Below are 55,874 nucleotides of genomic sequence, written 5' to 3'. Positions count from 1 at the left end.
CTGCTGAAGGTACGGGGGTTTTTATTCATTTCTTCCTCTGTCTATGAAGAGGGGAATGCAAGAACACCATGGAACCAATTCCACTTGAGCGATAACTGATGGAATGCCAAGACAACGTAAGCAGGAATCAAATTTTGCAATACCAGCATATAGTAAGGTTGAATGTCTCTTACTTTCCCCAGAGAAGTTATTGAGAAGAGCTGGGAAAAGGCTGCTACACAAGCAAGAGCTTTCAAGAAGGAGGTGAATTTGTCAAAACTCAGTTATGTTAATTATGCACTGATTTATAACGCAAGGAGGTTGACTGGCATTGAGTAACTTCAAGGAGGAGTTTAAGATCTCAGAGAAAAGATCACAATTCTGAGAGGTACTGAGAAACACCCCAAAGGCTTCACTGCTCACATCACTCCATCTCCAAAAATACAACAGTACTGTAAGCCTCATCAAAATCCTTCAGGTGTAATCTGCTCTAATTCCCTTCTCATTTCAATAGAGCAAATCCTATGGAGCAGCAGAGATACCTGAAAAAAAGTCTATCGTTTTAACTTCTTAAAAACAAAGCCCTTAAAATGGGACCATGACTGCAGTGACTACACTGTTACCTATGACACAAGAGTAATACCATGAGATACTGTTAAACTCTAACTTCAGCATTTGGCTGTTGATACAAATAACTAAATTAAACACAACCAGCAGGGAGAGGGGAGCCCTGTCTGTGTCATGGGAAGAACTGCACGAATGAATTAGCATTCCAGTTACAAGCATGAAAAGGCTGTGCCTAAAAACCTGACTTTATTATCAATGCACCACAACAGCAAAGCTCAGAGGGACAATCTCCACATAGCCCCAGTCCCCTGGAAACACTTGGTAAGAGGAAAGGGCTTGTGATAGAAGGCTTTGTGTGAAAGAACCTCCAAAACCACACGAAATTTGCACAGGAGTGACCTCAATATCATTTGATGAACAACAAGATCCTGGGTGTTCGTATGAAAACACTCCTGCTGTTTGCTAAGATTAGAGACCGACCTCTCGAGCTCAGAACTAAACCGAACCAAAACATCATGTAATGCACCACGGCTATTTTGTTATGTTATTGTCAGAGTGCAACTGCCCACGTCAAATCAAGTACATGTGCACTGATAACGAGAAATGTAAGAGAAAACAGAGCAATGCTGAATTAGATGGTAAGTAAGCTCACCGGGAAAATACAGCTCTTTGCTGGACCACAGAAATGAGTTGCAAAAGAAACTCAGAATATGCAGTTTCAAGGTCACAAGTTTTCTGTTTTGTGACTAGACCTATCACAGAGGAAATAAAAATCAGCATTCAGCTTTGCTTTGCTTTTTTTTGGACTAAGTTTTGCTTTCTTTCTAGCCTTTCCCTCTCCCCCCTGAAATCATCCCATCACCTGCCAACATGCGATATCTCAATCTCCTTTGGTGTTAGTTATTCTGTGAAAGCAGCCAGGCAAATAAATGATTAAACTATCTTTATCCTCCAGCTATCATAATTGAAAGAAAAGGAAGAGTTGATTTAAGCTTTGGAACAGCGTAGTGGTATCCTGGGAAACTCCAGCAGAGAATCAAGGAACAAACACTCAGGTGAACAAGGGGCAAACAGGCTGCAGAGGTACGAGCTGTGGTTTACAGCTTCACTTCAAAAGGCCCTTCAATTCTGCCATAACGCATCCGTAGCTCACTAAGAACAGAGTTTTGGTACACCCTAGGTTCCAGTCACTTGGCACATGCTCCGTGAAAATTACCGGTGACACAAAACGCCACCCACAGACACAGCACCCAGAACATTGCAGTGGCCTTAACGCAACGAGCACAGGAGAGCAAAGCAGCTGCGGTCCGACCAGTGGCAAGCGTCACGTTGGTGGTCACAGTACCTCACGGCCAGAACAACTGTAACATGTACCGCCTGGGAATGGCTTGGGGTGTCAGTCAGTCACTCTGGGGACACCTAAGGTTTGAGTCAGTTTATATTTGGTATCACAGGAAAAGCATAATGGGTTTTTGGATGTGGGGTCAAAGGATAAAATCTCAGCAGCCCCATGAAGTTTACACGTCTGCTCATCAATCCTGCTGGTTAGCTCGGTGAGACAAGGAGACCACGGGATTTTTCACATCGTAATCTACTGAGAAGCTGAGAAGAATGAAAAGACAGAAGAGGAGAGTTTGACTAACATTCCGGGAACACTGCAGACCAGCTGGAATAGACACGTATCAATGGCGTGAATCCATACACACCCAGAGCACACCATCCCACCAGCAAGAGAAATGCTAATGATGAAATGAACCACCTGGTAGAAAACATTCTTCAAGGAAAAGTAAAGGCCCTGGTTTAAACCCTTCCTTTTATGTTTGCTTTATTGCTGATGAAGTAGTTCCTATGTAATAATTTGTACATGCAGAAAATAAGAAAAAATTAATATGAGCTACATTTAATTTTGTGTACGATCCACAATAATTCTATAAACTAATAATGATAGAAAATACATGTTAAAATTATTAAATGTAACTGGTTAAACAAAGATATATTAAGATAAGATATATTAAGATATATTAAGATATATTAAGATAAGATATATTAAGATGTGTGTGTCAGCTTCAGTGACTTTATATTTATGAATGCCATTCAGTTGTCTCTCTTGAGCTCTTAATAAAGGTCAGAGATCCATATACCTCTTAATAACAGCAGATGTTTGGAGATAAGCCAGAGTCAGTTAAAGTCCCGCTTGCTCAGTGGGGTACAAGAACTTCCACTAGCACAACAGACTGGCTGGCTGGCTTGGGGAAGCACCAATACAGCTTCACAGGAAAAAGATTTTGTTTCATTTCCTTTACTGCTTTGGCGTGACCTTGTCCTTTCAGCAGCCAGGAGGGATTCCCCCTCCCCAGGTCTGTGGTCTTGGTACCAGATGGGAAGCTTGGGGGTTTTGTGCGCAGCCCTCAAGACACCCAGCTTTGTCACCTCCCTGTGAGGGGGAAGGGATTATGTACGAGTGGAATATTGGGAAAAATTCAGCATAACCCAGTGAGGTTAAACAAAATTACCCTCCCTGTGCTGAGGCCATCTGTCACTCCAATTTCATCAATACCCACCTGCCTTCAATGGTGTGTGCTTGAAACACACACCCTCATCGAGGACACTCCTCCCAACGTGAGCTCAAGAGCAGCCATGTTTCACACAGAAGTTCTCAGACCTGAGCTAGCTGAGGGGCAGGTTGGAACCTGGTTTCCTTCCCCAACAACAACCTTTTCAACACGTGTCTAGCAAGAGACTTCCCTGTCATTCTCAGAGATCTTTCTCCTCTTTGAGGGTTTAATCTTCCCTTCCTTAGGGAATGTGTATTGAGAAGAGTTTAGGGGGTTTTGTTTTTCATCACTTCGGCTGCATCCCAAGTCTGGTTTCGAAAAGTCTAGAACTCCCCTCTGCCTCATACAGAACAGCGATGAACTGAAACATCTGCTCCAAAGAACTTCACTCTGAGACAGTGACAAAAACTAGGGAGACATGACAAATAGCGGTAATTTGCCCAGCGTGCACAAATTCTCAGTAAAGAGGAGTTAAAGCAGCTTTGTGTGGGCCAGAGTGAACCAAAGCCATGCCAAATACCTACTGCAACAGCAACACCTCTAGCTAGGTTTCCTCACCATCTCAACAGGCAGTACTCTGCTTATTGACTATGTAGCCAGCTCAGCAATTTTCTTCCATCAAAAGTAAATCCCTCATGGGTCATACACGAGTGCTCGGTCGCTCTGCGTGAAAGCCTCCTGTGAAGTTACGCTGGAGTTCCAGCTGACAAACTTTCAATAAGAACCTTTCTTCTCTCTTCCATACGAGGGAACTGATAAACATCTGGTCCTTGGAAATTACTTTGTGATGTTTGGATTTTGTACCAGCAAACTACTCTCACACACTGTGGTATACCATCACATGACACTGTGCTTTTCCAAGAAAAACCTAGTAAAACAAAACTACTTTATTACCACAATTTCTTGTTGCTTAGAAGTTACATAATTGCTGTGCAATCTCTTATAGGATCTTATTTATTTCAGCTTTAATTATTCACTTCAATGAAAGGATTCTTTCATAAAATGAATCTTTTCACTTTAAAAAAAAATAAGTCTTCTTTTCTTCACTGTATGTATTTTGTTTACCACTTGCCAAACTGTTATTTCACATATGTGAAAAGAAAACTGGACGGAACACACATGAAATAAACCATTGGCAAAGGGAGCATGAGGGCTTGCCACTGGGAAGGTTAGCTTCACAAGAAACGCCTTCTACTACTTCCAAAATCAACAAACCTATTAAAACCCACCCCCCAAACCTCATAAAAAGGAAAAGTAAAGATTTGTGTGAGACGAGAAGGAATTTTTCAGGTAACTCTGCATTTCCAAGTTATTTAAATCATCCTCAAAAGACTTGCCTGGTTCAGCCGTACGTTCGTTGGAACACGAGGGTTCACCACCCCGAGGAAGGACAGAAGATGATGCAGCACCAACTTTATTGAAGTCCATATTCCCTGCTTGTTTAGCGAGACTGAAAACTCCCGACGACATCAGCAACAATTCTGATGAGATTTTGAGGAAAGAGCACTTGAGTGCTGCTGCTTTCATTTATTTTTATTCCATCTTGCTCAGTCCATAGCCTACAGAGAATCTGTTTCAGGCCATAAGGCACATTGCATTTCCTTCATTTGAGAGATGAGGAGGAAGAATATATTAAAAAGCAGTGTTCTGACACCCTGTGGGTGCGATTCTCTGCAGAGTAACAGTTGATTTCAAGACAGGAATTTGTTGCGCACACAGTTTTTGCACCTCTCTAGTTCTCAGCTGTAGTAGAAAATTGTTTTCAGCCAAAAACAGGCTTGTAAAATTATTTCATTAAGCAGCTGCATCCCACCAATATTGCACAGATTTTGTTGCCAGGAAAGTTTTCTAGGTGCAGATTTTCTAAAAGGAATCTCAAAGATGGAGCGTTAGGGCAGACACAAGTAAAGCAAAAGTAGTACTGCAGAGCTGCCACGTCACTTCACTGTGCTACAGAAACACTGTGTGAAGAATACACATAACTGTAAGGAACTTTAGATTACCAAAGATGTACTAAGAATCAGATTAAATTATACCATCAGCTATTTCCTTGGGCAGAACAGGTCAACTCTGCAGCTAGGACAAGGTTAGATGCCTTTCAACCCTGCCACAGCCAAAACACAAGTCAAAGACAGCCCCCAGCCCCCCATGAAATACTAACTTTTAGAATAATTTTAAAGTAAGTAATTTTCTGACAATTTTTCAGAACTTTACAGGTGGGAAACAATGAAAGTGAGGTTGAACTTCTGGACAAAAAACCAGTCAAGAGCTAAAACAAAACCTGGACAGGATTTAAGGAGCCCCGATTGCTCCTTTTCTGCTAGAAATGCACATTCCTTTGCAGACCCAAAACGAAATCAAAGATTTATGACAAATTAAGCTGTCCTTTCATCTCCAGCACAACCCCAAATTTTGGTTCAAATGTAGTTATTAAGCAGAAAGTCACACGTCTACAGCACTGCGCAAAATACCGGCAGATCAGAATGCTTAAAGGTCTCATTAGCAGAGATTGTTGCCTTTCAACTCTGCTCTTCCCTCGCCCTTAGTAGCTCTCAGAAGATCCTAGCAGGTATAAACACGCTCTCTTTTAATTACAGAACCGGATTACTGCTGTAACTGATTCCCAGTTTCAGCAAATTATAATCAAGTCCCCATTGTGCATAACAATCAGGTAATGGCCAAAGAAGCCATAACAAAAGAAAGCTTTAATGAAGAAAGCTGGAGACGTGCCAGGGTTTCATGGCAGCGCCCTCAAAAAGAAAGCGAAGTTACAATCTGTATTGAAGATGAAGAGAACCTTTTAATCCAGATGGCCAGAACTAAACGAGGCAGCACAGGGAAATTTTGATCAAAAGCTTGTTCAACATGAAAGTACCAAAATTCCCCCAGCAAACTGCTGCTAATTATTTCAAAGAGGTTGCACGTTCATTTCGCATTGTGAGGAGCTTTGGGGGAAAATGCAGGATGAAGGTGTTGCTCTCCCTGTGATAATTCACTTCACCAACTTTTTTTGACAAGAGTGGAGCGGTTTGGCCGCGAGAAATTCGTTTTGCTGCCATTTATTTGGGGAAATTTTTGGACAGTTACATCATAAAATTTTAAAGGAGTTTGCAAACTTAATTTGAAATTATTTCTGATGAGTATACTCTTAGTTTTAAGATACAGCTGAGTAAACTGCAGCTACTGCAACAGAAACTTGACAAGGTCCTTAGTTTCGGCATTGTGTTATTAATACAGAGGGGATCCAGATTTCAGTTTGCTTTGCTTTGACACCCTCAGACGTGCTGATGCGCTTCTTGGTAATATTGGCTGTCCTCGCCTCGCCTCACCTCCTGGCTAGCAGAAAGGACGGGAGATTTCCCATTTTGCCCCACTACAAAGAGACCGTCATCGTCATAGACTCGTCCTTGGATGTGTGCGAACAGGTCACTTGCTGAACGGCTCCCAACAGCGCTGCCTCCAATGAGTCGGCACAAGATCATCTGCTATCAAGCAGTAATTTACAGCCAGTAAACCGTTGAGTATTTCCAAACCCCTCATACCATTCTTTAGCAATTAAATGTAAACATGCCATTTTTGATGGAGCAATGTAGCAGGAAGAGGTGTTGGGGTTTCTAACTCTCTGCTTCTGGGAGTTTTACACAAACAGCAGAGTGGAGAAGTACACGTCGGTGATTCCTCAGCTGCTCTGTAACAGGATTCTGACCTTTTGCAAAGGTTTGTGTTGATGAAATAAAACCACCATAAAATCATAAATGATTTAGAAATCATAGAGACCAGTCAAGCCTGAACCAGAATATTTTACTCTCCCAAACCCACCTAGAACCCGTTTTTTTAACTGCTTACTCGGATTCTGATGCTTACACCCATATCTTTGGCCTTTTTGCTGAGGCCAAGCTGGTGCTGGACCACGGGATAAATCACGGTGACGGTTACGAGTTAGCACTACCAACTCAGACACAAAAAGAAAGAATACTTGTGAGTGTCCAGAGGGCTGTGTTGCTTCACAGCCTCTGCTCCTTTCCTTCGCCCCAGGAACATCAGAGCCCACCCTGTCATTTCTGCACCCTGATGCTACCCCTGTGCGGTTCTGGAACACCAGAAGTGATCTGGGTTTTGACAGAGTGACTTTTGGCTCTTGCTTAAGATAGTTTTGGTTGAAAGAAGATCATTGACTCTTTGGTTTGTATTTTTCCATGTATAATTTTCTGACAGCAGTAACCTTTGAAAGTCTGCCAGGCTCCCTTAAATGAGAGGGAACCTGCCAAATCTGATCAGTCTGGCTCAGTGCTGATGTCCCTAGTTATGCTTTATACTTCAGTTATTTGTGTGCAGATACAGAAGGCGGCTTTTTATCTCTGTTAACCCCTCTCCTGCTCCCAGCCACAGAACAGCTTCTACCTGCGTGCCCAGAAGTACAAGATTCTGCCCTTCTCAGTTCTACCCAGCAGATGAAAGGAGCCAAGGAAATCTCGCTGAGAGCAGACATGGTACACACAGGTTTAACAGAAGAGTGGAAACTAAGGCTGAAACATCTGTCTGGAACCCCAGGCAACAGGTCCATACTGGCTGCCTCCCATTTTTCCATTTCTAAGTGTTATCAATTGCCCTATGAGCTCACTCAGCATTAACAAACTATTATTGACATGAATCAAAACCAGAAAATATATTGCAGCAGCTGATCTTGCTCTGAATTCAAAGTTGTACTGTGGTGATAACAGCATCTCCTGGAGTACTTGCAGATTGAGCAGTAGAAAGTGGATCTTGTCCAACAGCCACAACAAGAGCTTTTATGGGCATGCAAGGCGTCATGCCCCTTCGGCAACGAGCAACCCAGTGCTGTTGACTCCCCTGTGCCCCCCTTTTTTCAAACAAAGCTCTGCTGCAATATTGCCAACAGAAGGGTTTCTGCTGCACCGAGAGCTGCTGCTGCCACATTAATGGTGCAGTGGTTCGTTGTGCCAGTAAAATATGAACTGCCACTTGCAAGAGTTTAGGCACAGGGCAGGAAAAGCTGGTACCTATGTAACTACTGCTGTGGTCGACTGTTCATCAAAAACAGCCTTGAAAGAAGCAAGAAAGACAAAACAGAACAAAACCACATGTGACATCTATTAATGACAAATACAGAAGGAAAAAACTAGTTGAGGAGAAAAGACCAAAATTGCCAAAATAATTGCAAAATGCAAAAAGAAGAAGAAAGGCAGCAGCTGGCCTATGGAACTGAATTTTTCCGGCTTATCTCCAGAGCCCACGGAAAGCCATGACATAGGACCAGACCTGCTCCTCTACCTGTACTTGCTAATTGGAACAGCAGTGGCTCCTGCTCCAAAGCTCTACTCCCTCCGCTGCTGCTACAAGAGAATTCTTAGTATAATTAAGTTAAAAATTCCAAAATACCAAACCGAAATAAACACTGGAGAACAAATTATTATAAAACGCTCATTAAAATGTCCCCCCAAATCGAGGTGGTGTTTATTTCTGGAATGCTCGCAATTGTTTTTTAAGGGAGTCATAAAAATTCCTCACTCACCAGGAGCACATTCATGAGAGCAATGAATTGCCAGAGAAATTTCAAGAGAAATATCTTTTGATACAAGTTTTTTTTTAAAAAAAGTTTTTAAACTAATAGTTTTATTCCTTAAAATGAGCAAAGATTTGCTTACCATGTAAACAATGAACATTAAGGGGAAAAAAAAAATAAGTCTTGTAACCTAAATACAATACCTATTGTCTGGACTTCCCCATTTCCATGAAGAACATCTGATTTTCATTTTGGATTGGAACGTTCTGCTCAAATTACTAGTATACTGGGATTTAATTTAATTTAATTGCAAAATTTCAAGATCAGCGACTTCAGCTCTGATCTGATCAGCATTCCATAACATTCTAACTCTGGGAACAAGCATTTAATGTTGAATCCTTGCTGAAATAAGTTGTGATGATCTCAGAGTGAACAGTAGTTCTCTTCAGAAAAAATATCACATAAAACTCAGCTCCTCTGGCAGCTTTCATCTCTGCTTGGCCAGGGAGAATCTGGCTAGTGACTGGGTATCTCTCCAATTCCAAGAACTTCCAGTATTTTTCTGTGAAGAGATACTCAGTTGCCAGAGATGATAAACTAGACTTAAAATGTGCTTAAGTCATTGGAGAGAACAATGAGGACCGAGTTCTCTCTGGTATTTCCTTCCCTTGGCTCTTCTGTGTGGTGCAGAAAGGTGTAGAGAGACCCGAGCTGAGGGGTCTCCATAAACTGTTGGTAACAGAGGGGCCTCCTGATGCTTTTCGTTTGTGTGTGAGGGTGACATCGTTAGTAATGTCAACACATTCCGGCTTGTCATGGAAGACCAAAACACGTGGCCTAAGAGGCCAACAGCAGTTTTCATACAAAAGACTCTGCAACTGCAATACGGCAGATTTAGTTCAGCTTTCCCCTCTTTTCATGGAATTCTGGTGAGATTACAGCATTATTTAGGAGACACACACACAATACGAAGTTAAAACAAGCTCCAGTAAAGAGTATAGACAGCCCTACTACAAACTCTTGATGGAGAATGCAAGGGCCAGAAGCAGATGGGCTGATGGCTGTCTGGACGCACCGCAAGTCACATCCCTTTAAATCACACCTGATACTCCACAGTCAAGAAAAACAGGCACTGACAATGCCTTATTGCTCACCGGGAACACAACTATTGGAAGGCACGTGTTTGCACCAGAAGAATGGGAACTCAACCACTACTAAACCAACTTTATAGGTAAAATGGATGAAGGCTGAGGCAGGGCAATTGTGCTGTGAGCCCAGAAACCAGCCTACGGGCCATCCTGTCCTCATATGAAGTGCCAGTCTCTGCAAAGAACAGCATTTAACTACGAACAGAAATACATTTAAATGTAAACCAGTTAAGAGCTTCACAGTCACTATCAATGTCATGTTACTTACTCTCACAGAATATTGTGAAAGAAAAAAGAGATGGAAGAAAATTTCCAAATTCTTTAACATTACAACCTGCTCAGGAGAAGTACAAGAACGAACCATTTATGAACAGTGTTTCCATATGGTGTTCTGATAGAAAACCAAGTCCACTACTGAAGAGAGGATGGGTTAGAAGCTTTCCTGTGCCCACTCACTGCTACTATTCTACGAAAATAACACAAATAAATATAACAGAACTGCCTGTGTGAAGAGTTTACCATTAAATAACATGAAGTTTGTCAATCTGGAGGTTGAAAAGATGAATGTTTTTATTACAAATTGTGCAGAAGCACATTCAAATTAAAACATGCAGATGACACAAAGTCACACAAAGAGGTAGGAATCAAATGGAGAAATTATGGGTGACATAACAGACATGAGAGAGTGATGTGCTACAGTGAAATGCCAAGTAAGCTACAGGTCAGACTGAAGTCAGAGAATGAGACAGTGGAATCTCATCGCTAAAATGACAGCGATGATCCATCTTGGAAAACTAAAGCAAGACTGAGAAAAATTTAAAAATAACAGGAGCGGAAGGTTTAAACAAAACTGTATTGGAACAGGACTGGAGCAGTTGATAGTGAACTGGAACAGCACAATAGAAGGACGAGACGTTTTGAATGCTTAAAAGAAAACATTTGTGGCCCATGAATGAAATAGTTCCATCTCTCAACAACAACAAAACAATCACAGCAAAAGGGAAACCACTAAAGTATTTAAGAGGAAAAAAAATAATAGCAGTTTGCATAATAACAATGGGTGTGACTCTGTCAATATAAGCAGAAGGGAGACAACAGGAACTGTTGAAAAATACCTTTGGGTGGGAAGCAGCAAGAAAAATGAGCTGAAAGCTCACAAGACAAGACAAATTCCAGCTGGGGTGTTCTGAGGACTAACAGACCGTTCCTAATTGCTGCTAACATGTAACAGTGGTAGGGGCTCTTTTCCGTTCTTCCCTGCCGTCCTCACCTCTACAGATACCCAGAGCAAAGGGACTGCCAGCTCTCCAAGATTTAGGTTCTGCGATGTCCCATACAGCCTGGCCCATGACATCAAACGTTCACACGTTCCCATGCCATTTGGAAGGTTTTGCGAGTGGCCCAGGAAACACCTTCCACCCGATCGGCTGGGCAGGCCCTCCTCTACCTCCCAAATGGGCAGCACATGTGTTTCCAACACAAGGTGTTCGGGCTAGCCCGGTGGGTTGGGTTGGTTTTCAAACAGTGGTTTGGTTTTGGTTTCCTACAGTTCTGAGCGACCAACCCTCCGCAGTGCTCCCCACCTGCTCACATTTAGAAATCCACACCGGTGTGTCCCCATCGTCCAACACCGCACAGTCTGCTGGACTGCTGAAAAACCCATTCGTGTGGACAGGCTGTGTCAGGAACCATCCTGACTGCTCTCTGCATCGAACAACAACTGGACAGCGCTCTGTTAACAGGAGAGAATCTATCATTTTCCCATTCTCTGGCCTGTGTTAAGCACATCCCCCTCAGAAACGACACACTATGGACTGGGATTCTCCTTCCCTCCCTCTCTTTGCGCTATCTACCCAGGGACTCACTCCTTGGCTGTAAGAGCCATACTTCAGAAGACAATGTATCTGAAAAATGACAGCTTTTATTCTGCAGGGGACCGATTTATTAATGCTGAGAGCTTAATTTAGTAACCAGACTCTATTTGAAGAGAAACCCCCCCACACCTGATCATGGAACAGTTGGATGAGGAACCCATTCCAGCTTTTGATGTCATTTTGTCCCAAATTCAAAGTTAACTTGAAGACTGGGAAAGCACTTTTCCAGTTCGCTGAAATCCAGTCTCACACTGGATTCCATCCAGGTCTATACCTCAAAGGCAAAAGGGACTTAGTCATAATTTTACATAACTAAATTCCTGAGTCACATTACAGAGGGAGAGTCAAATGAAACTCTGAAAACTCCATTGCGGATTTTCTTTTTATAGTATTGCCAGTAAGAAACAAATGTTGTAAGACTATTTCAAAACGTAAAGCCTTTCATCATTGATTATTGCTCATTTACCAGCGCTCACATTAATACACACAGTTCTGCAGCACGGTAACAAGAGCAAACAATGACTGCTCAGCTAATGACCCAATAAATAATTTGTAATTAACCAGCTGTTAATATAATAACCCTTTCAAAACATCTTTGCAGTATACAGACTTCATGGAATGGAATGCAGCTGCCTAGGGAACGTTACTGGCTGTCACACTAGTCTCTGCGCTGGGTTAATGAAGCAATGCGAAAACGCAGCCAGTTTTATGCAGCTGAGATTAATGGAATGATCAAATTGACGTAACAGGCATTCACCAAACTCTTAATTCCCAGAGAACAAGAGACCTTGCAGCAGCCCAGCACACCGCAGGGCTGTTACCAATTTATGTTTCATGGTTCCTTCTAATTACACTAACTTTGACTAAATTCTGGAGATGCTGCAAGAAAAAAAGCCAAATTTAAGTTCTTTGTTTCTAAAGCCACATTCTCCCACCTCCTCTTTGCCCGAAGCCTGCAATCTCTGTTCTTCTAAAGTCCTCTAGGCCCCTCTTGGCCTCTGAACATTTAAAACTCTCTTGGCCTCCCCAGCATTTCAACAGGCTGCAGAGCCCTTTCCAACTACAGCAGTGGTCACGCCCTTCGTGCCCAGCACAGCGCAGTTTTTAGGCTTCTGCTGGCACTCAACCTCCTCTCGCTCAGACACACACCACCAGCACATGGGCATCGCTGTCGCTCATCTTTGAGCTTCCTCCTGTTGGCTTCGCAGGTACTGGCTGCTCTCACCAGGTTTGGTCTCCAAGGTCCAGACACAGAGGACACTCCTCCACAAACCTGACAGACCGTTGCCTCTCTCACATGCACAGGAGCAGCAAGCCACTTAAGGAACATGCTTAAATTGATGTGTCGATCCTGTTCATTCTGATGCACGTCACTCCAGTTATAATAAATATTAGCTTCATTTTGCTGTGCAAATGCCCAGTTTCTCTCTTCCTGTAAATGATCTAGCAATTGGAGACTTAAAGAATACTACAATAAAATCCATCATTCGCTCAGCGCCAGTTAACAGCCGTCAAACCTGCTGATTCATTCCATCAGCATTTATCGTGCTTCATTTAGTCTAGATCTGAACGTTTTCAACAAAATAATGAAGTTATATATAACTCAAAGCGGCAGCACCCATAAATCCTTCAAGCCTTTGGCAACTTCTTTAATCGCAAGTAATCGTGTTTCCTTGTATAACAAGTCTTGTGATGTCTGTAATAGCATCTCACTATAGTAACAACAGTCTTAACGTTATAGCTCTCTGGCATGCCTGAAGTGTTAATCAGACCCCATATTTAAATTAGAAATTAGAGGACTCCTGATACTCTTCCTGAAACAGATACACCAATGAGAGCCTCCTAAAATTGCAAAAAAAAAGTATAATAAAGATTAAGAGTAAATAAATGTACAATAAAGATACCAGAGCCAAACACTGCAGCTTTACTACCTCGTCCCTTCACATTAAAACAATGTTTCTAAAGAGGCAGACTATTCAATACGCAATTTTCTCTGTCACAGGTTCTTTCCTTTCACTTTGGAACTGAGGAGAGCAAAGAAAAATCCCACTTTACAGCAGGTTTTATGCTAGAACTGGGAATATCATTCTCCTTTGAAAGCAAAAGGTTCAATGAGCATAAAATGCATTCTTTAATTAAGAAATTTCTGTAGGAAAGTAACATTTTTCTCTTATAAGCAAGCTTAAATGTGAGCAGTTTTCCAAATACACTGATCACTTGCTAGCATCGTCCAGAGAACTCATGTAGCACCCTCCACCAGCAATTATGTATGAGATAAGGATTTACTAATGCTTCTGTTTAAAAAGTGATTTTTAATGATGAACCTTGAGTGAGAGTTTAACCTCACTTAGCAAAAAATCATGATTGTGACCTTTACGCTTCAGTTTACCTAAAAATACATTTAACAGCAAGAACCTCCTTTCCCAAATCTCCCATAATGATCACCAATTTCCACTGCATAAAAACAAAATTCAGTTAGCTCCCTGAGCTTTACCAACAGCTTTCAGCCATAACCAAGATTTTACTTTGTTGAGTAATCCAAATAGAACCTGCAAGCATAAATCTACAGACTGAGTGCACGTGAAGCAGAATTAAATTCCGTATTAAATGATTTGATCTACATTAAACCCAGAAAACAGAAATATCCCAAGAGTAGCCCCAACACACACAACCTCTGTAATTCCAAGCAAGGCTGGTTTTAAAGCATTTCCTTACCCACCTAAAAGCCTGAGCTTGTGTTTTACAGCTTGGACTCAATGCAAAGGCTGTCCCCACTTGATCCAGGCCTCTCCTCACTGTGAAAGCAGCAAGAAATCTGACTGCCATGATGGCTGTAATAGTAAAGTCAAACTCTCACATGAGAGCTACAAAGATGCTCTTAAATTCTTTATCTAAATGAACCTTCACCATTCAGCTTCCACAGTTAGTATTTCCTACAGCGAGGAAACTCCTGCAAAGAGGATTCTGTTGGAGGCTGGAAATACCATTTTATTTCACATTGGTCCCCTCTTTGTCCATTATCTTTTTCAATTCTACTACAAATTAAAATCAAGCCTGAACGACCTGGCTGACTGCCCCTGAAAAGACGTGCGGGATATCAGAATTTATTCGATATAAGACTATTTCCTGTGGAGAAAGTAATTAAACCAGTTTCCGTGACTGATACACTTCCCCAGCCAACTCCAGCCTTTCAAACACGGCCGCACGGTGATGGCAGGAACAGCAGCGTTACCACTGTTGGGGTATGCGCTGTGGGTGGAGGGGCAGATCCAGAGAGTGGTCCGGCTACATCACTCACCCAGGAAGAAGAAAAGGCTTCGCAACTGCCAGCTAAGGCAACGAATATGAACTGCGTGTTTTCCCAAGGGCTGTCCAGAGAAATGGTGTTTGTGGGAAGAATGAGTCACAGGACAGCAAACTTCACATGCTGCAGTTACTCAGAGTGAGGAGACAAAGGGAATCGATGATTTTTTCTAAATAACCAAGAAACATTAGCAAAACCAGCTGTTGCACTGTGAGGATTTTAAATAGCTCTGCTCTGCCTTCACATTCTCTTCCAGTAGTAGTTTTGTCTTTGTCTTTTCAACTTGCCGTCGGGGTTTGCTGTTATTGGCACGCTGGCTCAGTAGACACAAGATAAATAAACTTTTCAACAACATAAACAGTTTTAGAACTGTATCTCTTAACCCTTGTCCCCTTGAGAGGTTGGAAAGCAATTACTTAATTCTTTACAGGTTTACTTGAGCATCCCTTCTCTCTTTCTGTGATCTGTCTCTCTGCTATAATTATAACAGAATAAATTAGCATCTTAGGAGTTACCTCCATCTAAACCGCAGTTTGTCTCTTTTCCTGAGCTATGTGCTGTTTGTATCTATTGATTAACCTCCAGAATTTCACGCTTAACTCACAGGGGATCAAATTCATTGCCAAATTAATAGGCTTGAGTCAGTACTTCAGAATTACATAAATTTATTTTGCGTATAAGTACTTAAACAGAAGCTATAGTTTAAGATAACAAAGTGCTGGCACATATAGACTAGTTCTCCAAAATTATTTCTATAATCTCGCTGCTTTACGGTCATTCCAAATAGACGAGTTTTATTATGTTTACTTTTGTGTTTTCACTGGAAGAAAGTCAATTCCCTTGTTATCTTAATTGGCTATGAAAGAGTCCTGTGTCATTAAAAAATCATTTTACAACAATTTACACTTCAATGCGACGCCAACCCCTGCATGTACGTCTTCACACACGGCGATTCCAGCACGCCTGCCATGTGCAGCCTGAGTCCCTGGAACTCACAGCAGGACTGAAACAGGCACTCGTTCATGGTGGTGCTTCAGCTGGGGGCAATGCTGACACGTGTATCTGAGATAATTCTCAAGAGGACTTCCACAGGTAACTTAAGGGTTAGTTTTAATCAATTTGTTTTAGGACATTTATCTGAGCCTGATTTATTTTTCTCTTCCCACTTTACACAATCGCAGTTTTATTTCTTGTACCTCACAAGAACCTCTCGGATCCCCCCACTGGCTCTCAAGCTTTCTTTAACTGGGCACAGAGACACATGCTGCTGAAACAGTCCTGTGTGCTCCCCTTCCTCTGTGACCTGAGAAGTGATTTCTCCAGGCCCATTTTTTAGAGTTAATAGTACTTGTTTCTTCCCAATCTCTTGCTTATCCTGCTGTATGTGGGTAAAGAGCAGACACTTGGCTGCATGAGACTGAAGACAGGAGACTCCCAGAATGACTGAGCTGGAAGGGACCTCTGGAAAGCACCTTGTCCCAACTGCCTGCTCGAGCAGGGTCCCCTAGAGCACAGTGGACTATGCCCAGACAGCTTTTGAGTATCTCTGAGGATGGAGAGTTCACAACCCCTCTGGGCAACCTGTCAATCTAACCTGAAGTCTCATAGCGGGAACCAGTTTCTACGGAAAACCAGTAACTACATGCAAAACTTGTTTTCCATTTTTCACATTCTCAAAGAGCGCCCGAATTACCAACAGGGCCCAAGGACTTGCACTTGGCTTTCCTGCCTTCAGTGATAAAGTGCTGATGAGTTGAGAAAGTTCAACACTAATAAGATTTGCTTCATACATTTTCTTACTCATGTTTTAGCCATGATTTTCACCTTGTACTAAGGCTTGCAGCTCAGCCCGACTTTTCTGAGAGCATGTTGTTAGATTTCAAGGTCTAGCATTTTCCCTTTATCAAAGCCATTCACATTTATCCAAACTGCACTACCGTAAGGTTGCTGTTTAACAATGAAATGACTTTAAAAATCACCATCACGCCCGCAGAATGACAGAAGTTTTCCTGAATACGAAAATAACACAACAAATCCAGCAACGCACAAGCTGCTCTTGCTTCATAAAATATTGCCTGTGAAGTGTAGCTCCAGTGTCCCAGACTCAATACCTAGAGAATGTAACAACTCATTGCTGATTTGAATTAAACTTTCATTTACAAGGAGATGACTTTCCACCAGTTTGCCCTTAAATCACCTAAGAGAAGTCACGGCTAAGGGAGAATTATCACTGAAGTGATAAGATAAGCCAGCCTTACCTTCTCAGGAACAAACAGGCTAATCTTGGAATTAAACCTAACAGTGGAGTTGGTCATTAATTTTTATCCCTTCAAAGCTATCAGGTGGTCTCTCCAGGCCTCCAGCCAGTTTCATAAAAACAAGTATGTTGCAGAGCAGATTTCAGCTAGAAGCCAAGTTATAATGTGCTCAAGAAAAAGATGTTGTAAAAAGGAAACTTCAGGAGAACCTGAATGAGAGCAAGGCAAAGGAAATACCAGCACTCTGCAAAGATGTTCATTAAAGTGTGAATACCAGGAAGACACTCAGGATTGAGCTGAAAGAACACTCAGCAAGAGTTCGGCTAGTATTAATTTTACAGCCTATTCAAATCTGCCTGTTCCATAAATCTCTGTGGAATTAGCGTCAGCTTTAGCCAACAATATTTGCATTAGAGTAGCAATATGGATGTAAATCTTTAAACAATCCTGCCGGCAAAATTATTCCATACCTCAAAGAAAGAAACTCAGGTCACTTTGAAAATTTAAGTAGTTTACAAAGGGGTTTCCAAAGGAGATTTCCACAGAGGAGCAGGCTTTAACAGTGATGCTTTGTTATTAGAATTTGAGATGCTTAATTTCCTCCGAGCATCACGTGAATGAGATTTAACAGTCACTGGCATTAGAGAGAAGTTGTGGAAAATCTGCATGATTTTTCAACACCTCTTCATGTGGCAGTCAACTTCATGCCTTACTAGTTCCACCTGTACGTACAGGAAAAAGAGTAGTTGATAAAGTTGGGAAAACAGTCACTACTCTTTGTGCAGGAAGGTCTTGTGGTCAAAATTACGCGTTGACCACAACAAAATACCAATGCACTCGGTACAGGCGGTAACCAACAGCACAGCTTCTCTTGCACAACTCCAACAAACACCCAAAGAGAATTTGGGAGACGCTTCCAGAGGAAACATTATCAGAACACCAGAAACATGGTTAACAATCAAATACTCTTGCGGACAACATTTAACCGTCTACAAGATGCACTAAGAACATTAAGAACGCGGGGGATGGAGCATATTCATACATAATACAGTAACTCAATTAACGCTCAAACATCCGCCAGTTCGGTGAATGCAGAGACTCGCCTCAAGAAATTCATAGCACCTTTGGGTAAAGCTGCAACAGTATGTGTTTATTGAAATCTGCATCTGGTAGTGATTTGTCCAGCAGTAAACTTTTTTCTTTTTTTCACTCGAACGATCTACAGGGGCCCATATACTCTGCAACTGTTCGCTTGCACTGAGATGCATTTTGTGTAATTTATGTTCTTAATTATAAAACAAAGTTTATCAGCATGTTTGCCTGTGTTGTATAATTTCTTATTCTTCACATGAGAATAATAGAATGCATCCTGAACAGTCTATTCATTCTTCACTGTTACAACAGAAACTGGAATGGAGGAGATTTAATCCCTAAATTATTTTACTTCTTCCTTTTTTACTGGAGATTTTTCCTTTAGAGAAAGAGGAAAACAGAGCTTGAACATCTTCCTAGAAGAGAATTGCTCCCCTTCCCCACCACACTTCTCTCCCCACAAAAAGAAAGAGAACACAGCTTATAACCCTAATCTGCACAATGTTGTTTTAGTAACAATGCGCCTCACTCAGCATGGTAGCCTAACCCAAAAGACAGCTCCCTTTTCCCAAAGCTCCTCTATAAAAATCAGTTAGGGATTTCAGAAAATGCACCTCTTCTCCCCACCCCATCTAACCCCAAACCACGCAGGAAGGAAAAGCAAAGGCGAAGCTGCCATCTTGGGAAGGGGAAGAATAGAGGATCAGGAGGACCACAGTTGAATCTCCAGAAACGCACTTGCTCCCTCTCAGTGTTTGAAGCATTAATTCAGAAACGTCAGTTTCCTCTCACTGTCTGTCCGGCCTTCGCAAGAATTCCAGTGGACAGAGCGCGTTCTGAAGACAGAAACAGTGTTCTGAGGTTACTTCAGGAATCAGGAACTATCATTTTCTTCTGGGCTTCTGTACACCAAGACATCAAGAGGTAGGTCAGCAGAAGAAGGGAGTTCCAACACACCATGATTTCTAAGAGCACTCAGTCATGGTGAGGTGCGAGGTGGCAATTTCACAATCTCTGTTCCCACCAAGGGGAAGTGCAAGAAGATTCAGAAGAACTGAATTTTGGGGGCGGAGAGGTTCATCATTAAGCTGCCTCAACATTCCCTGCCTTCCCCTTCACACAACTTGAATTTTTAGAAGCTTAATGTCTCTATTTATTTATTTATTTACGGGCATAAAAATGCCCTATTTCAGCAACTCTTGTAAGTGAAGCATCAGACAAAGAAACCAAGAGCAGAGGGACACTTTAAGACATCCTTTCTACAGGAATAAGATCAGAATCACTTGATAGTTCTCCTTTTGTTTATCACACACCAGTAGTTAGTGCTGCAGTTACAGAGAAAACCAGATCCCACAGTCAAACACAGTCAAACAATTGCTTTTTTGTGACAGAACCATGAAATGAACCTCTAATCAGTGCAGATTACCAAAACATTAGAAAGTTATTCCCCAGAAGTTTAATCCAGGGATTTTTGAAACGAATTACCATGAGACACAGAGTACTCTGACAAGGTTTGTATTTCTATTTATGTTATTGTTACTGTCTTTGCTAAAGAGGCGTTTAGTTTGGTTAAATCTTATCAGGCTTACAGGAATCAGGGGCTACCTCATTCTCGGCAAAGAGGTACAGTACATTTGGGCTGTTGCCTCAACCCTTGAAGCCATGGAAACACCAAATCCCTCAAAAATACCAAATATTATTACGATCCTCAAAAGAGACGTGCATGGTATAGAGCAGCAGAAGGATTCAGCACAAAGACCATTCCCGCCATCATTCAAAGGCTGATGTAACCACCACCTCTCCTGTGCGAAATTCTGACAGCAGAAGTATCACAGATTCGGCAGAACATTGTGTGAAGGACAGACTTGCTAAGCCTATTTTAGGCATGTAATAGCGATTCACATACAGTTTAAAAACTTGAGCAAGCAGGACTTGTTCCTCATTTGGACTGTGTTCAACAGGGGTTTTTTTTGCAGAAAAAAAATTACCGTTATTTGAAGATCTGGGAAATACTGCTTGAAAATGAAAGAAAAATGACAACACTAATTGACACCATGAGCAAACTCAAAAAGCAAAACACAGCCCACGTCCTGAAAGAAAACAGATTAATCTCCTAAACTCTTAAGAAAGAGATTCCAAGGGCAGGCCTGAATCTGTCAAAGTGAATTTCTCCTGAAACACACCAGAGGAAAAGCACGAAGGAAAACAAAAAAGCTCACAGACCTGAAAAGTCTCAAATATTCAGTCTGGTCTCCCCATCAGTAGTGTTTTCTGTAGGAAATTTTCATAACATCAAGTCAAATTCAGTTCTCGGTACTGCTTGGCCAACAGAAAAAAATTGTGAAGTTACAGAATTTACCGTTATAATATTGTTGAAGTGGGCTTTTTCTGCTTTGTTTGGGGTTTTCTTTGGCTATTCATATGGTATTGATTTGGTGCCAAATACATTACATAATATAATGCAGAATCAGAAACAAGCAGGATATTTTTAATAGCAAAGCACTCTGGGAACTCTGAATTTTCTTCCAAATGTGGGTAAGCACAAAGTTCGCTTTTAATTCAAGCTGCCAATGACACAACTCAGCCCCCTTCCCCAAGAAATGGCTCAAAAAAGGGGCAGGCACCAACTTCAAATAGGTGCAGAACCTGACAGGAAAAGGATTTTCTATATTTTCTCCTAATCAAAGAGCTCAAAGTACTTTACTGAAAGAAAATCACACAGACACCACGACCCACTGGCACCATTCTCTGACCTTGTCAATCACGGTCCAAAATATGAATGCTGGTTTGCATTTGAGTTTTTCCAAAATTCTTTATGATCCTCTTCGATTGTACGAATTCCACCTCTGCTGGTGGTTTGATCAGTCACAAAACAAAGTTAATTTTTTATTCCCTTTACATATTTTATGATTTTCTTTCATTCTGATTAGAGCAGAAAGTATACTGAAGCTTCCTAAAGCATCCAAGTAATTTAGGAATTGAAATCCAAAGTATAAAGTATATTTATACTTGGGCCTAAGTAAGAACAGAGAGAAATTAAGTTTCTGTAGCTTCTGAGAACGGATATTGCGGAAAACGTCTTGTATAGAAATTCAGCTATCAACAACTTTCAACAGAGTCTTCACTCCCAGTGATGTCAAGAGCACTTATATATGCTCAAGTAAGGACAAGCCTGGTTACTTTGCTTAACAGCCCTGAAGAAGAGCTGTTTCTGAAGAAAAAGAGCAACAATAAAATGAGCACCCTCAAAAAAGTAACTTTCTTTGAAAATTCTTACAAATGGGAATGGTTCTGCCACAGCTTTGTAATAATCTTGACAAGGGCTGTTATTACTGCGTCACTTTTTGCTGCCAGAAGCGTGCCACCACAGTAAAAACTCATCTTTAACCCAGAGCAGTCAAGCGCACATCAGGAGAGCCCTAACGTTAGACCAGATTCAATAGTAAGAGCTCTCCGCACCAGCAAAACCCAACGTGCTGTACAGGGTTAAGCCTGGTATATGTGCATGCAAACCAGCTGGTTTTGGAGAGGCACCGTGATACCCACCCAGCCCAAGGCAGCCCAGCCTGGTTCTGAACTGGAAGTCAGTCAGCTGGTTGTTGATGCGTCTCCAAATCAATGCCTCCAGTTTCCGACTAATAATGCAACAGACGCAGAGGCTTTCTCTGTTTCAAGCCCAGCTATTAAACTCGGCTACACCGACCAAGTGTCAAGTTAAAAAGTTGAAGTTAGGAGCAAGGAGGTGAAGAGATCTGGAAAACAGAAGTGCAATTTTTACATAAGCTTGGGCAGCTCCCAAAGCGAACTGTATCCCATGGAAACAAGGTCTAAGTGCTGATGTGGGAGTTTCCCACAGCTTCTATTGGCCTTCAAAGCCACACGTGTCATCAGAGGCTCTTGCTGAAGCTGCACATAAATATCTAACTGGTATTAAAAAAAACAAAACAAAACAATGTTCCACAGAACGTAAATTAAAGCCAGATGTGGAAAAAGCAGATGCCTGAAGTTTACTGTCACTTCAACACAGAATAGAAGCACTTGCTAATTTTATTATTCCCTGAGTACATTGTCATGCTAAGGAAGTCATGTAGGACATATATCATTTCCCGATTCATCTCACGTTAAAGAAATAGGTGCTCTGTTGATTCAAACCCCTGCACTTAGTATCAAATTTAACAAAGTAACTCTGTGCTATGATTCCTACTCCGGCTGCACACTGTATTATGATTATGTCCTTATCAGTGACTTTAAAAAGATAAAGTATGTCAAGATGGTAGAAATCTTGAACAGCACGACGCTGGAACTGAACACCGCAGGTTAAGAAGATACTTGGTCAGTGCAAAGCCTTCTCTATCGTACTGCAAATTGTCTGGCTTTAATCCGGGCAGTCGCGGTCCATACCAAGCGTACAGGGAGGTAAGGTTCTCATGGAAACCTCAGGCCATCCACAACCATCCTATTTAACGCCGCCAGCCGCTCCTACGGAACATGCATGGCTTGCCCAGAACCTTTTTTAACCCACTCAAAACTTGCTTCTAAGTGTTTAGAACTGGTTTAGTATTTAACTCATTAAAGCACTTGCATACGCGCATCATGACAGCAGATGAGTATTTGCTGGTGAACTAAAAAACAAGAAAAAGGTGAAGTTGTCATTTAACTTAAGATGCTGAAGTGTAAGACTAGCATGACAAAACCTCCAGTTCTTCCGACCACAACAAAACATCCTAGGCAAAATATTCACTTCAGCACTCTTAACGAATCAATGTTTTGAGAGTGATCCTGTTATAAAGAACAAGCTGGAGTAGCTTCCCTATCAGATACGAGTTTATTAGCCTAATAGCAGTGATTTTATGTATGGAATTACAACACTATGGTGTCACTGCAGCAGGTTTAAGGCTGGATGACGTGGAACTTTACAAGTCTTATTTTCTTTACAGTGGAGCAACGGCACCCATCAATTTTTACTAGATAGGAGGACAGGAAAGTCTTCACTTACTAGAAGCCATTTTTATGGCCTCCAAACCCAACAATTGGCTGATGTCTTCAAAGAGTTTGAGTGCAGCAGGGCAGGTAACTCCTCAACAGAACAATAAATCATTCTACCTGCCAAAGAGGCCACAGATGTCTTAGGAAACCTACAAAGGTAAGAAACTGCCCCAGATTACGTACTGAGGGAGTGGTGCAGGACAACAAACCCACCTCTTCATCTTTCAGAGGGAATAGTGGCAAAATGGAGCGAAAGAACCAGTCTTTTGATGCGACAAAAGCAAGCAGGCTCCAGATCCCGCAACCAGCCTGCCTGCTACACCATGCCATTCATAACCACCACCTTCATCAAGCCCAGTCAAACAGAGAAGTTTTACAGGTCTGATAAAACAGAGGGGTTTTTTTACAAGAACACACCAATGCCGCAGGGAAGGAATCGGGAAAAGTCGCTGGTTCCATGGTAGCTGGGCTAATTTGAACGCGTTAGCTTCGCAAATACGTTGTGTGTCAGTTTTTCCGCAGACGAGCCATGACTTCACTGCACAAACCTGCCCGTGGAACCCATGGATTTTGAAAGCATACTAATTCCATTTTTTATGTTTAACTTTGAACTTCACTAAGTTGCAATAAACTCACACCAGACTCTACGTTTTGCACAGAATATCTAAAACTATAAACGAACACCTGTACACAGTCTGAAGCTGCAAAAGAAATCAATTAATAACTGCAAACTAAGACATGACTAACTAGGGCAATTGTAATCGTTCTTCATGCTGCTGCCCATAGCCTAGACACTTCTTTGCAGCCTCAAAGTCAGGTATGGCAGGTGGAGCACTATCACTCTTCTTGAGCTTGACTAGCACCCTCTTCGAAGGGTATTTTTTCCTTTCCTTGGATCCCTTTCATATATATATTTAATTTTTTTTCTAGCTCTCACCAGCTGATTTAAGAATGCAGATATTTCATGCTTTAATGTCTCCAATTATTTTAAACAGGAAACAGAGAGCCAAGCCATCATTTTCCCCCCGACCCTTATTAACAACACTGCAGAGTTGTTTCCAGCTGAAAAAACAGCTATGCCATTCACACAGGTACAGTCACTGAGTAATCACTTCTCAAAGCCAGCTTGAGAAACATCCACATCATACCACTACACCAACATTCAATTAGAGCTGTGGAGCAGTGCAGACATCTGCAGGTGTCTACAAATCATTCCTGAAATACGGTATTACCACAGACACCCATTCCATTTTTTACTCAGTATCGTGACTCTTTAGACAGGGTTATCACTGTGAGAACAAAACAGCCCCCAGTTTCAGTCCTCAAGACACCCTTTGTCACTAGACCAATAGACAGCATTGTCTTCCTCGTATGATAATCCACCCAGCAGTGGGTGACGCAAACCTATAATTGATTTTCTTACATCACACACCACAAGTCACCTGTTTTCTTTACAAGCGATATTTGAAATGTGGGCTATAATAAGTCACAATGAACTGATGACAATGCCTAACCTGCCCAGGACCTTGCATCATACTGGGGCTCTGTGCTGTCACAGCTACCGACGACCAGTGCTTGTATACAGCACAGGTAACGCACAGGCTGCGGTTTGCACCGCCAGTGAAACGCACCCGAAAAGACAAGAGACAGGAACTTTCCCCGATATACATTCAGAACTGCCAAGCAACAACCGTTACCGAAAATATTTCTGTAATTTCACAAGCCGTGACAACAATAAAATGAACAATATTCACGGTTTAGCTGGCTGGCAACACACATCCCATCATCTGTTCTTAAAGAATGATCTCCCACATCCAACAGTATTTCTTAATCTATAGCATTCAGAGGAGACGTCTTACCTCACTGGGTGGAATATGCACGTGGCTGGGGTAAATCACCCCCTAAATCAAACACCACTGCTCGATCCTATCAGTGAGTTATTTAATCTCAGGTTTATACAGCTGAAGTTCAAACCTTTACTGGCACCTGCTTCTTCTTAACTCCATGTGGTGTTTTCTTACCTCAGCAGCCTGTGTCTCCTGGTGCAATAAAGTTAGACCCGTCAAGTCTTCTAAGAAGGAATGTGAGGAATTAAAAACTTTTGCTAGGAAATTAAACCCTTCTCGTTCATACTGGTCAAGGACCTGTCAAATAAACAAACAGAAAAGGGTTTCAATTCACATGCCCATAATATGATTCATCATCATATCTTGCTCACAAAATAAAAGTATGATCTTTCCGAACACTCAGAAAATGACTGTTAGGGTAAACAGGTAAAAGTTGCAGAGAAAGGAACAACCACTTCTCCCAACTCAGTTTCCAAAGCACAGAAAGGTGGAGGTAAGAGGGAAGAGAAGCGAGGTTTAAGATTTCCTGGTTTAAATGTATTTTTAAGCTTGTAACAAGACAGATGATACGGCAAGAGGAAACACCGAGTTGCAAAGTCATGAAGAGCAGCATTGGATTTACAGAGAACACAGTAAAAGCCTGTTCCAATGCATCAGTTAAGGGAACCACGCTGGGAATGACTGAAAAATTCCCTGAGTCGGTGTCCAAGTCCAACATCCCCTCAATCTCTGGAGATTCATGCTTCTGAGACTATTGTATCCTGAAGCGCTCTCTATTTTTCTATTCTAATTTCCCCAGTTTATCTTTTATTTTGAGAATCTTACAGACCTCTACAAGAATCGTGAGGAAGGTTTTAGCCAATACTTCTCAAACCCCAGACCACGAAGAATTTTATTTCATGCAGCTTTAGCTTAAGTAACTGCTTGGCAGGCTGATTTCAGTCCAGTATGATGGAGACTGAGGAAAAAAGATAAATGTCAAAGACCAACATGATTCTACAGGCTTTGTGAAAGCAGGTAGCGAGAAAATGGAAGGAACTCATGATCGAGCAATCCCACTATCCCTTGTTTCCCTATTTTTGTTCTCCCAGTGACCACTTAATACCCTGCTCTGCTATCACCAGTCTCACAGATGAAGTAGCTGAGCTTGACTGACTGCAAAGCAACTCTTCTGACAGGAATCCATGGAGCAGAGCAGGAATCCACACAGGGGCTTCAGAAACTCACAGTATGTTAATAAAAACCATAGAAGGAGCAAAGACAGAGAGGCAGGGAAAGGATCATCAGGATCACCTCGTATAGAGAAGCCACAGGCTTTTCAGAAGAGTCTAGGGAATGGCTTCAGCTATGAAACAAGGTCTGCCAAAACCCCTTCATTGAGGAAGTTACCATTGTCCTTCTCAACACTTACAACTTCACCTCTGTTTGAGGAAGGCGATGACTAAGTCAACATCAGTTCAAGAGTGAAAGACAGAAGGAGGGGGGAATGACCAGGCAGGTTCACAGGTGGCTGTTACTTTCTAGAATGAGGATCCCTTCCAAAAGCCAGCACCTGTAGAAGTCAGCATCTCTTCCTGGTGGTTCTGTTAACTTGCTCCTGCCTCTCACCCTCCCAACCACGTATGCTGCTCCTGCGGATTCAAACCTTGTCCCTCCACGAGTCCCTCTTTATCACACAGCTTTTGACAGGCACCGTGGCACTGCTGTCATAGCCCACTCTTCAGAAACACCCCCTCTGTGGACAGTGGGGTACAGCTGTACTGGAGAACACCTCCAGCATGAACCCAGCACTCAGCAGACATCAGAGAATCCACAAACAACTGCATCTCTAGCACTGACCAGCCACGGGGAAAGCACCACAATCAGCCATCGCGATATGGCTTCAGGACCCCTGTGCTGAAAGAAATACCTGATTTTTCATTCTCTGATGTACAAATTTTCAAACAAATCACAATATTGTACCTATCCATGTCTTCTTATAGCTTCTGGGTGCAAGTAACATACATCATTTATCTCTGTTTTTAACTTGTCTCAGTTTGGTGTAGTTCTCGCAGAGCAATTCTAAGTAGAACACAACAATTTCTTTCACACAGGGCACCGTTGCGGGGCTGGGGACAACCTTTCTTTCTCTCTATATATTCTGTTCTAATTTTGAGAGAGAAGCAGTAAGAGAAAATTGAACATTATTCCTTAAACATATCCACTCTCACGGGACAGACAAGCTTCCTGCAACCAGTGGAATTCATTTGCTCTGGAAAAGACGAAAAAAACCCACCCTGGAAGGACTGTGGTTTGTTCTGTTGTGAAACAGGCAATTTAACCAAGTGACCTTCATTCCGAGGTTTAAAAATGAACCGACGACCCCTGCCACCCCTGCCCCCACAGCAGCCATTCCCCCTTCTTCGGAAAATAGTGTGTGTGGGGGAAAACATGGTGGTGGAAACAGGTTTATTATGAATTAATCTAACTCAACCAAAATCACAAGTTACCATCTTCTCTAGCTTAACCGTTCCAAAGGGCTCAAATAACCTTTGGGCTGATAGACCTTAAAACGTGGGAACTTGCACAGCCCAACCACATTCTTTGGTAAAACACGTCCAGTGAGTTTACACTGAGTCCTACAGGAACTGAATCTAAAAATATATTTAGATTTAGCTGACAGAACTGTAAGTTTACCAATAAAACCAGGCTGGGATGTTCGCGCCCATTTAGCAGCAAAATTATCTACTGCATACTTGGGTTTCAAAACCACGCTAACAGAAACAACTGAAACACAACTATAACGAGGAAGAAGACAGTTATAGGTGACTCCAGCAAACATTTGGCACTTTTCTGACCACCTCTTACACTTCTAAAATAAATAAATTCTGCACTTCATGTTCTCTTACTAAATCCGGAGAAATTATTCTTCATGCTGTAAAGATTTATTTTGCCATATATGGGTGTTTGTGTACTTGTGCAATGACTCATAATCAGAAATTAAAAAAGAAAAACAGAGATTAAAAGAATGTGTAAGAGCATTTTGGGGGTGGGGGGTGTTCTCTTGTTTTTATTCCTAAGATAAACATACCAAGAAAATTAATTTCCAGAAGAGTCCAGGGAATAGCTTAATCTATGAAAAAACGTCTGTTCACAATGTGATGCAAAGAACCGGACAGCTTCAGCATTCCATTCGAGACGTGTCCTCTAAATATTACCCATTATACACAGTGACATTGCACTGTGGACACACACATTTTAATGGCTATTCAGTGTTTCAGAATTCTAATATAACACCCAGGTGCGCAGAAATCTTTTGCATCTGGCTCTCTGTGAAACACCGTGTACAGACATCAGCGTGTAACCTTGGATGAATTCGCAGCCCTGCCTGTACGTGATCTTCAGCGCTAGCAGCATGAGCAAACGTGTTGCTGTTGCTTTCACTTGTTGGAACCACAATGATACAGAGCTTACGAGATGTCTCTTGAGTGATGCAGGTCAGATCCACACTCGTGGTGCGTTTAAGTGATATACAACCTATACACAAGCAAACTATAACACCACAGCACATCAAGGACACCAGGGACAACAGCAGTAGGGTATTCTGGTGTCTCCCTGAGGTAAAAATTGCTAAAAGATGCGTACTATCCTGGGATACACAAATATTAACAGCGCAGGGAACCAAGGGCAACCTTCCTATACACCAAAAGTCCATCCAAGGGCCTTCACATCTGGCTGGCTTTGTCACTCAGCTAATAACGCCTTGATCCTCACCGTCAACGAGCCCTGACTCAAGCCTCAAGCGACAATTTCCAGGTATCACTTCTGCAACAAGGACATTGCCTCAGTGTGCCGGGGAGCTCAGTGTAAACTCCCCTGGTTTCTTCCAGAGATGCCCTTGACCCTTCCATGCTCCAAACAAAGTCTTACACACCCACACAAGCAGGCAGCATGACTGCCCTGACATCCACAGTGTCTGGCATTAGTTCTGGATGAATCACCTGGAAGAGTTTTTATTAAAGCCAAGTGCCCTCTGTATTGTGATGAGCATGGAAGAGACTAGGAAGCCTCCCATTAAGTGTCTTTTATCATATTAAAATTGAAAGAACATTTTGTCACCTTCAAGGACTTTGCTTCCTAATTCAGATAAACAAAACTTTGTAATAAATGCCACGAAAGGGATAAACACCATGAACTTCCCACACCACCCTTTACTACACAAGTTCAGGAACAGCTACCAGTCCCCAGATGAATGTAACGTGGTCTATGTTTGTTCGCTAGCCACTGAACATACCTCAAAAAGAAAAGAGGGTGAGGCAAAATCACACTCGAACTCCTAGACCAGAGGACCACAGAGGAACGCTCCGCAGGTCATCAGGAGTAAAGCCAGTCCACACATCAAATGGGTACAAAATAAGCCTAAAAAAATGTTTCCAGATGTCCTAAGTGCCCAGTGTCTTGCTGTGTGGCAAGGAAATTTCCTGCCGTTGAACCCCAAAGGCCACGGCTGGCAGGAGTTTACTTTTTCAGCTCTTACCAGTTCTCTTTGCTGCTAATGCTGTACTTGGTACTAATGTGATCATTCTGAATAACTGCTCGGCAGGAGAAAAACACTTGAGAGATGTTATAAATTTGTTATTATTGATCCAAAATTAGTCACTGCGACTGCAGATTTAGAACCAGCCCTCGGGAACTTTCTCTGGGAATAACCCTGTCACTATCCAGCCATCCAGTGGCACATCACGATGTAGCGATTTATGTTCTCAAGCACAGAAAGCTGCAAAGCAGCAACAGAAAGCACTAGAAGGGTGGAATCCTCCTGCCTAGCAAGGGACACTGGAGCAACGCGCAGTTATTATGGAACTCTGCTCTTTTTGTCCCTTGCAGGTCCCTTCTCGGAGCGTAGGAGGAGGGACAGAAAGCTTTTGCATTTCACGTCGGTCAAAGCCACACTCTCCGGCACACAGGCATCTCCTCGCTGGCTGATGCTATAACCTCGGTTCCAGTTTCTGTTTTGCAGAGCCAAAGCTACAAGGGATGTTTCACACCATGGCACTTTCATAGAACAAACGCATCTAACGTGTGATAACGTGTGGGTGCATGTTATCACAGCAGGGACAGGCCAATGTCCTGCTAGAGCCGTTTGTGTAACAGACACATGGTAACCCATTTCATGAGCAATCTCTTCATTCTTGTCTGTTTACTGCAGGGAAAAAACCCCTGAATCTCATGGTAGCAGGAAAAAACCCAGAGAGTTAGAGTGAAAGAACTTGTTTTGCAATGAGAAACAGATGTGCAGCCCTGGTGTTATATTCTTGCTAATGGCACTCGTCACAAAGACGTCTCAGCTGCTGGGTACAAAGACATTCAGAAAGAGAATCTAGGCCCAGGATTCCTTTACAACATAGAAGTTACTACCTGGTTAGGTAAAAATACAAAACCCCAAATTCGCAATCCCTGATTTAAAATTGGCTCCTATTTTGTGCCTCATTTCTGTCATGCAATTGTCAAACTTCTCACCAGTACTTCCATTTGTTCCGGCCTTTTTGTTTTCCAGGTAGTTCATATCTGTAGAGCTCAAAACAGCATTGTTTACTTTCCAGGAAAGATAAAATAAGAAATTAAGGCTACCAGATTTACTGCTTACATAATTTGTACAGGTAGCCCACCTCCACGACAAGACAGTTGCTGAGTTTTACACCCTTCCTGCCTTTAAACACTTTCCACTCAAAAAAAAAGGCACAAAGACAGGCAGTGCAGAGGGACAGAAAACTACCGTGAGCGTTGGAGTGCTGCAAAGAGACACTTCGGTTTCAACAGCTGCTTGGAAAACAAGGAAGACACGTCAAAGTCCTGCCACTTAAACTCTCCAAGGCTCAGCGTATCTGCTGCTCAAAGAGGAAGTTCAGTGAAAGACCAGAATGTTGTGAAGAACCCTCCTAAACGAGGAGAGCGTGAGATGAGGCTCGTGAGCCTTGGGATCTTGGGTCTAGGCAGTGGCACAGGCAGCACCACCTCTGTTCAAAACTTTGTTGTGAGCCCCATAATTCCGGCTGCCTTCCAGGATCTGCAGCTCTAAATTCTTGCCTTTTCACAACGTTCTCATTTTTTATTGCCGTTTGGTCCTAAAAAGCCACAAAGAAAAGCCTGGTAAGGTGATGCTGTAATACATCTAGTAAAGAGAATACATCAAACTGAACCTTTCTGAAGATCATGTCATGATTTCTCAGGGACTCAGTTCAATACTGGAATGGAAAAGTCTGACAATGTTACCTGAGCACAAAGATGATTCTTAAGACCCTCTACTTTTCGACAGTACTCCAAGCGTTACCTAAAACACGTGTATGGATGGTCGTATACGCTGGTGCGTCTACACAGGGTTAAGTCTTAAGACCAAGATCATGAGCAAAGTTCTGGAGAAGGCTGTATGCAGGTGCATGCTGAAGAAGGCTATTCTGAACTTAGTGGAAGGTTATAAACCACAAGGCAAAAATGGCATCATTTCTGGCTCATGTCCAAATAATTATAACAGCCTCTGCAGACAATTTTCTCCTTTCCTTCCCATAATCAGTATTCAAAATGAAAGCAAATCAGTACAAACCCTGAACTAATCCAAGTACAATGTGTTGAAAATTCATCTCAGGAAGATTGCTGTTTAGAGAAGGAACACAGCGACACAAATGTGTTTTGTCTGTTGCTATTCCCTACGCTGATTTTGCATTGCCATGGGCAGAAAATGGACTATTAACCTCCCAGGAGGCCCTGAAAGGGCTCAGCAAGATTTTTTTTCAGACTAGGACTTTGCGGTTTCTTCTTTTGAATGATGAAATGGAGGAATGAAGAATTCTTATAAACTCGGGAGATGTCAGCTTAAGCACGGTCTCACCAACATTAAGTTCTCGGGAACGCCTTCTGCGTTTCTCTGGAACAACCCTCACCTGTTGTATCTACACATAACCATCTTTCCTGCTATGAATCCATAGACTAGGAGCCCATACAGACCAAACAGCAAGGATTTCTATTTTAGCTACTCTTTCCTTTCTAAAATATTTCTCAAATACATTCAACACAATGGCATTTTCCAATTATAGTCACTACAAGGACGTTCTATAGGACAAGTTTAAGGCACTCCCTGCCTGAAAGCATTAGTAATAGACGTGAAAAAAAAGGGATAAAGAAGGTGAGTAGATGAAAGTCGACATCTCCATTCTAGAGACTGAGAATAGAGGAACAGAAGAGTTTAAGTAGACAGTATCATGAGATCATCTGTTCTGACCTCTTTTAATGCAGGGGTATATCCTTCAGTCACCTAACAGTCATCTCTTGCTCACTCCACGTTTTACACTAGACACATATTTACAACTTTACTTATTCCTTTCCTGTTTCCTGTCCAAAATTTACGCTGATTAGCTCATCAGCACTTACATTTTTTGGCTCCAGTTCATACTGGCATTAGTCACTGCCGAAAGCCTAGTTATATCTCATGTTATTGACCTGTTGTGGCTGGATAATCTGGTTTTTACCCATATCCAGGGACAGGCATCTATAGCACAATTCTTATTTTTGCCTTGAAGAAACAGTCCAGAGACGGCATCCATTTTCCACAGACAGTCCTTGAAGCTGGGAGTGAAGCAAGGGCACTTCCCCAAACACCTAGGAAAATTATTCTTCTCACAGAAAAGCAACTGTCTTATGCTGAATATGGTTTCGGCTGTCTGTATCATGGGGTTCTATAAAGACTGGATCGCGCTCCATCCTCAGCAGGTTGACCTGAGCAAACAGGAATGACCGGGTACTGCACGTGAAGCCCTTTAGTCCAGCTAGCTCTGCCGCATCATCAGCAGCTCAGCAGCAATGCATGACTTGACAGACACTGAGCACCCAAAACTACCGCGACCTCACACAGACACTGCAGCTGCTCAGTAGTGCCCAAACCCAGGTCTCTATTTAAAAGTCCACATTTTGTAGCCTGTTTCAGAGCAGAGGATTCTCCCCGCTGGACGTGCTACAATACCTATGCAAAACAGCACTGGAGGAACAACAGCATTTGCAGCAAACCTACACGGATTTACTGGATTTCAGCAGTTTCAGTTACTTTACTATCTTTTTAAATTCAATTTCCTTCACTTTTTTTCCAACTGCAAAGAAAACAGAAGCACTTCAGCAAAGAGACAGATACAGGTAACCCTATAAGAACATGGAATAATGGAATAAAGGTTAAACTTAAACTGTTCAGAAATGCCTACATGGGCACACGCAGACAAAAGAACAGCTGCCCAAAGAAGAGAGGCTGATGATGTGTTAGCTTAACAAAAGAAAATAGACTGTCTCCTGTCTGCACTGAGAAGGATGCAGAAAAGCATACAAGAAAAAGCTTAAAATATGGTATTTAAAAAAAAAAAAAATCTGGGACAGATGCAATACCCATCCATTTAACCTCGTGAGATTAAAAATATAATTCAAATACAAGTAAACATTGTAACATTACAATCTACCATTTCAGTATAATTCAAATAGAACAAAGCAAGTTCTGCTTGCATAAAGATTAGGGGAAAAAAATAAACACTCTCACATCATCGCCCAATCCCATGAGGCAACGGTTACAAGACCTGACTCTAGAAGAGAAACACGGATGGAGTTCCAGTCTTTCACTGGTGCTCGTTGGCATCACTTTCTAATAAGCAGAGGGAGAATTACAGCCGAAATTGTCCAATGCCCTCGGCCCCGCACTGTGTAAATCTGACGGACTTGTCTGTCGGAATTATCAGTGCTAAACTTTGGCCCATAACCTCGTATGCCTGAAAACCTTCGTTCATGTGGTTTAGGCTTGAACCTTTAGGGATCTCTGCCAATTTTTCAAATTAGTTCAAGTTTTTCTAATATACACTCTAAAAATTGACACTTAGAACTGCTTGCCCATGACTGATGGACAGAGTATTTTGTCTCACTTATTGCACTAAGTAAGTCCACATATTGAACGACCTTAATAGCCACTAATATTAAAGAATCATACATGTTCCAGCCAGGAACATGGGGACATTTTTTTAACTTAAAGTGATCCCCAGCTTACAAATAAAAATTCTAGGCAGAAATAGCAGATGAAAAACATACTGTGTCTGTATTTTCTCTGATAAACGTGCACTGAATCCTTGGAATCACCAAACAATAACTAAGGTAACAAAGGGCATTAGGCTGTCAGAATGCCAAAGCCTTATGGAATAAGAAAGAACAATCACAAATTACTCATACCCAGCAAAATGAACAACTGACCTTCTGAGCTCCAGACAGAAACCTACAGAACTGTAGTTAAAATGGAACTGAATTGGAGGAAGAAGAAATACTGAAAAACCACCCCCCAAAAACTCTAAGACCTACAGAATGTAATTTAAATGCAACAGAAATATGACCTGTCAGAAATCTGAATCAATTGTTTTTAACAATGGCAGGTTTTTTTCTTCCCCTTAAAAAGAGTATTTCAAAGTTAGTTAAACACAAAAATGGGAAACATCATTTTACTCCTTGTTCATAACTATATTATGAGTATTTTCACTTAAAGACCTCAATTAATTTGGGTTCTTCTTTTAGTTCAGATAATACAGATTTCTATTTAAGATGGACCTCACAAACCATTCTCTCACAGCTACTGAGAATAATATCTTACATCTATTTAAGGTCACTGAACCATTTCTGGAAGATATTTTTTCTTCTTTTAATGCTACTTAACTTGGAGACAAGCAAACCAGTCAATACCATGGGCCAGTCGGTCACAGCAGCTGGTTCCTGGACCCGAGTCCGGGGTTCGCTGTGACATGGCTTTGATTCTCCTATCCAGTATGGTACGCTGCCACATCGGCATAAATCAACATGCTATTTCACTTCAACATCAGGAAACACTTAAGAAATTCACCAAATAAAAAAAATACGGAATAATGAAATCATTTTTTTTCTCCTCTGAAGGGCAAATGTGTGTTACTTATTACTAGAAAGGGATTCTTACTCTGGCAGCATTGCTATTCTGAAACCAAAAGTAACAACAACAGAATTGCTGATTTTCTGCAGCAAAAGGAAGAGGGAACAAAAGAACACAGCAGCAAAGAGTGGCCCCTAAACCCCTCTGCAGTAAACCTTGACCGTCAGCTCCCTTGTGCCATGAAGACAAGACCCCAAACCATAATGATCTGGGGAGGAATGCTGGTTTACTTTGTTACTTAAACATGTTTTCTATGCCAAGTTGTATTTAAACTCCCCAAGACAACTAACGGTCGCATCTGCCATCCAGGAAGAAGTCGTCTTACACGATGAAGACAAATGGGTTGGCCAGAATAAGGACAATCATGTTAGGATAAGGGGCTGGGCAACGAAAACTGGTTCTGCTCAGCAAAACATGAAAGACACAAACTTCCAGTTCTCAACTTTTAACTACAGTTGCCAAGACCCACACTCCAAACAAATATTTTGACCCTGCACATCCAGCTGCTGGCTGCTGTGAGGCTGAGATTGACTTACCCTGAAGTCAGGCATTTGGAAAACGCAGCCTCCTCTCTGAGACCTGGATGCAAAACAAATCCTCACCCTTGTGAAAATATTTGGGTGGGTGGTGTAGTCTCACAAGACACAAACTGAATTTTTGTTTTTTTATAAACCTCATCAATTCTTAACCCAGATGAACACATTAACAATGGTACAATTTAGGATTGAACATAAACGTGTTCTGTCCTTCCCTGTGTTCCTTCTGGCATCGACCTTTGCTGTGGAGGTGTGATGCAAGGCGGTTTATTTGGCATCGCTGCCTCCACACAGCATTAGCTGTGATGGTTCCACTCATCATGACGGACTAAGCAAGGAGTGACAAGACGTAACTTCTCCTCTGAACTACAAAACTTCACTAACACCATGGGTTTTGTCAGCTGTAGGACAGAGACAACGAGCTCTCCCCCACCTTATTAGATGTCAGTGCTGTTAACTTCCATTTTCCAGTTATCAACTATCCTGTCTGTATAGACAGCTCCCCACATTCTCCAGCGCACCAGCTGAATCACCTGCTGACTCCACACCCTTTCCCCTGCTCACAAAACAGGGCAATGTTTGAAGTTAACGTTACTTTTAAGATTTCTGGGGTTCTTAATTGCCTTTGCTCTCCTCTAAGGGAACAAAGTTCCATCAAAATGGTCACATACCATGGTCATCATTTCTTAGTGCGCGATGTGGCATTCTTACCGCACACCACAGCTTTATTCCATTAGTATCCTTTTACTTGGCATGATCTACATTAGATGTTGTTGATTCTATAATAAAAAAATCCGTATTTTTGAAATAGTGAGACCAGACATTATTTTCATGAATGTGCATCTCTCAAGGAACCAACAGTAAAACCATCCTCACTGTGACTAATTTAGAGGATATCTATTATTTTAAATTCAGGGAGAGAATTGAAATCTATATCCAGAGAGTAAAGACTGTGCAAGATTTCAAAAGTTATGGCCAAAATAATCCTGCCTCTTGCTACCCCAGTTAAAATGACGTTTTTTCAAAGAGGGGAAAAAACAGTGATGAGCTCCTGGAAGTCACTTATCATAAAGCCACCTGAAAATACGCTTAGGTGTATTAATGATGCACTCTTCAGGTCTGAATGAAATCTACCCAATATTAAGAATTCCACTCTACCCAATACATGTCAATTCAGGGAACAGGGAACGTTCTGAACGGACTCAATTATACAGCCTTGATGCTACAACCCAGCTACAGAAATAACTCTCTGTAAAGGCTCTTTTAAATTTTTGCAGTGTTCATTCCTGAAAGACAAACATTTCTCCCCATTTCCTCCATCGTTTCTGCAAGCTGTGCAAGACTTGGCTTTTTTTTAGTACAGGAAAGACCAAGGCTTTTTTTACCCTGTGATTTAGACATCTCTACTTCACATCAACGCATCCCTGGAATGGAGAAATATATAACGTAAAAAGATTAACGAAAGCTTCACTGAGAGTTCGTACAATACGCTGTTACTGGGAGAAAGGGAATAGGAAAGTCTTTTCTTAGTGCAGCTGGGGAAATATGAAGGGTCTTGCTGGAACCAAATTAAAACTATTTCAACTGAAAAAATCTCCGTAAATTACTGAATAGTGCAGGTTACTGTCATAACCAATCGGAACCACCTGAAGTTGAAAGGCAGGCAAAGCAGTGAGCAGGTGAGAACGATAAAAGCCTTGTTATGTCTACCTGATGATAGAGTTCTACATAAATAACTCAAGCAACACAGGCACTCAGTAAATGTCACTGCAAAAGTGTTTAATGCATTCCTGAGATGTAAAAGAAGGGAAAACATCTGCAAGGGCAGGGAAAGATCTTGACTGCAAACAGAAATTGTAACACAGTGCCTAGAACACCAGCCTTGACCACAGTGTCTACCCCTTCAAAAGCAGTAAAATTACTCAGTGGCTAAAAAAAAAACACTTAAGAAGCTCCATTTTTCTGCATACTGAAGAGAAAGTTGACACAGAACTTGAAAATCAGTAGAGATATGACTTTTTTTGTCTTTTGAATTTGATGGTGGAGATAATCACACATCAGAACAATTTTAGTAAGGGAAGGAGAGATCGATCTTTAAGGAAAATCGGCTAGCTTTCTAGCACGAGGACAATAACCTCACCTTGGGAGGATCTGTGAGCTACACGTAAAAACAGAGTAGGCGTCTGCGTACCCAAGGTGGTTAGCAGCAATAACATTTTCTGACATCAAACTCTGAATCTGTGAGCTCTCCTGGTTCATTCCATGATGCACAAGGAGATGGGAGGAGCAATAACAGGAAAATTTTCATTACCCTCATTAAAATATGAACACTAGCAGTTTTTCATTAAGGAAGATGTGTATTTTAAGACTAGTGTTTCGAGGCTTTAGCCAGTTGCCTGCAAGGATCAGGTAGTACAGGATCAGGACCACTCGACTTTTCTACACGATCATAATGCTTCTCACCATAACGTCATGAGAAAATACGCTCAATTTGCTCCCAACAGGGTGGGCAGCTCAATTAGCGCAGTAAGGAAGAAGTAAAGCAGTTATTACAAATAAATATCGATACTAAAGAATTCTGACTTCTCCCTTCTCAGAAGAACAAGTTGGACATGGAAGAGGAAGTGCACCAGAGGAGCTTACGCTGCTCCTTAGACCTATTCCTCGACTGGCAGCGCAGCGCCGTGCACTCCGACAAGGGATACTTTCCATTCCAGCACATGCTTCTGCAGAACCAGAATAAGACAGAGGGGGAAATCATACAAGGAAGATTTGGCCCAGAATAAAAATAGATTGGTTTCCTGCTGCGACCACCCCCAAATTCCTGAACAATTGCCTGTGGGAAGCTTCTCTGGCACGCAGCCTGGCTAGGACAGTTCTGGGTAAGGAATAGCTGGCTGCTTGGATGTCTGGTCTCTCCGGCTTCAAAACCATGACTGTGAGACAAAATGAAATGGAATCTCATCTCTGAACATGCAGACCATCAGCAGCTTCTCCAAAGTCTCCCAGCTGTACTGGATAGCTTAACAATGTCCTGGAATGGTTTTCAAATTTCTAATTCATCAGTTTTATGTTTTAGGAGTTACAGAGTGACAAGAGCTCCAGAAAAAGAATGCTGACACAGGGAACAAGAAAATGAATGAGCCACCAGCAAACTCGATTGTATCAGAAAAGCCACTTCTCTCCTCTGCTGGAAGTTTGAATGTACAGTAGGTCTGACAGAGAGCAGGATGAAATCATGCTAAATCACTGCATTAAACAAAACAAACCCCAAACACCAACACACAGACTACAATTAACTTGTAATTGGATTTGTCGTTTCAAAGTATTAGCATCAGATTTCCAGATAATAGGGGGTGACATACTCTTATGCTAATAAATAGAAAGTTAGCAAAGTAAACAAATGCTGTGTTTCTACTGTAAGGAAATATGTGTGCCAATGAAGCAACCTTTTCAGCACAGCAGAAACCCAATCCCCAAACCACATGAAAAGTGATCTCTCTGGGAATAGTCCAGCTGCTAAAATCCAAGGCAGTTTTTATTAAATCATCAAGTCTGTTTATGTCAAACAGGGCTCTCTTAAAATGACCTCCAAGAGGAAATGATTTACTAACAAGAATTAAATGCAGGTATCAATTTTATCTCCATCGATGTATGTTTTTATTGTTTTTACATATCAGTATGTAAAAACTGGCTCAGAGATAAAAAGAAAAAAAAGACAAAAAACAACAACAAAAAAGAGTAAGAAAGTTTATTCTAGCAGTTTAACTTCTCAGGCTCCACCATCACGGAGTTTTAGCTACTGCTGAGCATTCAGCTGTTCAAGAGGGTAGATAAATGTTTCAAAAAATAACAGCAGGTTTAAGTTTAGTGCTTCAACTTTTGAGGAGAAAATGGACCTTAACAGTCCTTCAAAACTTGTCAAATGTACCCGGATGGCCTAAAGAAATAAAAGCAATACTGTAGAAGAAGAAATCGTGCAAGTCTTCAAAAAAAATTCTAGCGCCTCAAGAGTTTTTGATTGCAGTTTGAAAACGGGACAAAGGAAGTGACAAGAACAGGAAGAACTTGCTGTAAGTCTCAGGTACATAGACGTGAACTAACTAACGGCACTCCCGAGCAGTCCAAATCATGAACAAAACCCTCTCTATCCTCATAGCAAGACATCCTAGTCAAAACTTCTTGAACTTGCACTGCATGGCCAGAGAGGAATTGCCAGGAAAACTTTTCAAGGCCACAGCTCAGGAAAACAACCCACGGCTGACGAGGAGGCCTCACGCAGGCACATGAGTGGGCTGCCCTGGTGTCCAGCAGAGACACAGCTCTGAGCCAAGCAACAACTCCAAGTCTATGAGATGACTCAGGACTGTCAACACCAGCATCTAAAGGAAACAGTTTTCAATAGAGAAATGTTATGGAAGTCATTTTTTTCCTGAAGTGTTCTTTACGTGTCGGTTTGGTATCGTGAAATGGAAATTGAGAGAACTTTGCATATACTGAGCTGAAGAAAGCTAAAAAGATGTATTTATTCATCGGACATCGGAAATAATTTCTCAAGCAACTAAAAATGATACCAATTTTACTCCTTCCTACAAAGCTAAAAGATAACGACAGTATTTATGAGACAAACTTTTCAGAAATGTGTCGGCCTAATCTCTGCTCTGCTTCTGTGGCTGACCGGAATATTGCTGTGGAGACGGCACGCTAATAGGTGATGCCAAAGAAATTTGGAAAATCACTAAAAAAGAAGGGCATGAGGGCAAAGGAACTTTAGCTGAAGTGAGGACACAGATTCCAAGCCCTAAGGAAGTAAGAGAAAACACCGAATACCAAGCAGTCCTCGGCACCCCAAGGCTGCCCTAGAGCAAGACCATTCTGTACTTACAAAGTGGAGAAACTCAGACTCACTTTGGCTGAGCAGGCTGTACACTTATCAAAGGCCAGGCTGACTGGAAGAACATTATCAAATCTTGATAAAAATCCACGGATCTGGAAGACAAAAAAAAAAAAAAAGGACAATACTATTTTAAAAATGACAAAAAGCATTTTCCAAACTCCACATGAACTGGACATCTTCATTCAATGAAAAGACAAAGAACAGCTGTGACCAGAGTCATATTGTGACTCCTGTACCGCCTGTAGTAAATCCACACTCGGTGTATACTAGTGGGTTTCTATATACAAATAATGGCACAACTATCTCAAAGCAACACTAAACACGAACAGAGGCACAGCACCACCTGCAGTTTGACTTTTCTGACTGCAAAGTTCAATCAAAAATAAGAAGTCATGGCATAACCAGTTAAATGCATTTTCCCCTCGCCATGTCTGTACCATGTAATCTGAACTGTGGTGCATTCCTAAACAGTGTCATTAACATGATACACACACCTAATGCAGTTGAAATGGCATAGGAAGATAATCGCAATTTAAACAGTATCAGCACTGCGGAGTTTTTGCAGAAACACCAAAGTGGGTATAACGTTAGAACCCAAAAACCACAGTCTTTGAACAAAACCCACTCCCAGGAAAAGAAAGGAAACCCAGATAATTGAGTCTGTCTGATACTGCATTGCTTTGTATTTCTTATCCTAGGAACTCCAAGACACTTCCCTGAAATAAATTCAGTTCATTTATGACTGAGGACTCCTCCATTAATGAATTACTGGTCATCTTCTTCCACCAAAGTGAGTTAACCAAACAAAGACCACCATAAAAACCACCCCAGAAACAAACAGTTAATTCTAGACCCCTGCAGAGAATGCTGCACTCGCTGAGCTGGTTTCATGGGTGACTGCTAAGAGAAACCAGCCATTTGGAAAAGGATTAGATGTCACAATATTTGAAAGATTATCTATTTTCATTTTATAGTTGAAGTTATATTTGTGTTAGAACATCTCAATAGAGATGACACTCATGACAGTCACTAAATGTAAGTGCGAAAACAGATACAGGGCTGACAGAAGTCGTAATTCAAGTTTTCTGATTAAAGTCCATATTTGAAATGGATCATACCTCAAAGGAGAGCCTCAAACAGAACAATAATGTGATTAAAATCATACAAGGAGCTAAAACAAATCAGAGCTGACTGACTGGACCGTTACCATTCTCACCATCAGGAAAGACACAAACTGTGAGATCATTATTTTTCTAAAGGGTTAACTAAAGGTTATCAAGTTGATCACAGATCAGCAGGCAGTTTTCTGAAGGAAGGTATCAGTGTAACAGATAACAACAGCTCTGTCCAGCAACTTGAAGAACAGCATCCTTAACACATCCAGCAGAAGAATGAGGGCTGCTGTTTTGCACCAGAAATACATTAATACTTTGGAGAACTACAATAGCTGTGAGTTGGCTGGATTCAATTTTTTTTCCTCTAAAGTCAGAAGGGATTTCAAAGTTACTTTTGTTCACTTTTTAAATGCTCCTGTTGTCAGCTCTGACAGGGAACAGAGAAGTCAGGAGTTGCCTTATTCACATGCTGCCAGCTCCAAACAAATTCCTGCTCAGCAGGTGGCAGGAATCGTGCGTCCGCAAGCAGGACAGACACCACACCAGGAACACAACTACCATGGCCTGTGCGATGGCTTATTTTCTTATTTTTATTTTTTTTAACAAACATGGTGAGCCAGTCCTTCGGGGAACAGAACCAGCAGTCAGTATGTTTTTGTTAAGGAGGCGAAGCCTGAGAGATTTGCCTTGTACCAGTTCTCAGCTAGCTCACCACTTATTTACCTGATGAGGAACAAGTCCAAGAGAAGTAGGCGGCTCATTCATTCTGTCATCACTACTGCTGGCCACAGCATACCCACTGCCAAAAACCCAGGAAGGAAAATTAGAACAAGGCAAATACCCAACAGTCAAAATTTCCAGTGAGCTTCGAGACGTTTTGTTAAGGCTTATGGTTTAGCATCTGGAAAGGAATCTATCTGGAAAGCCTGTTCCAGAGTAACTGAGATGCAGCATGGGAATATAAAAACCCCTTTTCGGAATCAGTCTCAGAGATTAGTAACATACTGCTGTCCAACTCCTAACTCACTACTTCTTTCACGGATTTTAAAGGCAGAAAACAAGCCTAAATTTCAAAGTAATTTCTCTATCAAACCCACTTTACTTTACATAAGATTCTGCAACACTTGGCTTATCTTGAAGCCCTTCAGGTGACATATGTAGCTATGATAGCTCCTCATTATGCTCCAGCACCCTCTGGAGCAAAGGAATGCCAAGATCCACTAACAGGAATACTTTCTTCTTCTCAGTATTTTTATATTCCCAGTACTTTTCTACTTTTATACTCAAAAAGAGAGAAAACCGCCAGTTTGCAAGATAAAAACTTAAGATTTGATGAACCAGTTCTCAAGCGCTGTTAAATTACACTAGTACAGTAGATATGAGCCATACATTGCACCTTACGGAATTGCCCTGCTTCATGTGTACTTCCTCTTCCTTCTCCCAAAAGATTCTATTAAATAAATCTTATTTCTCAGAGAACACCTTTTGATCCCCAGCCCAGAAATGACTCACCCTTCTGGATGCTGTAACACAGAAACCATTAACTCCACTGCAAGCGCTCCAGCTACCATGGCTAACCCAGGCCGACTGACCGTGCACTGCTGATCCAACGTCCGATCCCTGGTGGACTAAAGACAGACAACTCTAAAGGAGAGAAAAAACTAACTCAAGGGTAACCAGTTGCTCTACTAGTCAAAACATCTTCTGTTCCATGCTATTAATTTCTTTCATCCTCCAAATATAAGCTGAGCCATTTCTTAACCCTGCGTACATCAATATAAACCAAATCCCTTTACGAAACACCATTTAAAGGAAATAAAAATTCAAGTTGCAACAACAGAGATAAATAATCCCCACTTGCATAAGGTTCTACTCACATCCCCTGGTGCCACAACATCATTGCAGAAGTAGCAGCCCAGTTTATAGCCAGGGATATTTGAAAAGAGCGAGGATCCCAGAAGATCGGATGCACCAGAGGCGTTGTTGAAACATGAATCACCACATTCTTGCTGTTTTGGTTTCTTCAGTCCGTGTCTCATAACAACAAATGTGTCAAATCCCAGCGCAGCGTTGATGACCAACTGTGAACAATGAGGAGAGAACAACAGATTTTAAGTGAGCCAAAAGGGGAGGGGAAAAAAAATGCCTCAAGGTTTCATTCACTGTAAATGTCAAAAACATCCCACATGCTGTAGAGGGACAAAAAACCTATTAACTGCAGATCTATCATCCGAACCATCAGCAAGAGATTTTCTGATAGGTGCAGAATTCCAGTTGTCAAGCATTTAGAAAACACACAACCAGCTGGAAGCCTGTTTCAGAAATCCACAAACCATCACATTTCTCTGTATGTTTCAGGGAAATTCGATACCAATTCACAACTCCCTCTAATTGTTACACCAACCCATGCACACTTGCTGAGGGAAAAAAAGAAAGGGAAGAGAAACTCTGTAAATGTGTTGTGCTGAAGCCAGATTCACCCCAACTAACGTTCAGTGTCCCACTACAGGTACTGAAGCGCTAAGCACTGATAGGAACTACCATCCACACATCCAAATCCATAAAACGAATAGGACTGATGCTGGAAAATCTTATTTTGGTTCCAGCTAGGAATTTATTTTCAAGTTTGCTGCACATTCTGTCCATTCATATTCCCCCAGTGCTGAGACACTCCAAGTGCTGTTGAAGTACAACAGCAGCTGCCAATAACAAGTTCTCATGTCATTTGGAATTCTACATGTGGTCTGAAATACAACCCATTACACGCTCATGTATGACAAAGCAATGTACGCCAAGTCTGTTACCCAAAAAAATCTCTGCTCAGCGAGGAAAGCAATTAGTGATTACTCATGGTCTTCACATGCATCTGGTTAGTCCCACAGGGAGCACAAGCAGCTGTGGTACACAATTACTCTGTCATCATCTTCCCCTTTCTCTTCAGTTTGTGACAAGTGCTTAGAGCCATCTGAAGCTGATCCATTATGACCAAGAAGTCATAAATCCCAAACAATGACTGTGGCCAGGTCAGAAGTATTACATCGTGTCAGATACAGATATTTTCGATAGAAATTCTAGTACAGCAGTTTGTTATTTTTCTTTCCTACAGCCAGGAATCATTTGAAGGAGGGACCTGGAGGGAAGCTGTCAAGAATTAGCCATCTCCACATTTGAGATTTATGCTTGTCTAAGATATTTGTTTTGGCAGGAAGGACTCCAGGAACATCAAAGATCATCAAAGCAACCGAAGGATTACAAGGGAAAGCAACTCTTCCTTCTACCCACGTACCCCTTAGAGAATGTCACACAGGTTATCATTTCCTGTGCACCTTTTGGAGACCTGGGGGTCTGGAGCGCAGCGGTACCTCACGTTTGCAGCTGACACACAATCTCACCCCTGAAGCACAGCTCTTATTAAACGTTTATCAACAGGAAGTATGCTGGAAAGCAGATACTGACCGATTAAGTCTGGACACCTCGAGATTTCAGTGCTGTGCTTGTTTGGTGACAGAGAGTTCCACCTCCTCACATCACAGTGATCTTATGAAAAGGAAACCCCTGTGGTGCAGTCAGGCACTAAGCCACTGAGTATCAGAGAACAAAAGAAAGGACAGTGCACACACTGCTTACAACTACCACCCAGCCCACCCACCAGAGAGAAGGCTGGTACCTTCCAGTCCCCAGTGTTGTCAGCCTGCTCTTTATGTCATTTCTGTGCTGTTTTCACACAGCTAAAGAACTGCTGAAAGACCACGGGTGCGACCTGCAGAAAAGGCTGTAGGAGTAAGGATGAGCTGATGAAGTTAGCAAGTTACACACACTCAGTTACTCCTAAAGCCACGCTCCAGGGAAGGCCACTCCAGGGACACACTGATCTTTTCACTGGTAGTGTAGTTTACTGGCAAAGGGAAGACCATCCCAGCTACAAAGACAAACCAGCCTACTGCTCAGGATCAAAAATCTATTTAAAATAAGGAAAGAAGGAAAGAAAAGAAAATAATTTAAGACCTTGGCTTCAAAAAAACAAGAACTGTTTGACTTGGAAAAATCTGCTTACAAAGCGGGTGCAGAGGAAATTTAGTTAAGTTCAGATGAACATAAACTTCAGGAGAACGGGGAACATACTTGGAAGAGTCATAGCTGAAAAGTCACAAAAGTCAGGAAACACAAAAATCGAAGATCGAATAACTCTATTGACTCAGCTCGTCACACAGGTGTTGTTTTCCACTCGTGTTCAGTTCACAGCTCAGTAAACGGCTTCGGACACCTTCCCCCTCTGCCATGGATCACACAGGATGGGCACTGTGCGTAAGCTCCCGGGTAAAACCTTAATACTTGCACTTTCTGATTGTGTGCTATTTTAACTGAGCAATTTAACTGCACAATTCTTAAATGAATTAATGAAATTAATGAAACACTCTTTTACTGAAGTCTGCATCACGATAGCAAAGGAAGCAACTGCTCAGGATAATTTAGTCGGATTCTTCAGCAGAACCACATTTCCAACACTGGTTAATTAGGAGAGAGGTGCTGCTTCCCGAATCCTCTGTGATTTCGAGTCTTCTTTCACAGGCAAAGGCTGGAGGCCACACTGTCTTCAACATTCACACTTGGGTAAAGGCTCTCTCCTTCACATCTAATCCTCACAGTAAGACTTGTAGAACAGGAAAAAAAAGGCTCAAACTCTCCTCCTCACGTGCTTTTGTCACTCTCCTGGAAAGATTGTGTTAAGCTGATGTTTGATTTCTCAGCCTGGTTCACATGACCACAATGGACATTTTAATGACCTAAGCACTTCTACGTACAGCCTTCCTGATCTCATACACAGAATATAAAGCTTCAGACACTATTTTTTTTCCTAAGAGAACTCAGCTCTGAATTTCATATACCACAGCCCTCTCCCTTCCTTTTTCTTTGCCTGTGACAGGAGGATAAGACTCTTAAGCTACAGAAATACATTCAAAACTACCCGAGTAGTCCCGGGCAGATGCATTGGCTCAGCACAACAGTGTTTTCCAATAAAGCAATGAGGAAAAAACTGAAGTTAAGTTTAACCAAAAAAGTGTCGGCATATTTTTCAGTTCAGGATCCACTTTCTAATTTTCCACTTTTGAGATGTATTTTCAAACGGGCTTTCAGACAAGTTTCTATGATTCACAGCCCCTATCAGTCATTACAGTAATGTCTTTAGTCCTCACTATGAAATCATTTCTCTTAGGGTTACTATGAAATACGTACCCTTGTCTAGTCCGGATCTTTTGGGCATCACCAAGACACTGAGCAACATGCTGTAAGTTGGCCTGATTTTGAACAGGGAGTTGAACCAGATCACTGCCAGAGTTCTCTTTCAAACTGTATCACTCAGTGATACAAGTTTCTGTTTCCTCTTTCCAACATTATTTTTTTGCCCTAGACAGAACCTTTGAGGCTACCGAAAATAAGAATCTGCTACAGAAAAAGAGAAACCACACAATCACAGGTATCTTTCAGGTATACATAGCTGGTTGACAGGCAAGAGCTGACACACAGGGATAAGTACATGGTACCATACCTTCCTCTTGCTGGCTGCAATGACAGCAGGAAGCCATCGACTCTCTCGAGTGTCCATTAGCAGGAAAACAACATCATGAGCATCAATAAGCTCTTCAAGTTTAGCCACATCCTTCCGAGCCTGCGCCATTGTTACTTCTGAAAAATTCACTGGGTGGCCTGGCATGGGGATGCTCATGTTGTAGCCTTCTGAACTCTGGATGGAGACAGAAAACAACCTATTGAACAGACAACCTTGTGATGGCATAGAGTCAAGAAACAAACTGTATTAAGAGAGATGCAAAGTATCACTCATTCTCCTCTTTGTTTTGAATTCTTTGAGAACAACAGCCTCGAATGATTTTCATGTAATTCAACCAGCCATATGTGAACTTGATACAGAAGAAAATCACTTCTGAGACCTGTTCCTGCAGCGCTTCGATGTCTGGAGGCTCGCACCATGCAGATGCTGAAAGAGCTTGTTCCTACGGCAGAAACACGTCTCCTCCAACACCGTATTTGGGCAAAGCATCTTCAGTAGAAAATGGCTAAAGAGCCAAATCAGCACGTACACAATGCAAACAATTAACTCACTCATTGGGAAACACGTTAACACAGTCTGTCAGCCATCTGCCATTGAGAAGAACAGACCCTTCCTCCGTGGAACAGAGGCACAGGCCTGGCCAAGGCCTCCTTGCTTGTTGCTGTGCTGTAAGCAACTACCAATTCAAAAGCCAAAATTTAAAAGCCAGATGAACCAAACATAAATTACATGGGAAGAGAAGGAAGGAAGGTTGGTGGAACGTGCTTTTGTACAGACCAACGACATGCACAACTCGCTAATCCAGGTGAGACAAAGAACCAGAATGGTAGAGTATAAGTTCTGAACTTCATAAATATGTCTGAGGTTAAAAAATAGACACACAGAGCAGCTTGGGGAAGTAAATTGTGGTAATATCTGCAATAACCATGCCAAAGGATGCATTTTTTCCTCACCCCTGCCTCCCACCTCCAAGGTAGAGTCCAAGTGAGGAGAGTCCTCCATCACCAGCACAGACTTTTTACTGGAGCAGGTTTTACCTTCACTGACATTATCTCTTCCAAAAGGCTGTGACAGGAACACAAAGCTTAATCCATGCTGTATATGACTAACGCATTTACGGATAACTCATCAAGCTCCTGTGCTGCAGACACGTGTTGATTTCTTAGATAAATATAACTGACACTGACAGTGATGTAGAATGTCCATTTTTGTTAAAAAAAATTAAAATCAACAAATAAGCAAGTAAGTTGGACACTAGCTGCAGGGGAATAGAGTAACACGGCTTGTAAAACACTAAAACCTCTCCAGAATTCAGAAAAAACCTCTCTCAAGTGACTATAGCTGTAGGAATACATGAGTCTAGCAGCTTCAATAGCTTCAGTTTTATTTGAGTAACTGTGCCTTGGAGAAAGAACACCAGTCACACGCATACTGTAAGATGGAGTAAATGTGCATGTATCACCAAAGGCAGATCTCACCACTCCACAGACTTCCAAAATCGCAGGGTGGCTCTGCATGACAAAGACTTTCGCTTGGCTGTTCACAAAAAGGCTCAAGTTTTAAGGCCAGAATCTTTATACTTCATAAAAGATTTAAAATGTCTTCAAATTACCACAACAAAATACGATTTGGTTACCATCCCAGAAAGTATTAGAATCGTGTACTTATTAAAAGAAAAGGGACTGTATGTCCAAAATCAGAAAAGATAATGCACTTTTTTTAAGCAAAGACTGAAATGTTGCGATTTGCGGTGCTACCATAAACTCCTCTCTCATTTTTATTCAGATTTCTATTAACTTCCTGCGTTTTCTGTTAAACCATGGCTCAGATCACTTAGAAGATACCTGTGCTTGAGACATTAAACCTGACCAAATGCATGGGCAGGTACACGGAAAATTAAGACATGTGACGCTGCCATCATTAACTTGTTTTATGGGAGATACCTACAAGAAGTGCCCCCCACGCACTGTAGTACAAAGGATGAGCAAACACTGAAGACAGTGGAGTTCTGTGCCTGAATCCTTCAGGAGATGATTGTTTAAGAGGCAATGAAGTGAAATGCCACAGCAGCTATAGGAGTGACTCTGTGCATTACCTACTTGTAAGGACAGGCTGTGAATCAATCCGTAAATTCTGCTGTTTGAGTCCTCTCTTCTCTTTTATTACAAAGCTCTAAGCTACAGCTAATGATCATCTTAGAAGCAGAATAAAACAAATCAAAGCTCCTCGCCAAAGCATTCCTTCTCGTTTCATTTGCAATGATGAGGTGGTTACTCTTCCAACTAGAAAGGATGTAAAATTAAAAAAATAAAGAATTCACAGAGGGCAGTCAAGCATTTCAAAGCAACCAGGAGAAACTGCATTTTGTGTGCAAAATACTACCCCCTTTGAAAGCACAGGAAGGAAATTAGGCTGCAAGTGCAGCCTGCAGTCACAGAGGCAGCTCCCTTCCAGAAGCCCAGCAATGTCACCCAGGCTAGCAAAACCTCCAGCTACAGCAGCTTCAGTCCAGACCCTCCCAAAGCACTAGGACTTCACACAGGCTAATGGAAGACTTAATGTCAGTCCACGGGCTTGGCCCGCTGCTTAAACCTCACCACCCCTGCAGGCTGCCAGCCAGATGTTCACTGTTTGGACCAGAGTTTTTACTGGCAAGCCCTGTTAATTTTTGTTAGTCCTAGGATGTTGTTTCTCTGGACGTACAGTCAAACATGATAACTCTTCTCCACAAATTCTGCTGCAGAAATGAGTTTCACCAAAAAAATCTTAGAAACACTCTGTCCTAAGGGTGCAGAGGATCTGTGCAAGGCCATAAAGTGATAACACCAGGTTTGAGTACCACTGCAGGGTGACCAGCCCTGACCCACCCACGGCACGAGGAAACAACAGAGGATGGGTAACACGGACAGGGACAATGTGCTAAGACAACAGTGGCAGATGCAGAACATCCGAGGCGCATAGGAGAGGAAAAACTCCTTACCTGCAGCGTGGGTTGCACACTGTCTATGCTATTACTGAACGGGAAAATGAATATCAAATGTCCTAATGCTGACAGACACAGGCTCCCTAGAACATTGTTACTGGTTCTCCCTTATTGCTGGAAGCTCTTCTGCACGTTACATTTAACTTCTTTTTCTTAAACCTCATCACAATCTCAAGATGCGGTAGCACAGCCTGGTCTTTTGCTTTCTTGGTGATTTTTAACAAGAAAACTCCTAACATTAACTTTTGATCTTTATCTCTATGTGCTAAACTGTATCATTCAGGATCCCACAAACAGCTTTTCTCTCTTCTGAAGTCCTCCTTCTTTCTTAATATTCCTGTTTGGGTTTCTTCAAGTTTAAAAAGTGAGCAACCACGTGACACAAATCCTCAGTAGCATCCTGTTGGTGCCCTGTGTGACACTGCACAGACACTTTCTTTTCAGTGCTTGTTCTACTATTTAATATTTCTGTAAGTAAATGAACATCACCACTGAACCGGTTACACTACAGTGCTGCAAGGTTAGATGAAGTTCTAGGAATGTTCACAGTCTCCTCTGATTTACTTACCAGAAGTTCTGGAAGTGAAACATTTTGAATTTTTTCATACTGGGGATCATATTTTGACACACAAATATTCATTGAATTACGATTTAGTACCAATACTGATTTCAGAAATAACAGGATCAACATAGACACAACCAGAACAATAGCACGGAGCGAGCTATTGGTGGGTCTTTCATCATAAAGCTTCTAAAACAATATAAAAAATTATTCTTGTCTTTTGTTCCCTTTTGTTCCCTTTCAACTACTTCATTTTGATAGCAAGTTATTACCACCGGGCTCCGAAAAAGAAGAGTACTTTGGTCAAAGGTCAACACTGACATCTTCTCCAGGCTGTACTTCTCTTTTCTAGAAGCTAAAGATAAGTTATTTGCCTCCAGTGTAGAAAATCAACTTAAATAAGACTGCAGATTTAGGGTATAAAACTTAATAAGAAACCCCAATTATACATCAATTCCTTCCAGACCCTCTGCTCCCAGAACAGACAACTAATGTGTCTAAACCCACGTTTAGAGCAGAGTGGGAAAACAGAGTATGAAAAGCAGCCAATACCGAACGTTCTGTAGGACATACTAGACAGCAAAAGATTTCACTTCACTATCAGTGGTTTAGATGATCATTAATTATATTTCGTTATTACAAATATTTGTTGTCTCAATGAAGTTTAATAGGCACAGAGCACTTGAAGTAAAATACATATAGATTTGTCAGTAACCAACATCACACCCGTGCAGTACTTTTCCTGCTCATAATAACGCTTCATTACTAGAACTTGGACTAGTTATTTCAAGCTGCTGGTTCTCTTCCAAGGGATGTATTAACCCATTTTAAATGCTGATCTTACCACTCCTGGGAAGATTTTCTGTAGCCTGTCTGCTGCTGCAAGTGCCTTAGGCTTCCCCCCGCTAAGACAGTCTTCAAACTCATACAGCGACTGTCGCACTGGGTTGGAGTAGGAGATCTTTGCATTGTCCACAAAGGTGATCTTCCTCACACCCCAGCCCTACACAAGAAAGAAATTTCAGTCATGATAAGTGCAATGGGCTTAGCCATATACTTTTGAGTAATGCCAGATACTCAAGAAGAGTTTTATCCAATTTTTCAAGAAAGATTGAGCTACAAAAGCTTTTGAAGCTATTCACAGCAACAGTCTTGTACTTGCACTGAAATAAGAGAACAGAAAATGTGGTCTGTCCAAATATATCATTTAAACAGCAATCCCTCAAACATCCCGAATTCACCGGCATGTGGAAAAGATCCCTGAAAGTGAGTATCAGCACAGTTACTTCAAGTGCTGCACTGTGAATTTGATCTTATTAGCTCGTTAATTTGTTCCAGAGTTTCTTGTTCAACCTGGTTTTACATAAATTCAAAACAAATCCCTTTTCTGCTAAGTGAGAGAACTATCTACTATTCTACTGTTAGCAGAACTTCAAGTTATTTCCATTGGCTACAGATCATAGTTCTTCCCTGAGATTTACAGTATCGGCTAACATGAATTCAGTGTAATGTAACGCAGAGGAATACAACTTTTCTCTTACGTGCCACAGCAGCTGTTAAAAAATACATAAATAAAATTATACAGGATTTACAAGAAACAGCAGATTATTTTCAGATCAACTCAGGACTTACCATCAAGGTCCTTGCAACACTACAACCCAGAGTACCAGCTCCCAGCAGCAGACACTTGGCAGACACTATTTTTTCCAAATCAAGAGTAGGCACCAGCCGCCAGCACATCAACTTCAAATTAAGATCCACTGACGATTCCGCTAACCTATACCATGAAATAAATAGCAACACATTCTGAATGTTCTTGTGTTTCCCCAACAACGCAATTACTTTTATTTCAGCTGGAGAAGTCCAATACTTTTTTCAAAGGAGAGAAATAACAATTCAACATACAAGTAATATAAAAAGCAAAGCCCTCAAGCATAATTCCACCTAATAATGTGCATGGCAAAAAGATCAGGAAGAACTCTTTTAATGCTGTTTGTTGGCTTGTGACACATGCAGTATGTTTTTAAGGGTCCTAACCATGAAATTTTAACCATTCTGCCAAGCTGAGACACACAGGAAAAACATGCAAAAATGCAAAAGTCATTCTATATAAACACAGAGACATTGATCCAATCCCCTTGGAACCTCCTCTTGTAACCAGCATGTTGGCCAAACACCATTAATCAACATTCTGGTCAGAGCTGTGACTGCACTGCTTAAAATCACTCCTGAAACGAGAGAGGGAAGATAGCTGGTAAAGCAGAAGTCTAAAACAAGGCATTTGTAGACATCTGCACAACAGTTATTAACCACAGAATTTCACAAGGAAAGTGTTCTCTTTCCAAAGGTAGGATACACAGAGGAGGTGTCAGCTGCCCCTCTGGACGGCTGGAAACATCTACTACAGCCACATATTTCCTTAGGAATTGGAACAAGGGCTTCTGAGAAAGGTAACGATCCAAAACCAAAGTTTTTTCAACAGAATTGATGCAAGCATAAAAATAAAAACAGCCAGGAATCCTGTTAAGCTAAGTGATAAGACACAGACCAGACACATTTGTCCATAAACTACTTCTCCTTTTTCAAATTAACGGTCTCCTGTACCCAGTTACATCTCTCTTCAAATGAAATATTACACCTGCCCCCTAAAGAATGCGGTCAGTTCTTTGTGGAAGTTTTAGAAGGAAAATGATATAGGAAAACCATGCTGAACCTAGTGACAGAATTTTGTGTTCATCAGAACACAGTGTGTTAAAACTCTCGCCAGGTCACCCCCGTCCTCAGATTCCTGACCGTCTCATTCCCTTCTACACCATAAACGTAACTTTTGCAGTAAATCATTTGTTCAACGAGGATTTAAGATCACAATTGCCAAGGCTGGTATATCACCAGCAGCTTCTGTGGGCATTAACAGAAGTGAACATCCATACAAGTTAAGAAGGCCAATGTACATTTACCTCAAGAATTACGAGACCTCAGATGAAGCTTCTCTAACATCCGTGAACATGTTGTGAATTGCCACAATTGCAAGATAAAAATGGCTTAGCCTGGTAGGTAAAATCTGTTACTCTAAATCATTAGGTCACCACACTCCTGCGGTGCATCGTAGTCACAAACTGCAAACGCTTCTGCTGCAGGCAGAGCCCTCCGCTCTGTAAAGGTCCTCACCTCCAACAGGGCTGTCAAACAACATCCGGTCTGTGTGTGACTGTATATTCTTACCTAACGGCTCTGGCATTTCACATTGCCACTTGTTATTGCTTAAGCCTAAGTAAAGCAAGCTACTGAAATTTAAAAGATAATAAACAAGCCTTTTCGGATCCATGCATTCGCTGAGATTCACCATCCTTGGACCCATGCCTCCCTTTTGGTTCTTCTCCCATCCAACAGCTTTTGGACAATCTGTTTGACATATTAAAAAGAAAAAAAGAAGAGGGAAAGTAAGAATGAAGTCTTTACATGACAGAAAAAAGGAATTTTGTTGGAGGGCATCACGCCTCATCGAGCCCTTGCATCTTTAATGTCAAACAGACGGTTATGTTCCAAAGTCAGTACATTTTGTCAAGTTCCATCATCTCTTCACGTCCCCTAGATCCCAGGGATGGGAGAACTATATATCCTGATTATGTAATAATTAAACCATTCACAATGACGATGTGTGAAGCATTCGGAACTTCTTGACTGAGGTAGAGAAATTTTGTGATACTGTCCTGTACACAGAAATTAAGTTCGAGGTTATGTTCTAAGACAAGTTTATTGCTTTAAAACACAGCTGCCTACCTCACCACGGGACTGAAGAAACCATTCCACCCTGCAGCAGGCTTCCTCCCTTTCAGAGACACCCAGCAAGTTTGTAGCACAAATTCACTACCACATGCATGTTTTCTATCTGAGGGACTGTGTTCAAATACAACAAGGGAAACAGAGGCTCATTGCCTGGGTTTTGGATTTCACATGACACCAGGAGGACTCTTTGAAATTAGGAACACAGTTTAAGGAGGAAAAAATTAAGGGAGAATATGCTCTCTTCTTTCTCTTTTGGAGAAAGAACTATTTCCTTTACAGACATTTAACAGGAATTCAAACAATTTAAAATCCATTTGAAATAACTTGGCAAAAGCAATGATTTAGCAGCATTAATTTCTTTTTTCCATCTTCACATTGATGGAGGAAGGAGAAAAAAATGGGAAAGTTTTTTTTTTTTTTTTTTTAATTTAAATGGATTACCTGGGCCGAGGGCTCCCTTTGGAAGTTTTATTTCAAAGATGATGCTGTGGGTTATGTCTCTCACCCCTTGCATGGTCCTGTCTCTGAAGCAGAGCACTTCAACTGACTGGAGAACGCTGCCCCTGCCGTTTCAAAGAGAGAGAGACAGACATGCAGCCGTGTGCTTTGCAATAAAACGTAAGAGACAAAACTAGGAAAATGCAACTTCATTACACAGCAACCTGAATGATTTTCCTACTTTAAATAATACTTTTTTTTCCCCAAATACCAGAGTGTAAAACTACATCCTGTCTTCCCAGCTTCTGTACAATAAAAAAATTCAAGAAGGTACGCTGTAAGAAGACCTGAGAGTGTCTGATTTTCAAAATACAAGTCTACTATTCCTTGGCACTAATTAATTATACAAAATCACAGAATACTTTAAAATTTAAAGATGTGAAAGCAAGGTTACTGGCAGGGTCTGAAGCACATATTTCCAGGCCCATGCATGGGAGGATTAGGACTATCAGCAACTTGTGACGTACAGAAATATAAACCAGAATGATTCACAAAATCAGAATCACTGGAGGCGAGTCATAACCAGGTTAAAAGTTAAACCTCAGGCGGGTGATACGAGTAAGTACCATGAGGGCAAAGATGCCTAATTTGATATCAACCAATAAATAACCTTTCTGGAAAAAAATAAAATGGATACCATTTGTGGGCTGCCAGGATCAGGAAATTTCGCAGTGGCCATCCTGGGTAGTGGGATAAATTGCACGGATCATAAACACCAACGGTCACCTGCAAACAGAGTCGCTCTGAAGGAGAAGTTGTCTATGCACGGTGATACTCAGGTCACGGGAAGAGATATCAGGCATTTTAATGGAACATGGCTGGACAGAGGAGGCCCGGCCCCCCCC

General features: G+C 41.6%; 1 protein-coding gene across 1 annotated transcript; it reads right to left on the bottom strand.

Moving 5' to 3' along the window:
• Positions 1–25,308: 25,308 nt before the first annotated feature.
• ATG7 (autophagy related 7) lies at positions 25,309–55,755 on the bottom strand (the record flags this gene model as incomplete). Its single annotated transcript, XM_010132966.1, has 11 exons — positions 25,309–25,431; positions 40,528–40,608; positions 42,355–42,430; positions 43,144–43,259; positions 43,509–43,712; positions 47,180–47,374; positions 51,590–51,748; positions 52,378–52,522; positions 54,057–54,147; positions 54,973–55,094; positions 55,667–55,755. Coding segments are annotated over 11 exons (1,401 nt in total), but the record flags the coding sequence as incomplete, so codon positions are not given.
• Between the last annotated feature and the right edge of the window lie 119 nt (positions 55,756–55,874).

Source organism: Buceros rhinoceros, unplaced genomic scaffold, assembly GCF_000710305.1.
Source record: "Buceros rhinoceros silvestris isolate BGI_N320 unplaced genomic scaffold, ASM71030v1 scaffold19653, whole genome shotgun sequence".
Lineage (NCBI taxonomy): Eukaryota > Metazoa > Chordata > Aves > Bucerotiformes > Bucerotidae > Buceros > Buceros rhinoceros.
This window is presented reverse-complemented; position numbering and strand designations above follow the sequence as displayed.